This window comes from Acanthochromis polyacanthus, chromosome 11 (genome assembly GCF_021347895.1).
Source record: "Acanthochromis polyacanthus isolate Apoly-LR-REF ecotype Palm Island chromosome 11, KAUST_Apoly_ChrSc, whole genome shotgun sequence".
Classification (NCBI taxonomy): Eukaryota; Metazoa; Chordata; class Actinopteri; family Pomacentridae; genus Acanthochromis; species Acanthochromis polyacanthus.
In genome coordinates, this window is record NC_067123.1 from 24,059,106 (window position 1) to 24,131,194 (window position 72,089).

The 72,089-nt window shown below is 40.4% G+C and overlaps 1 protein-coding gene and 1 long non-coding RNA gene across 2 annotated transcripts; both read left to right on the forward strand.

The window, feature by feature from the left end:
• The first annotated feature begins 445 nt into the window (after positions 1-445).
• Positions 446-947, forward strand: LOC127536122 (uncharacterized). The gene is made up of 3 exons (XR_007945103.1): positions 446-539; positions 636-751; positions 881-947. It is a non-coding gene; the product is annotated as an uncharacterized LOC127536122 (long non-coding RNA).
• A 10,869-nt stretch (positions 948-11,816) lies between these two features.
• Positions 11,817-51,566, forward strand: trim71 (tripartite motif containing 71, E3 ubiquitin protein ligase). Its single transcript, XM_022197784.2, has 7 exons — positions 11,817-13,694; positions 34,374-34,541; positions 38,963-39,097; positions 42,680-42,922; positions 43,084-43,581; positions 44,828-44,968; positions 45,674-51,566. Exons 1-7 carry the CDS (start codon positions 12,960-12,962, stop codon positions 46,244-46,246), a joined length of 2,493 nt encoding a protein of 830 aa, XP_022053476.1. The 5' UTR covers positions 11,817-12,959; the 3' UTR covers positions 46,247-51,566.
• Positions 51,567-72,089: the final 20,523 nt, after the last annotated feature.

Genomic DNA, 72,089 nt, shown 5'->3' on the forward strand with positions numbered 1-72,089 from the left:
TCTTGTGACTGTTGATTACAGCGGAGTCACTAATGACTCCATGGGGGTTGTACCAAGAACCACAGAGTCATTATTTTTCAATTTCCAAACCTGTGTAGTCCGAACAGTTTCTTTTTGGTGGATATTTAAACGTGTAATTTAAATTCAGCACATGACTAGTCAAAGTACTGTCAGAAAGTTGAAAATACAGTTCTTTCTGTTTTTACAGTTTCTGGCTCTGATAAATGGTGTAATTTGGGCTTTCATGATTTGAAAATGTGCCTTTCAAGGCTCACAGCAGGTTTTGTTTCAGATGTTTAATAGTAATAGAATGCTGCACTTTGTACTCATGTGGGGGATGGAGCATGTTCTATGGGACATGATGACTGACTTCATTGGTAAATTTAATTTTACTGGTCACCTTTTGTGGACTTACAAAAACATGTTGAACTTGTTGTTCTTTGTAGCCCGACTGTGAGTTCCTGCTGGCCCTTTATAACTTTGTGAGAGAACGGGGTCTCATCGGCTCTGTACCTGAACTCATGCAGCTCACATACAAGGTATCTCGGTTCCTCCGCACTTAACTTACTATAATTCCATGAGATCTGCATTTTGTAGGTGTTTGTAGAAAATGCATTGTGCGTGTGTGTTGACAGATGGCCAGCAGTGGTCTAGAGCTGAGTCTAGATTGCCTGGACTGTGTAAAAAACGCCCCTGTGCTCCAGCAATCACTTCATCCAGACTCAACTATTGCACTTTCTGGCAACCACAAGTAAGTGGTGCCATGGCTGTGTCACAAACGGGCTTTGTTATGTCAGTGTTATTTATTAGTCTGATTTCTAAATTGTTTATTTAACATTGTAATACAAGCGACTGATTAACGCCATCTTTATTCTAAAAGGTTAACCAACAATGTCACCGTTGTGGAGTCCCTGAATTTATCCCATGCCATTGTGGAAATAGAAGTTAGTTCTTTCTTTCTTTGTCCAGTTTATCCATATCAGTGGAATGGTTTTGCATTCATATGTGTATTTATATATATGTTCTGTCTGTCAGCTTTCTACCAAGCAAGAAGACTGGAAGCGGATGGGCGAGGCGTTCAGGTACATCTGCCAGTCCAGCCAGCACTCCGGCCAACTGGAGCGGATCAGCGGTCGCATTGCCATCACACTCCTGTCTGAGAGCAAAGACAAGCTGTCACTGCCCTTTGCTGCCTTTGCTGAGACCGGTAAAACCTTTGAGTAGAGATAAAATGTTGTTATTTGTGTTGTAAAAATGATTCTGTGTACTACTGCTGATTTCACATTAAAGAGTACCATAATTAGTGAAAATGTGATTCTTCTGTTTTTATAGTGTGTCAGAATGAAAATGACGCCATCCTGCTAAAGACGTTTGTAGGCAGAATTGGAGTCTCTCTGATGTTAAGATATCACAAAACACAGCAGTGGGCTAAGGTACTTTCACTCATTTGCTTATCTCCTGCTTGTATCGAGAAGTGAGAACAGTCCTGTGCATTATTGCTTCAATATCAAATGATTCAAAACCATTTCGTCTCTGGAATTTAGATACAGATAGAACAATACAGAGGCACCACAGTAGGAACTCAATGCAACAGAAGTCATTAGATTTAAATCATTTATTTTTTCAGTACTTTATAGTGAATGTTCATTTTTATTTTTGATGACAGACTCAATAAATTTCTAAACAGATGGTTTTCCACTCTTTAGACTATTACTTTTTTGGGTACAAGTCAGACTATAGGTCATATTTTCCCCTGTTTATTTTACTTTACTTTTTATTTTTCAAACTTGTGATTTTGGCATTTCAGTTGACTGTCTTCTTGTCAACCAGTATTTTGGTACACCTACAGGCATTCATGGTTTCATCTATAAATGGTATCTCCCCAGACCCTTTTACGTTTGTGTAGCCTTGTATCATCACACTCCCACCTTTGTGCTTCACTGTCAGTAGGATCATTCACCGTTATTTATGAGCAGGTTCATGCCAAACATGCTGGACACCATCTGAGATGAACACATTTTTCTTGCTATCATCTGACCAAGGAATGTGCTTCAAATATTTATCATTTTTCTTTTAATGTTCTTTCCCACAATTTAATCTTGCAGTTTTGATCAAACAAGATTTTCTTCTTTGACAGCGTCCATAGAGTTACAGAGTAACCCCCACTGTCTTCACTGTCACAGAAACTCTGATTTACATTGCACAACTAGATTCTGTTGTGTCACTTTAGAAATATAACCACTGCGGCTCTGATTAGTGGTGCTATGGCTCATATTTAACCTCCTGATTACCGCTGTGACTTAGTCTGACATTTACTTGATCACTGATCTACCTTTGGAAAGTCTTACAATCAGATTTTTCAAATCCTCTGGCAATTTTTTTCCAGATGGAGCAATCATGTAAACATACAGATAGACACAGCCCATAGGTCCAAAACTGAGAATGCTTTGGTGTACACAGATAATTTCATAACCATGAACCACAACCAGAATTTCATAATCGTAGAGTCAGATTTTCTAACCTTTGTGTCAATGATCACAGGCGTATTCACTTTAGACGCATTTTCTACTATGGAGCCGGTAGTTTTAATGCAGTCTTTGTCTAGTATTTGCTTTTGATTGTTCATGAGAGGAAATACTCAGCTTATAAACAAAATTATGCAAATACTGAGAGACAATTAAATTTTGAATCATCTGATATTTAGGTGTTATTGTACAGTGTTGTACTTACTTTCTTTGTTTTCTGTACATCTCATCTAAGTAATCTTGGCAACCAGATATTGCTCTGTATTGTGTGCATGTACAAATGTAGGGTCGTAAGGTGGTGGAAATGCTGTCCATGTCAAAAGTCGACTATGCTACGCTGAAGGGTTTGTTTGGGAATGAGGACGGAGCATCACGCTGCTGCCTGGTCACTGTGGCTACAGAGCTCTTCCTCCTGACTGGCAGTGTGGAGGGAGCTCTACACACACTTCGAGGTGACAGCTCTGACACGCATGTCTTTGTGCATCAAAACGCAAGTCTGTTTTGATATGATTATGTTAACAATACACTCGACTACCAAAAAAATGAAAAGCAATTACATCAACTTAACAGACTGTACAGAAACTGTTTTGTCTTAACATGCATTGTTGGCAACAAGCCTGGAATAGCTGTCATTGTAAACCACAAAAACTGAATTGGATGCAGTATTTTATGTAAGTAAACACAAGGTACTCTCCGTTTTCTCCTGTGATGCATCACAATTTTTATTTTTCCATCAGTGGAATACTTGACAGAGGAAGAAGGCTTTTCAAAAATCCTGTTGGCAGTAAATTTCTAATCTGTTCCAGACGAAATAAAACGGTCCAAAATTTGGATGGTGATATAGAGGTTGATGCTGATGTTGGTTCATCTCATAGTAACGTTACAATAAACTAAAGTGTCACGATACTAAATACTGTTCATCAACCTGGAGCAGTGTGCATAGAACAGCCTTTTGTAGCCTTTGTTTCTTGTGGATACTTCTGTAGAACGGAGACTTTGGCAACTACCACTTTTGTTTGTGCAACTGTTATTTCAGAAAACAACTGGTTCCTGAGTTCGTGCTCTTGGCCGTGCGTGCCTGCTGATCTGGAAGGTAGGACCCGTGTGCTGATACGTCTGGCTGAGAAAACCTCTCACCGAGACACACTGGAGGTGCTCCGCAATCTCCCTGGAATTAAAGAATCAAACGGTGAGCGACAACAAAAAAAACATTTCATTCACCAGTAAATTTTTCTTTTTTCGCCTTACTGACAGGATAGGAGAGAGAGGAGGAATTGGGGAATCTGATTCTAGCTTTCAACAGATGTTCAGTGAGATGTGTATTTACATTGTCAAGACCTTCATTAACTAGATTTGTTTGTCAGTGCTTTTAGCTCGTAGGTAGTAGGAAAATAAGGCATTTTTCATATACCTACAGTTGTGAACAAAAGTTTACTTACCCCTGTAAAGTCCATGTGTATCATAGTAGTCTTGAGTTGCCAGTGATTCCTGCAGTTTTTCATTTTCTTTGATGGAAGTGATTGAAATGCATTCATCTTTGTCACAAGAATGATCATGCATTTAATGTAGGTCTTCTGGAAATCTGACAAAATACATACAGCAGCTTGAATTAGCGGTTACAGTGATGTAGAAAGTTGAGGGTGATCGCATTTTTAGTGGCATGGTTTCTTACTTTCTTGGAAGTGATTATGATTGACTAAAGTTGCTGACCCATTTTATACACACAGACTAAGCCACAAACATGACAGTGGAAAAGTCGAGGGAGCTTAGCACCTCAGCCTCTTGAGATGCTCTGCAATCCTCACTATATGAGATAGACAGTCTTTACAAGTCTGTAAACTTTTGTTCATGACTGTATAGCTTAGTTGACTTAAGACCGGTGTATGATCTCTAATGATTTTATTGGCTCACATTTAATCCGAATCAACTGTGCCACATCGGCGAGCTGACTGTATGAGATATTCTCTGAATTGGACAAAAATGAGAACTGGATTGCTGACTTTAGTTTGCATGTATATATTATAAGTATGATGGCTTGACTTGGTTAAGGTGCTAGCTGTGTGTGTTTATAGTGAGGAAGTATGATTAATATAATGTTCTTTTTTTCCCCCTCCAGACTTGATAGATATCTCCAGTTACAGTCCTTTGTTTAACTCTCACCTGCAAGTGTGTGTGGACAGACAGATGCTTCCTGTAGCTTCAGACACGGTGGACTTCATGCTCTCTAAAAACGTGGCTGTCAACCACACCGTGCTGCAGACACTTTTGCACAAACTGGGCAAGCAAAACCTGTGGCTCCGAGCACGGGAAGTCTTCAGACGTAAGTGTTACCATCTGATTATTTAATGCTCTGCTTATGAAAGCGTCTGCACTTCAACTTGCAGTGCTGACTCTGAAGCAACTGATCAGTTTTAACCAAAGTTTATAGAAGAATGTGATCATTTGATTTAACCCTCTGAACCTCATGCAGTTTCAGGGTGTTTTGTTTTTTGCTCTTTTTATTATATTTCACTGCAACGTAAAGCCCTGCACCTCTATGGAAAGAGCACAACTGTGGCTAAAAGTAGAGAGGACTCAAATATGTATGCTATACAGTGTGACAGTTATATCATGAAATTTAGAAACACAAAAAATGAAAGTTGAATTTATTTGATAATTGATTTTACAGGAAGTGAAAAAACTTGGAATCGGTATGTCGTCACAGGTCTTAGCAACAATGGGAAAAACACTAGTGGCTGTACATATTGTTGATTATATACAACCTTTAAATTTGCTTCTGTACTTGCCTCCCATTTACTCTGTGTAAACACCAACAACAATATGGTTATTGTAAGCGGTTGATTTTCTGCAAATTTTTAAACTACACTCTTAGAATAAAGTGGTTCTGATTAAATGTTTTCGGCTTAGATTTGTTTAAATTTTTAGATAAAATCACACACGGTTCAGAAGGTCCGAGTAGAACAGAACAACTTACATTTGAACATTATAATGTGTATGATTTGTATAACCACTAGACTCTTTGAGCGTGGGGTACTACCCTGGGGTATCTGCTCCCCCTGGTTCGCGGTCACTGATCGTCCCCTCTGGCCTTGGAGAGGTGGAGCTGGCTCTCACCTTTGAAATGTTCATCACTGTAAATGCAAACGCCATTCTCCAGCTTCCAGAAAACACTGCTTCTTCTCTCAGCATCACTCTCAAAAGGTAAATAATGTGTTTGTGTGCGAGAACCTGGGCTGCGTTATGTGGTCTGTATGTACATGATGGTGTTGCTTCCTTTTTTTCCAGGACTCAGAGCTGTGAGAGCAAGTACCTCTCTGCTGGCAGCTGCCTCCTCTCTGCAGCTTCTATCCCTCAGCCCAAACTAATCGTCCACTACATAGCAGTTAATTCCTCACAAGAGCAAGTGTTCACAATTGACGTTTCCTCTGCTCGGCGCTGGCTCCGCCACAATCATTTGTGGGCCAACGAAGTATGGACGAACGCTTGTGTCCCTCATGCCCCTTCTGCTACTTAACTTTTCGCTCTGCTTTTGTTCAGCGTCAGCTCAGTATCACTTGACTTTGGGAAAATAACCAATGAAATATGGAACGCAGATGCATTTCTGTTGCCCCATGTTTGAATTTAGCCTTTGACTGAGAAGCAGAAAATACAAACCAAAGACTGACACCATAACTTTACACTTTGTTTTATGTTAAAATAAGTTTTAAGATATGTTAAGAGGTTATTTCTTCGATCTAAATTGTCATTGTTTGTGTGTTTTTTCTATTTGAAACCAGAAGTCTTTTTGGATAATAATCCTGCATCATTTTGTGGGGTTGTTTACAAGATCGTGTTTACGTAACTGTAAATAAAATGAGTGTAAATAGGTATATATTTAGTGTTTAGTCTTCTAAGTGTTGGTCTTTGACAGTATTATTCTACTGTATCATATTAATCATTTTCAAAATCTTAATTGTTGCCAGTTAAAGAGCTGTGATTTACATTTTCTTTGTATGAAGTTTTTATATATAAAAAAGCTGTTCTGCTCCAAAAATCTGAAACTCTGACTCTGTTGTGTTTGTCTCCACAGTAGGAAAACGGTCTGTCAGCATCAATGATAGTCATACCTATCGATCTAGCACCCTAACATCGTTATTTCTCTAATGGAAATGAATTTTACTTACTTTCTTTGCAAGATATGCTCCTTCATCTTATTTCATCCCAAGCAGATTTAAAAAAAAAAAACTTTGCTAGATTTGCAACAATGAATCAAATATTTGTCAACTTTAAAATAAGTCACTGGCTGTATAGCAAATCAATTAGTAATTTAAGTAAAATAGTCAGAATTGAGTTTGCAGCCTTATAAATGTGAATATTAACACCTGGAGGTTTGAAAGGCAAGTTATCTTTAAAATGATCACCAAAATGACAATTTATATCAGCCAAAAACTGTAAAAACAATCAAATGTTCAACTTTGCAAAAGTCCTTGAACTAATCTTCTGTGACAACTTCATTTAATCTGAGAAATGTACCAAATCTTGAGTTTAAAATTGTGATATTTAATAAAAATTCCCTTATTCTGTCATGTTTTAGTTCAAATTCATCTAAAAATAAACTGTATAGACAGGTTTGTATACACCTCCATTCACAGCAGCTACCCTCTTGTGCGTTGTTTAAAACAGAAATTGTTGCATGATCCCTGTTGTAGCAGCCGAAGTTTCCTAATTTTTCTGAAGAAGAATCCGATTATCTGTGGCTGGAACAGGTCTGAGAGGCTTAATTATAAGGGGTGAGGCATTTAGCTCAGTGTCTCAATAAAAAGCATGACGATGACTGATCAGCAGCCTGATATTTAAAATCTGATTGAACAATTGCGTCTGTAACAGCTGAACGAATGATGCTTGCTGGTTAAATAGCAATAATACACACGTGGACAAAATTGTTGGTACCCCTCAGTTAAAGAAGGAAAAACCCACAATTCTCACTGAAATCACTTGAAACTCACAAAAGTAACAATAAATAAAAATTTATTGAAAATTAAATAATCAAAAACAGCCATTACTTTTGAATTGTTGATTAACATAATTATTTAAAAAAACAAACTAATGAAACAGGCCTGGACAAAAATGATGGTACCTCTATAAAAGATTGAAAACTATTTGACCAGAGTGACATGATTAACTCAGGTGTGTCATTTAATTGACATCACAGGTGTCCACAAATAAACCTTGACAAGGAACACCTGTGAAGTGAAAACCATGTCAAGTGACTACCTCATGAAGCTTATCCAGCGAATGCCAAGAGTGTGGAAAGCAGTAATCAAATCAAAGGGTGGCTACTTTGAGGAATCTAAAATATAAAACATGTTTTGACTTTTCACTTTTTGTTTGCTACATAATTCCATACGTATTCATTCATAGATTTGATGCCTTCGGAGAGAATTTACAATGGAATTGATATGAAAATAAAGACAAACCATTTATTTTATTTATTTATTTATTTAAAAAGGATCCCCATTAGCTGATGCCAGTGGCACCAGCTAGTCTTCCTGGGGTCCTAAAAAACAACTTTACATGAAAAGATCAAGCATCTAGATCACATCTATCAAAATACACATTTGATGTACATCTGTTTACGGTGACAAGTTGATGTTAGACCAGTCATTCAGACAACAGGAACAAACAGAACAAGAAACAACAAAGAAATAGGACATAGTACTTGTCAGACTGGATTACTGCTCAGCCATTAAGTAGTGCATTCTAAGATGGTATTTGAATGAGGCCTTACTATTAGATTGTCGTATGTGGAGGGGGCAGCTATTCCAAAGTTTGATGGCATGATAAATAACTGCCTTTTTCAAAGCGTTGGATTTTGGACATGGTAATGTAGTTTGACCATCATCTGCTAATCTAGTGGAATGACTATGAATCTGACTACATCTGATAATTTGATTATGTAAAAACTCAGGTTTGGTGGAATAAACAGAATTGCCAAAGAATATGACTGTACTTAAAGACAGCCTTTTTTCTACTTTTAACCATGAGAGTTTACGATGCATACCTTCTGTATTTGCTCTGATGGAGCAATGTAAAACAAGTCTGGCGGCTCTAATCTGCGCAATTTGTAATTTATTTAGCAGGGTCTTTTATGGCTCTTTGATGCCGAGGACCAAATGTGTGAGCATTAAATGAGAAGTTGTGTCCAAACTTTTGACTACTAGTGTATATTCAAATAACTTCTTCAGCCAGATATTAAGGTTTCTAACAAATATACACATCTTTTAAGGTCTTTCAGTGAAGTTGTTGCTGCTGTAACCCTATAATCCTTTGGTTTAAAACGTACCTTTTTCAGGTTGGGAAGGTCTTTCATGTATAAAAAGGAACATCGAGGAGAAAGTTTGGTTGCTATACAAACGGACATTTTCACTTTCAAATAATCAAAATAGCTTAGTTGGTCCTCAGCATTTTCTTAGTTTGTCGGCTGCATCTCTGTATCTTTTGGGTACGGTGTATGATAACCAAGTGTAAAGGTGTTACAGAGCGGCTTAACCACCAGGGGGAGGTACTTGACTGCAGGGAGAAGACTGATGTGAACATGGCCAGTTGCTAATGTGGATGTTAGGCAAATCAGTCAACTGTGAATAAAGTGAAAATGTTGCAGAAGTGCAGTACAAACTTCCCTGATGACTAGTTTCACATCTGACTGTTTTACAACGTGTGGTGGTGAGATCAGTTTTCAGCTCATAACCTTCTGCACCTTTCTAGAGAAGTTCTTTGGGCTTATTTTCTGGAACAGCAGTTGAAAATTTGTGGTGACCAGAAAGAAATGAGAGAGACGCTAATAAGGTCTGACTCCATGGGTGTCTATAGAGATGTTATCTGTGATAATACTGTCAAAGCCCCGTGCAGTCAGATGATACGCTCGTAGGCAAACAGGCGCTGATGTATGTGTCATTCAGGAATAGAAATAATCCAAACAGGGTTGTTTGTGTTGAGCAGTGCTGTCTTAATCATGACACAGTTAGAATGAAAGAACTGATTCTGCAGCCAGAACCACAGGGACGCCACATGCACTCTTGTCTGCAGACGCTTTTTCAAGTGTGCCTTTGTGTAAATGCTTTATGGACTGTCGGGAGGAACTGCTCTCTTGCTTTGACAAATCGTCATAACCTCTGTCATGTTTTTAAGCCATTCATCCTTTTATGTGCCCTTGCTTACTTTGATCACTTTGCGAGGTCAATATAAATCAACCGCCGTCTTCCCTCTCTGCCCGAGTCACTGTTGTTCTTTCCTTTAACCCCCCCCCCCCGAGACAAATGGAGTAACATTTGTGACCTGTGTCAAATTAAGTGTCTCATATGATCCTGCTTAGATAAAAAGCCACACTTTAGACTCCTTTGTATTTTCTGCTCCACATACTGCTTTATTCTTATCTAACCAGCTTCAATTCTGCCTCCAGCAAGGATCATAAGCTGTATTCGTGGCCTCAAATGAACAACTTGTGTCTTTCACCTTGGCACTTATTATCTTTTCCACTCTTTTCATTCACTGTGAGTGAAACAAAAAGGAGTGAAAGAGACTATTAGAAACTGAATAAGCAACCAGTCTGCTTGTCATAATGGCATCGCTGCTCTGTTTGGTCAGAAAATGAGAGTTAACCGAAAATCTTTGTGTTTTGGGCTGCTGGTCAGGTCGTAAGATCAGTCAGATGATAATTGTATGCATTTCAAACAGATGACTTGTTACCTTTTTTGTATTTTTCTGTATTGGAACCCTAAATCAGCTGTGTGCTCTTTCAAAGCACAGAGACGGAAACAGATGTGAACATAAGAGAAGGATTTAGTCTATTCATTAGTCAGTGTACCTACAAAATCTGTTCAAATGTGTAAAAAAAAAAAAGTTTGTCAGTAATTCGAACAATGTTTGTTAATGTTTAAACTTCTACAAATGTTCCTATGTTGTGTATTTATTCATTTATTATTATATTATTCTGAAGAAAACAAAAAACCCCACAGATAAATGTCTGGCCAACCCACACAAACCACAGTTAATTCTGTTATTCTGTATGGTTCTGTATAATCCTATCTGGCTACGCACATACTCATAGAACTGGAGTTACATCCAGTAACTGCTATTCTTTTGGCAGAACTAATTTTGGGACCATTTTGCTGTGGTTGTTGCCCCCATATCGATGCATTTTAACAGTACAACCGCCCCAATTCAAACACTTCCAGCCAAGCAGTTCTGACCAAGTGCAAAATGTGACGTTGTAGCAACTCAAAAATTGACTAGTATTATCATTATACCAACTAATGCCAACCAATACACACTTTTAATCAGTTAAGGAGGATATTAAGAAAAAAAATAAATGTATTAAATGAGTCCTCATGGTGTACTTCTATGTTGGAGAACTGACATGGAAGGAATTGTGGCTAGAAGAGCCGAATAATAAAATGTCAGTAAAAATGAAGTGTTTCATTGGTAGTAACTTGTTTTAACCACCTACATAATGATATGACTCTTAAAGGTTTACTCAAAATATTCTTTTCCTTTCTTCTGACGAATTATCAAAAGACACATCCAGGGTACCAGTGCTTGTTTCTATTACTGTATGTCATAAACTGGTACAGCTTTTCTACTGAAGAATGATATCTTCCATGATATTGATGACCTGGAATGAATATAGAACTGATTTGGTTAAAATTTTAAGAGAGCTAATATCTATTTTTCATTTTTGAAATTGTATTGTGGCTATCTTCTGTACTTTGTGCTGGAAATAGTAAAAAGTGTGAAAAAATCCCACCTATATGTACCTCAATGGCCTGTATCTCGAAAATATTAATAGAGTGATGGTACAAGCTTTCATTAAATATATTTAAGTTAGGGTGCAAGGAAATTTGGCTGATCCCGAGGGGGCAAAGTCAGAAATGCTTTCAGATTTATTTTTATACTGAATATCACAGCTGCTAAAGCAGTCATGTAACTTCAGTGGCCATTAGTTGGTTTAAGCTCCTCCAGTCCAGCAGCTACAGAGCCCAGGTTAAACTCTGTACCTCCTGAACATCCATCATAATTATCTTTATGTGCTGCATATCCCTGGAGAAGACCAAATTTAATAAAATAAACGACTCCTGTCTTTTCCCCTTCATTTCATTTCCTTTAACTTTTCCATGCCGTTACAGCCATAGTTTTCAAAATGGCGCGCACGCCTTGTCACTCATAGCTGAGAGCTCAATGAGCGTCGCGCTTGCGCACGAACGCACGCACGTAGGCACGCAACCGCACTTCCAGAGCCTCAGGAGCGAGCGCCCGGTGCACGCCCCCCTCTCCTCCCCGGGCGGAAGCGGGTCCATTTTTTCTCAGTCGGATAAGAGCGGCTCGAGGAGCTGCAGCCCGAGCTACACGCGCCCACCGGAGCGCACAACCTGTGTTTACGTGACTGAAATTCAACCGAGAGCGAACCACGGCAACAACAACCGAGCAAGGGACGTGGTTAGGATGCATATGTCGGTTGGACCGAGTTTTCTCCGGTTGTAAGGCGCCGTGTTTCCCACCCTGCCGGGAGAAAAACCAGCGCATTCCTCCACGCAGAGAGCCAGAGAGGGGTGCCACCGACAGACGGACCGGGGAGCTGGAAGCGGCCTCTTCAGCGGTGAATTCAGCCACACGGACGGGGAATAGGCGTCCCGTCTGATGCGTTGGCTGTACCAGAGCCCCGCTGCGGTCGTGTGTGATACCTCGGTGACTCAGGCCACACTGTGAGATCGGTGCTTTGATGAGTGATTTAAGGACTCTCGGTCTGAGGCTGCGACTACCAAACGACTGTTGCTGAGCCCAACGCCGCCTGACCGGAACCCGATGGTGGACTAGAGGAGAGACCACAACACACACGGGCCTGAATTGGAGAGCAGAAAAAACGACAAAAGTATAAATTGTGTGGTTCTCGACTGTGTGCTGCTTCTTAGCGCTAAGCTGTTTAGTCATGTTACCGAGTCGGTGGGGGAGGAGAGACGGAGCCCCCAGTACTTCGACGCCGATTTAGTGTCACTTCACTTTCGGGTTTATTTTATGAGCTACAACGAAACACCATCGGACACGTTCTGTCCACAGGAAAAAACAACATCTGCCATTTGCTACCTTGATGATCTTATCTGAAAAAGGACGATCCACCCTAAAACGCCTTACTGAGCTGATCCTAAATATTTTTCTTAAATGAGAAACCGAATAACTGTTTTGAAGAATTATCTACCTCCTTGTGTTGCATTCGGATAGAACTATAAAGTACAGAGAAAAATTGAAGTCTATTAGCACTGTTGAACTGACTTCAAACACCTCATGAATCTACCTCAGCCACCACATTATCTTCTGTACATTACAACGGGCCGATGTATCCCCAAATGAATACCTCAACCTCGCCGCTGCTCGTCTTGTAAACTCAGCCTTGTTTAGCTGCAGATGGCTTCGTTTCCAGACTCGGACCTGCAGACGTGTCCGCTCTGTAAGGAGTTGTGCGGCTCCTCTGCTCCCATCTCCTCCAGCTCTTCTACCTCATCATCTTCCTCGCAAACCTCGTCCTCCTCCAGCCAGACCACCAAAAGGCTCCACGTCCTGCCCTGCCTGCATGCTTTCTGCAGGCAGTGTCTGGAGGGACAGCGCAGTCCCGGAGACCCGCTGAAGCTGCGGTGTCCCACCTGTGACCAGAAGGTGTCCATCTCTGAGGCTGGAGTGGACTCCCTGCCTTCTTCCAACTTCCTCTTCAGCAACCTCCTGGATGTGGTGGTGAGCTCAGAGGAGCAGATCCAGAACAAGAATGGCCACCACCACCGTGGAGGCCTAGGCGGAGGCTCCTCTGCCTTCCATCACCCCCATGGAGGCCTGTTGCACCCACACCACCTTGGAGAACCTCAGTGCAACTCCTGTGATGAGGAGAACCCAGCTACATCCCACTGCCTTGACTGCCAGGAGTATCTCTGTGACAACTGTGTGCGGGCACACCAGCGGGTGCGCCTGACCAAGGACCACTTCATTGAACGCCAGGGAGAGAACCTCCACCTCAGCCGGGTCAACGCTAACAGCAACTCAGGCCAGCCTGGGGTGTCCGTGTCCCTCGCGCAGTCCCTGCAGAACAACTTTGCCCTGCTGTCCCTGTTCCAGGATCGCATGAGCTTCTGCCAACATCATGACAGCGAGGTGAGTAGAGCACAAGTGCAAAACTGCATCTGGAAATGTTCATTCGTATAAATAAGAAATGAGTCATAAATATATGCATGTCATTCACAAACACTTATTTTACATGTTTTTGGTGTCTTGACATCTAAACTTTCACTCACAATCGCAAATCTATAGTGTAATAGCGTTATGTGTGTTGTGTAGAAGCGTATTGGGGGCCATATGGCCCTAGGTTCAAAGGGAGCTGAGTTGCTCTTCACCTAGTTCCCTGGAGATGAAGAGGCACGTGTGTTGAGCTGGATTTTCACACACACAGACCCTGCATGCACACACACACTTATAGGCATAGACAGATGCAGAGTCTGGTTAATCTGTACCACACCATCCTTTCAGTGCAGAGAGAGGCCCCTGTAGCAACTGCACACATGTTTCTATGACTGTTAGAAGTCCTGCCCATGGACATATAGTAGAAATCTACCCTTTTCTCTGATAATGGGAAAGACAAGTTGGAATTCTACAGTTTTTTATGTGTGTGCGCCATGTGATCTGGGCAGAGTAAACTACAAAGGGCCGTAAAACAGGAAACCACCTTTTCTTGGTTTAGTCATATGGTCAGGAAGAATAACAAATAGGATTAGTAGGAGGGCCTGGAATGTCTTTTCTGCACCACTTCTGGTTTCTGTTGAGGAGCTCAAAGAAATTCTCCCTACTGCCAGAAATTGCACTTTTTTATTACAGGAGCAGGAATGAATAATCATTTTGTCTAAGTAGTTCATCAAAAAGGTCACCAAGTGTGGTCAACAAATGTGCATTTTAGTAAGTCCGTTATTCAAACACTGTAATCTACTGCAAAAGTTGAAGCAGTGTTGACTATTTCACATAACTAATAACAGACATGGGTTACACATCAATCTTTTAAGTTACAGTAGCATGTGCATACATTACTGCCTGTCCCAGCAGTTAAACCCTGCAGACGCTGCAGGATGCCATTCATTGTTCACAGAACCTCACAAAACATACTGGTGCTGCCCACCAAGATTTAAAGACTTGCAGTGTGCCCTGAAGAACAACATGGGGGAGTTGAGAGGCATTAAAAATTGTTCTCAATGCAGAATGCATAACAAAAGCTGCTACTATATGAAATAATTTAATAAACCTTAATAGGGGAAATAAACCTGTGCTTGTATATGAGAAGCAGGCATAACATTTTTTTTCCAAATGCCATCAGTCAAATTCTTCTTTAACTCAGTTTGTTGTGCATAATGCATCCTTTTTGGTAAATGAATTTCACACAAAATACAAGTGTATGAAAGTGGAGGGTCTGTAACCAGAACTGTCATGTGTGTTTCATCAACATGCAATACTTGGTTTTTTTAATTGTCACATATTTTGCAAATAGCAGATCTTGGCACCAGTGAACACGCTTTCAGGTTAAAACACAAGTAATATAGCTTATATTGAAACCCTGTTAACCTTACAATCTAAAGACATGCACCAATGAAGTCTCCCCATTTTCTTCTTTGTTTTGTGATGTTGTTATATAGCATGTATTTCTTTTAAGTATCAGAGAGATGTTTTTTTTTTTTGGTTTAAGTCTAGTTGACAATTATTAAGTATGCTGAATCTCAATAAAATGCAGCAAAATCAATAAATGAATAACTGTACAGTTTTCAACACAATAATGAAGCACCTAATCACAAAAGCCCAGTTCAGATTTCCAATTTAGTTTTTTTTTTGCCCTCCACATAAACACCCCCATCCACTGCCAGTAAATAGGTGGGTTTGGTTTTCCAGTAAGAGCTTCATTTCCCACTCACTCACCGTGCTTTAGCCCTGGGGGAGGGAACGACATAGGAGAAGGCTACTCTTTCTTTACCTATGTACACTGAAAAAACAGAGCTATTGTCCATCATCCAGCTCTGTGTCCATCATATGTTACGATCTTCATTTGCCTAGTCGTTCTTTTGGAAGGACCAGTTTGGCCTGTTTTTCATGCTTTCAAATTTTAATTTATGGTACTTACATGTCAAGTTGAAATCCACCTAATTACAGTTTTGAGGGTTTTTTTTTTTGGTTCTGTTAGTCCGGGTTCTGTTTTTTTAGTCTTTGTACGAGTCTCTGTTACAATCGTTAATTCAGAAACCAATGGTTTTCTCAAATTTGACTATACTCAAAGATTTGATACTGTGTTAGTTTTTGTTTTCTCAAACACAGAATGTTTATATTGATGGAAAACGTAACAGCTCCATAGAAGTGAAACCAAAATATTTTGGTTTCCCAGAAATGTGTACTGAGGTCCTGTGCTGGTATCATTATTTGCAACAAACACAGTAGTGCATGGGGGTGGGGACGTGGTATTGAGGTGTTGTCTCCTACTCAACCTTGAATACCAAGCTTAGAGCACAATCGGTGTATCAGGAAAAGTTGTGATATATATACATATATATTTTTTATATATACGAGAGGAAATTCTGATTTTCGCATATAGAATATATTTGAATGTCAGTCTATGCTGGAAAAAGCATCGGAAATAAAAGGACCCCATCTGGGGTCCCCTGCCTTTTAGTGCAGGGTCAGCCACGGTACGGCGTCCCTGGAGCACACATTCACACACTGATGGCGGGAGCTGCCATGCAAGGTGCTAACCACGCCCCATCAGGAGCAATTAGGTGTCTTGCTCAGGGACACCTCGACATGAGCACGACAGGCCGGGAGATCGAACCGCAACCCTCCGGTTGCGACGGCCACTCTACCTACTGCCCATATCAATTTTCCAGATAAAGATGAGCACCCAACGAGTGTCCAAGACAGTTCGCAATGGTCTACATTGCAGTGGCTGGTAGGGCTGGACCCGAATATTCGTTCGCTACGGCGGTATCCGGATATTAATTTTGGTATCCAAATGTTTTATTTTTGATTGTCATTTTTACAATCCGGGCTGCACAGTGACTTGGTGGTTAGCACTTTCGCCTTGCAGCTAGAAGATCCCCGGTTCATGTCCCTGCCTTCCCAGGATCTTTCTGCATTTAGTTTGCATGTTTGGCTTCCTCCCACTGGGAGTATGCTTGTTTGTCTGTATATGTGGCCCTCTGATAGACTGATGACCTGTCCAGGGTGTCCCCTGCTTTCGCCCTAAGTCAGATAGGATAGACTCCAGCCCCCCCGCAATCCTAATGAGGATTAAGCAGTGTATAGATAATGGATGGATGGATTTTTGCAATCCTGTCAGCCTATCTAATTTGCAGTACTGCAGTTTGCAGTTCGTTATTCTTTCTGTAATGTTGTCTTTCTTTGGAATGTAACCTACTGGCTGATTATTTCCTCTCACGCAAACCCAGAGTTTACTTGCAGGTCTGGCAGTCAGCTGGCTATCAGCTGTAGCCTTCTCTATTTTCAACCATTGACAGAAGACGGGAGATTCTGTGTCTGCTTTTATCTGGGCTTGAAATTGCTTTGGTATGTCTGGGCGCTCATAGCATTATGAACAGACTGTGGTGTGATTGGGAACCAAATTTATTCCAGAAGCTAGGGTCTGTCCTCTCTGTAATGCTATGTAAGCCTGACAAAGAATTTCTCTGCTCCCTGGGAATCAGTAAGGACGATGGTAACTGCTCAAACATGTATAAGAAAGGCGGATTTTGTCAATGCTACTTTGTAAGGATAAATGCTCTGTCTGTTTTGTCTGATAGATAGTACCAAAATAAATTCAGTGAAGTGTCAATGAAAAGGCAAATCCTTACAAAAAGTGGTCAGAGAGGTTGATCCAGATTTGGAAAAGGTGCAACAGGGAAAAAAATTGGGACATGTATAAGTAAGTATACTGACAGTCAATAGAAACTTTGAGGTAGAAATGTATGCAGAATTCTACTTGTAGGGGGGTTGTAATTATTCATTGTGGATTTACTGATGATCTAGTGCCCTGGTAGTTGAGATAATGATGAGTTGTCATTTTGTCATGATTCATTGCACATGGGTTGGTCCCTTTGCAAAAGTGAACCAAATACACACGTGGACAAAATTGTTGGTACCCCTCAGTTAAAGAAGGAAAAACCCACAATTCTCACTGAAATCACTTGAAACTCACAAAAGTAACAATAAATAAAAATTTATTGAAAATTAAATAATCAAAATCAGCCATCACTTTTGAATTGTTGATTAACATAATTATTTAAAAAAAACAAACTAATGAAATAGGGCTGGACAAAAATGATGGTACCCATAACTTCATATTTTGTTGCACAACCTTTTGAGGCAATCACTGCAATTAAACGATTTCTGTATTTGTCAATGAGCGTTCTGCAGCTGTCAACAGGTATTTTGGCCCACTCCTCATGAGCAAACAGCTCCAGTTGTCTCAGGTTTGATGGGTGTCTTCTCCAAATGGCATGTTTCAGCTCCTTCCACATATGTTCAATGGGATTCAGATCTGGGCTCATAGAAGGCCACTTTCGAATAGTCCAACGCTTTTCTCTCAGCCATTCTTGGGTGTTTTTGGCTGTGTGTTTTGGATCGTTGTCCTGTTGCAAGACCCATGACCTGCGACTGAGACCAAGCTTTCTGACACTAGGCAGCACATTTCTCTCCAGAATGCCTCGATAGTCTTCAGATTTCATCGTACCTTGCACACTTTCAAGACACCCTGTGCCAGATGCAGCAAAGCAGCCCCAAAACATTACTGAGCCTCCTCCATGTTTCACCGTAGGGACAGTGTTCTTTTCTTCGTATGCTTGGTTTTTGAGTCTATGAACATAGAGTTGATGTGCCTTACCAAAAAACTCCAGTTTGGTCTCATCTGTCCAAAGGACATTCTCCCAGAAGCTTTGTGGCTTGTCAACATGCATTTTTGCAAATTCCAGTCTGGCTTTTTTATGAGTTTTTTCAGCAGTGGTGTCCTCCTTGGTCGTCTCCCATGAAGTCCACTTTGGCTCAAACAACGACGAATGGTGCGATCTGACACTGATGTACCTTGGCCTTGGAGTTCACCTTTAATTTCTTTGGAGGTTGCTCTGGGCTCTTTGGATACAATTCCAACGATCCGTCTCTTCAATTTGTCATCAATTTTCCTCTTGCGGCCACGTCCAGGGAGGTTGGCTACTGTCCCGTGGGTCTTGAACTTCTGAATAATATGAGCCACTGTTGTCACAGGAACTTCAAGCTGTTTAGAGATGGTCTTATAGCCTTTACCTTTAAGATGTTTGTCTATAATTTTTTTTCGGATGTCCTGGGACAATTCTCTCCTTCGCTTTCTGTTGTCCATGTTCAGTGTGGTACACACCTTTTCACCAAACAGCAGGGTGACTACTTGTCTCCCTTTAAATAGGCAGACTGACTGATTATGAGTTTGGAAACACCTGTGATGTCAATTAAATGACACACCTGAGTTAATCATGTCACTCTGGTCAAATAGTTTTCAATCTTTTATAGAGGTACCATCATTTTTGTCCAGCCCTATTTCATTAGTTTGTTTTTTTAAATAATTATGTTAATCAACAATTCAAAAGTAATGGCTGTTTTTGATTATTTAATTTTCAATAAATTTTTATTTATTGTTACTTTTGTGAGTTTCAAGTGATTTCAGTGAGAATTGTGGGTTTTTCCTTCTTTAACTGAGGGGTACCAACAATTTTGTCCACGTGTGTACACGCCAAGCAATACTCAGTGAGTATCTGCACAATTTGAGAATGGGTTTTGAAAAAAGGCCACCATTGTTAGTCCAGTGAACAGCATCATGCCGCGTCTATCACATGAACAACGTCTCCGGGTATGGTGGAGGCCGGTTTGAGCTACAGTGATGTAGCCAGACGTATGGGCTGTTCCCAACCCACAATCAGAAGCCTGGTCCAAAGCATGCGCCGACGGATTGCTGCCTGCATCGAAGCAAATGGAGGCCATACCCAGTATTGACTGTTGTGACTTTGTGTTTGGCAGGTGCCGTTTTCTTTTGTGAAATTCTTTATTTTGAAGTCATTCTTGAAACTTTAGATTTTTGTTTCTGTATGCCAATACGCTAAACAAATGATTCATATGAAGAAAATCCAATTTCGGTCTTCAAAATAAAAATTATGTTGAAAAATATGGTCTCAAAGTTTTTAATGACTGTCAGTGTACATTAACAACGGCTGTATTCCATTTAGAGACTCCAGTTTCTGATGCCTGCTATTGTGTGCATGTTTGTTGAATGCATAGTGGACCCCTAATTAATGTTATCAGCAAAACCTGCATTTGTCCAGCTCTGTAGATAATATATAGTCATGCTCGACAATGTAAAACAACATTTAATATCTGACTAATTTTTTCAATATTACGTCATCTAGCTCTGAACTGTAGCAGCCTGAGCAAACATTCAGAATTTAACTGATATGATAGGCTGCATCGCAGCACCCATTCAATGCAAAGTATTTATTTCAGATGCTCATTATCCATTAGTTGGTGGCCATTTGAACCATACTGTGGCCATGGTCAGTTTAAATACAGCAAAGGAAATAACTGTGCTACTCTGTGACCAGGGATGGCAATTTTCCGCGGATTTAATTTCAAATATGAACACTTTATTGTCGCTGATGTTAACGTCGTTACGTCGACTTTCACTGAAGCTATCATTTGATTGTAAACGGCACAGCGATTTGATAGTATATATAGTATATATATATATATATATATATATATATATATATATATAGTATAGTACTTGTATATAGTGTATGTAGTGTATTTTGAACTGAAGATAGTGAGAAAAGGTTGAAAAACATGTAAGTGAAGTTTTCATTAAATTTGCTGACTTAAACGAGTCTAGTATTATTATGTTTTTGCTCACCCCCCCCCCCAACCCCAACCCCCTCCCCCTCCCTCAACAACTTTCAGCTAAAATCAGACTTTGCTGTTGCCATCACTGTGTGACAGAAATCTATCAATTTTCCTTTTATTTCTGGTGCTTTGTCCAGCATAGACTGACATTCAGATATATTCTGTCTACAGAATATGCAAGGCAGACTGAAATGGAAATCCTTAAAACACAATGTGAACATCTGCAGCCGGTGTGAAGCATTAGTGTTTATTGACTACCACTGATCAAATATAAGTCGCAGATATTTCATTTATTGGTATTGACAACTGCTGACTAACAATAAAAAGCCCGTCCACACATGCATAGTACTTAATACAGTTCTTCGAAAGCCACCTTGAAAAGAAATCGTCTCAGAAAAAAAAGGGACAATGAAGTTTTGCAGCAAAGAGCGAAACGTACAGAATCCCCCAGTTCATGTTTAACTTCATCAGCTGGAACCGAAAGAGAGAGGTTCCGTTTTTTTTTTTTTTTCTCTATAGAGGCTATAGAATGACCATCACATTTATTTACTTTGGCTTGAGTTTTCCCCCATAGCCATGCACGCACATGCATCAGTAATTTTGGACTTAACCTACTCTTAATTCAATTGAAGGTCATTTGGGCATAAAAAAAATAAAGAAATTGTAGAACCTGATCGATTCCCAAGCGATTGAAATTTAAAAAAAAAACTGCCAGAGGAGCAAAGATTTTCAGGCGGAAAACAAGGCTGCGCAGGGAGTCGGCTACACAATGATAAAAATATGTAGGGTATGTGCACACATGAGTGAATATGTTGACCCGCTTAGGCAGCATAAATGTCAGTTGTTACTCATCTGTGGTGCAAGCGGTCAGAGTGTCCCACGCTGTGTGTGAAGTGGAAATGGAAAATTGGATTACATCAAAGCAGCGCCCTGTGCTTGCTGTGATGTCACCCTCCAACATACGGAGCCCCATCTGAGAGAGAGCTAATGATATGATAATCCTACAAAATGTCACTCTATTCTTTAGATTAAATTGTTGTCTCCATGACGACGTGCCTGGCTGTACACATGCATGACTTTTCAGCAACACACACACGTGCGTGCGCACACACACAATCTTTATATAGTAGGGGTGGGGGTTACTGGAGCAGCCCGAGAGTGGGCGGAAAGTGGTTGCTGGGCAATGAGTGCCTAAAATGTGTTGTTCTATAAGGATGAGGTGAAGTTGAATTAATCAGTTTGACGGCCTACTAATGCTCTTGTATCTCCTCGGGGACCAGTTTTGTCTAGTGTTAAAGTAAGGAAGACAGTGGGATGTTCAGTTGTACTGGGAGGTCCGGGAATGTTATTGTAATTTGTCACACATCTCCATGATTCCACTTTTGTTTGTAAAATTTTACTGCTCTATTATCTAGCTCCACAGAGAAAGATTATCACATAAAACACAGCCTGCTTGGCTCCATGATCTCTCAGTTTTCATCCTCTTCTCTGGAGCTCACTAGCAGAGAATGTTTGTAAGGAAACCTAACCCAACACTGACGCTGATACAAGGCCAGAGGAATTCCTGTAACTTGAGTTTCTACCTCCTGGGTTCTCTTTTCCTCTTCTCTCTCTCTCTCTCACATACACACCGGGTATTTCCTCTGGTATCAGTGCTCTGTCTGTTCAGTGTCAGAGACAATGGACATTATAGATACAGAAAGTCTCCTCCACATGATTTAGCAGCTGCTGTTGTTGAGGGGCGAGTGATTACATTTCATTACTCCTGGTAGTATCAGTGTGAGTGTGTGGCAGCAGCGTTTTCTTTTCCAAGAGCATCTCCCATCTGTAGGTAGTTATCCTCTGAAGAGGATTTTGGTGTATGCGTTTCCACACAGCCAGCAGAGTTGGATTATATGAAGTTGGACTTCCAGGGTTTTAATGCGCAACATGTGCCCAGTAATTAGAGAGCATTCCCTGTTTCCTGTGTGTTGTGAATGTGTTTCATGTAGGTTAAAGGGAAGTGTACATGTGTGTGTGTGTGTCCCTGCTTTGATGTCCATTTGAGGACTTTGGGCCATATAAATTTAATGGATAGAAAGGAAGGCATTTATCACATTCTCTTTGACAACAGGATTTAAAACCCATTCAAAGCTGGAACCTGCCACTTCCTACTCGGGGGTTGAGCCCAAATGGGGTTTTAATTGGCCATTATTTGACCTCACTCAACGGGATTGTGCTGTTAACACATTTAACTTTAAAGCTCTCGGCTCTATTTGGGGGATACTGCACAGCTTCAAGTCATGATTTGTTCATCTCATGTTTTTTAAATATCAGCCACGGTAAATTTTTACTACAGCTTACATGTGCTGTGCTCATTCATACAAGTCAAATCGTTATGGTCATGATGGAGCTCTATGTTGTTGCTGAGTATTTTTGAATGTTGCAGTCCAGTTTTAGATTTATGATGTACACAAATCGATAATGCTCCTACAAGCTAGGCTGCTTTGTGTAAGTAAATGAGCGAAGCTATGCTTTTACCGATGACGGGGCTGAGTAAGAGAACACGGCTGCTTTAAATTTTTGAACGAAAATGCTGCAATAACACACTGAGGGTGCTAATGTCAAAAAACAATACAGACCCCGTGGGTGTCTGTACTGTGGTACCTCTACTTACGAACATCTCTACATACGGAATTTTCAGGTTACGACACGACTCAACTAGAAAATATTGCCTCTTGTTACGAAAGAAATTTCAGGATAAGAAAGGCAAAAACACAGTACGCGCTTGCTACTCGCAGCTCCCAGAGTTTACCGAATGTAAACATACTTGTAGCTGCTCTGCCATTGGCTATCGCCTAGCATCTTCCTGGCATCCCATTGGCTAGGAGGGACCTCTATGTGTATGTGTGTATCCCAGCATCCTCTTCGTTTTCCCGTCGGGCCACGAAGTGTTCGGACAGTTTTATGTGTGTGTATTAACTTTAATTCACTGTGGACCCCAAGAAAGTGATGAAGAAAAGTGGAAAAGAAGAAGACACACGGCAGTGCAGGAGGAGTTCAGAGAGGAGGAGGAGGCAGCCATTATTCCATCAGCCCGAATAAAAGACATTTTAGGAAAATTCCATGAAGTTTAGGAATTTGTTGAAAAGAATCACCCAGAAAAAGTGTTCACTAGTCAGGCTATCGCTCACTATGATGATGTTTGCCTTGCACGTTTTCGAAGGATTGTTAAAAGCAGACAAAAGCAAAGGTCCTTGGATCGGTTCTTTACAAAACGTCAGGCAAAAACCACTGCTGAGAGAGAACATGAACCAAAGAAGGCAAAAGGTGACGACGATAGCAGTTAAAGGGTAAATGAACATAATTTTTTATTCTTTACTTTATTCTTTGTTTTTTACATTATGTACAACTCTCATGTTATGTTTATTGTAATCTAATTGTAGCATGTATTTGTTACATGTTTTGATGCATTTTTATGATTTATAAAAAATGTATGTCCGAATTTTGGGGGGCTTGGAACGGATTAGGGTATTTACATGGAAAATGTGTCTCTACTTGCGGAATTTTCAGGTTATGAAACTACTTCCAGAACCAGTTAATTTCATAAGTAGAGGTACCACTGTATTTGCAATCCCAGTGACTCGCCAAGCCCAAGTTGACTCCAGCTGAGCATAAGCATAGAGGAAGAAGATTTACAACTACAGTTACAGTGTGGCGGTACTGCTGGAAACAGATACAAGGATCGAGAAGCTTCCCAGTGACAACCATAGTATCTCCAAGTAAACAGTGTTAGCCGAGCCTCAAGTCGACTGAGCACGCCCAGTGAGTTATCACAGAGACTATTGGAGCCAACCTTTATGGTGCTATTAGTCAGTCACTGGCCTGCAGGAGCTTCCCATCAAAATGGCGCTTGGTCGCAGTGGTGGCCACTTCATTGGTGAACTAGTACACCATCAATAAATCTACAATTTTTTTTTTTTTTTTTTTTAAATCTGTCTCCTAACCGGTCCTCTCTGTGTTTCTGTCATTTGGGCTGTGCATTACAGTTTCCTGGTCCCAGCTGCTGCATTATACATTTCAACAAAAATGCTAAAAAGCTTGCTATTGGAAATTACAGACAGACACACATATACGTATATTACTAAAGTGCACAATTCACATCTTGAATATAGTTGGTCTTCTTCCCTAACAAAATTAAAAGCTGATATGTTACAACTACTCTTGGGCAATTTTGAAATTCATAATCCAAATGGTCGATGATTTGGTATAGATTGTTTGACTACCAGTAAACTGTTGATAGTTGCTCTCCTACATGAAAGCGAGCTGTACCAAAATCAGAAGGGAACCACTGATGGGGCTGTGACATCAACATAACCAAAATTTTTCAGTGCTAAATAGTCTGATTATGAGGGCTGGCCCGAATAGTGGTTTCTGGCCTCCAAATATCCGGGCCCTTTTAAAGACTAATATCCGAATATTCGCTCCGCCCCTTAACGTCCGACGGGGGGCAGGGGAGGGGGGGATTATTTGGATACCAAAATTAATATCCGGATACCGCCATAGCGAACGAATATTCGGGTATTCGGGATATTTGGGTCCAGCCCTACTGATTATGCAAGTGAATATGTCTAAGATGGGAGGCTAGAGGAGTGTATCCAAAATCTTAAACAAAAACATCAGACAAAGTCATACAAAAAAAACAAACAAATGAAATGTATCAAGTCTGCTCCTTCTTTGAACATCCAAAACAAAAATGTACTCAGATGCAAAACATAAATGTGAATTCTTTTTCAATGAAGGAGCTGATGAGGTACACGGTACAGACCAATCGTAGCTAATCTGGAAGCGTCCTGAATTGCAGCATCATCCAGCAAAGAAGTTGAACCTGGCTCAGTTTTTATCACATTGCAATATGGTGTCATCAGGTAAAGTGCTGCGTTGACCAGTCGGATATGATATAATCTATTAAATAGAACATCAAATCTATGCATTTCTAGTAGATTGCCGGGCTGCACAGTGACGTAGTGGTTAGCACTTTTGCCTTGAATGTGAGTGTGACTGTTTGTCTGTATATGTAGCCCTGCGACAGACTGGTGACCTGTCCAGGGTGTCCCCTGCCTTCGCCCGAGTCAGCTGGGATAGGCTCCAGTGACCCTAGTGAGGATAAAGCGGTGTATAGAGAATGGATGGATGCTTTGTAGCCTGAACGCATTATCGCTGCTGTTTACCTCATGAGAGCAGATGGAGATAAAACTAGTGTTCTTGTGATAACCTTTCAGCAGATACTCTTTTACGACAACAGTGTAAACTTTATGTGAGAGTGTGACAGAAAGAGAGTAAGGAGAAGTTTTGTTGGTATGTATTGATGATGATTAAACATGTAGGTTGTTCCTTAAGCTCTCTGTCACAATAGCCAACTGTGTTTGTCTTTGCACACAGATGGGCACATTTGTTTCAGCTCCGCTGCTCCACATTTCACTCAGTCTCATCTCCATTTGACTGATTCATTCATATTTTCTCGAAGCTGCGATTCCCTCTGGTGTTTATAATTCCTTCTCTCCTTTCTTATTGTTTTTAAACTCTTTTCTGTATCTCTGCCATCGCTCCCACCCTGGCTTAGTTTGCTCCTTTTTTTTTCTTTTACTGATGTAGCATTAAACACAGGACATCACATGCTTGCTGGGTAAAGGGGCCAGCTGACTGTGGTTTTTCTTCCTCTGCTGTGGTGTGTCCAATCAGATCGTCAGCTTACAGCCACCGCCCCCCCATGTTGTATCTGGCAGAGTTTCAAAACATCGGCATGCGTTTCCGTGCGCATGTGTCCGTGGCAAGAAGCCAAGTGGGGTTGCCACAAGAGGGCGGAGCAGTAGCCGAGGACGAGAAAGAGGAAAAAAAAAAAAAAAAAAAGCAATGAGAGAAGAAAGGGAGTGATAGAGGTAACTAAGTAGGAGGAGAAAAACGATGCAAACAAGATATGAGTTGTCTGGAAAAGATAAGTAGTCTGCAATTTCTGTAGAAGGAGCTTTGTCTGGCAGATGGTTTTCTTGGGATTGCTGGGAATGTTGGGATCCACAGATTATCCAGCTTCAACATACCAGACTGGCTTAGGACTGTCTGTTTAGCCTTCATAGGTCGAGTAACTTGACGGATCTTCCCCCAATTCCCCAGTTTAACAGTAATGCATGCAGCAGCGTGTTTCCTCACAGACGGATAACTCATAGAGGAAAGTTGGTTGGTTTAAAAAATCTCCTTTCGTCTGAGTGATTTTTTTTTTTTTTTTTTTTTTTTTTTTTTGCTAAGCTGAAAAATATGTCCTGCAGTTGGTGTAGTGTTTTGTTGTTTTTTTTCCCCTCCTCAAGGATCTGGAAACTGAATATTAAAGGTTTTGTGCATACATGCTTAACTTAAGCCTTATAACACCTGCTTCTGCCAGAACTGTTGAAATGGGGTGTGTCTGAGTTAGGCATTTGTCATCAAATGCTTGGCGGTTTTACCCGACATTGCTCTTACTTGTCATGTAATAAATCTTCAATTCTCAAACAAGAAAAATGACATTTAATGTTTTTAATAGTGACGTTCATTATTGTTTAGCTAAGTATTATGGAAAACGTGAATTCTGTAGAATAAGCCTCAGTATTTGGATTCTTATGTAACAAAAATTCATTTTACTTGCAAAGATGTCATGAAAGTCATCCTATTCTCTTATGTTAACCATTAGAAATTACACAGTATGAAAATAGAAAAAATCTGCAGCCACTTCGTCCATTCTGATCTGGAATATTTCCAAGCAATTCCATGTTAAGCACAGAGTTGTAAAAGTGCATTCAGGCTCAGTGAACACACTCTAACGCATACATAGCAAAGGTTTTTTTGAGGAGACAGAAAGTCTCTAATAATAGTAAACTTGCTAGTGGTTTCTTCAAGCATGATTTTTCCCTTGTCATTACCACCTTTGACGAACCTATTTTACTAAAACAGTCAAACACACTGACATGTTACATCAGTGTCTGGGAATGTCACTTTTGTACATGTTTGTTTGCATCCTTTCCTTTCTGATCTCTCTAGTTTCTGTGTGTTCACAATTAGTTAAAGAGCACACAGACACTGACACATAGTGAAAAACAGTCCAAACATTTAATACCCATGCTTTATAAAAACATGGTCTTATATACTTAAGGATCCAAGAAGAGGTTGAGTTAGTTAGTTGAATGGCTGCGTAGCCTTCGGCCAAGTTCTGTCAATGTAAATAATTTGTAAGATCTCTCTCGGCACCGATTGATCGGCCAAACCAATTGACTGGTTGGCCTCTTGGTTCAAGCAAATAATTAAAAATGTTATTGTGTTACTTTTTAAATTTTACAACACAGCTCCCTTTCAAAAAACGTTTTAAATTCATTTACTGGAAGACATTTTTTCCATCAGTCTCGCTTCGGCTGTTGTTGGAAACACACCATTTCAGAGTTGATGCCTTTTCTTGGCCTATTTGAATTTTGACAGCTAAAGAACTGACTCTTGGCCAAGAAAACTGGCTCGACAGAGACACTTTGCTGATGTAGAATCAAAGCACTGAAACAGGATTATTGTGAACAACAAGATTAACACAAACTTTAGGACTACCATTTTTAATAAAAAGTGTTGCATCGACAGCAACCCCAACAAACCGCATAAATGTGTCGGACCAGCCATATTTAGATGTCAATTTTGGTTCACAAAATCAGGAGGGACAACTGTAGGGAAATGCTGTATCCCACCTTTGCTGTTGTTGTCCTTGGCACTAGTGTTGCTGTGAAAGTAAAGGTGTATACAGTGATGTGATGATGAGGTTTCTACAGAGGGTTATAGCCAGTGGAAAAAAACAGTTATTAGAAGGTTTGCAAGTCGAACCAACTCTGAACCAGCACCAGCCCAGAACTAGCCTCGGTTAATAGGTATGGTCAGAGGCTGCCAGAGTCAGATCTCCTCTCAAAAAATGCACTCACATTTCCCATTTCAGAATGAATAATAAAATGTATTGTCTGTCTAAAGTGACACATTCAGTTCTTGGTGCAGGTGAATTTATGATCAGTGTGCGTTTCATTATGAAGAGAATTTCACTTGCTATCTGTCAGAATAATCTGGTAGAGTAGCTAAATGATGCTTAACAGATGAATGACTGGAAATAACTTTCAAGAATACTTCTGTCTGGATTGAAAATAGGCTTGTTGTAATTTCAAAGTAGCTTTGAGAAGAATGTGTGCATGCTAAATGGGAACTGTTAAGAAATTTAATTTCGATATCACCATTGTAGATGTCCAAGCGTCTCACTGTCAGTGAAAACTGTTTTAGTCTTTTGTGAGAACGTCCTTTCACAGTTCCCAGAGCAGCCCTGGTTTTTCTGACACCACAGTGTGACATTACATGGCCCTCGTCCCTTCCCCCCCGCTCGGCTGTGCATGCAGCCAGCGAATGCTGCATGGAGTGATTTTACTGGCTAGTTGAGTTGGTGCCCTCTCCCCCAGTTCGCAGTACCTCTGAGTGGAGGGAGGGAGGAAAATGGGCTGATCTGATGCAGGCTGCTGCTGTGTAAACACAAAGCCAGGCAGCTCACAGCCATCATGCATTAACGTTATTTCCCTCAGGATTTCAGTATTTTGTGTTTGTCATGCTAGACTGAGTTGCCACACTGTCATTTATATTTATAAATTAAAATGGGAATCTTTACCAACATGCTTCTTGCAGAAATCACTAGAATATTTTTAGAATCCAGCATTTTGTTGTTATTGATATTATAATTGTACTTGGGGCATTTTCTATCATGTATTGCCTATTTGCATATATGACAGCTACTAGTTTGAATTATTTTTGATAAATGTATTGATTGTTTTTAGGTTATTGGTTGCATGTTTATTCTTTCAAATGATTGAAGATTTTAAAAGGCCAGTGTCAAAAAATGGTGGAAATCCCCATCATTGTTTCGTAGTGCCTAAGGGGATGTCTTTGAGGTCCTTTGGACCCGCACAATAAAACCCAAAGGCATTCCGTTTTTGATGATCTAAAACAGAGATCATCAGTGTTGAAGTGGATTATCAATGCTGTGTTGCTGATTGTGTTTCAGTGAATACAGTATGCTCACAAAAATAGTTCCTAAATGATTTCAGAGGTGTCCCTTTGGTTTTGGTTGTGCTCGTGTGGGTGTCTCCAAGTGTGATCATAATGGAGTAGTGTAATGGGTAGAGAAGGTAAAGGAGAAGCATCCGGTGCACTAATGAAATACAATAACTCACTTCCCCCAATGTACCCGAGCCCTGCTGTTCCAAGCTTTATAGCTGGTGATGGCGTGTTGTTCGAGCCTCTCCAACATCAAAAACACTCAGCTCACATCAAGCTCGCATTTCACTTTGCATGCTTTAATCTGTGTTTAGCTGTGAAATACCAGCATGAACCTCTGCTCGTAGATTTTGAGTGTGCTGCATGTTAAAGTGTGATAGAAATATATTTTGTGGGTGAGTCACCTTTGCCTGAAGGCCCCACCTTCAGGGTGTTCTGTGTGGAATTTACAACTTTGTTAGCATGACACCACACCTATTTCACATTCTTGTTAAATTGTTTTTCACATTTGTGCATCACATGTGTGCTGTGAACGTTTGGTGTGTCTTTGCAGTGAACTAGTTTGTCTGTTTTAGTAGCACATGTGTAGAAGAGCAGCTGTGTTTTTCATCCTTTACTGCTAAAAAATGTTGTTTTTTTCTCTGTATAGGTAGAGTAAAATTTGTTGCCAAATTCTTAAAGCTGTTGAATGATGAGTTTGAGAGGGAGGAAGGAGATGTTGTGGAAGTGAATTCACAAAGAGTGAGTGTCCATTAGAGGTATTTATTGCAATAAACCATATGCATGCATATGGAACTCATGTCTTCCAAAGAGAACGAGAACCAAAGGCAAGAACCTCAGAAAGAGGTTTGTCGCTCAGAGCCATCACAGTGAAGGATGTAGACCATCATCCACTAATGAGGTAGTCCAAGGCCTCCACAGAATTTTTTGTGTGAGCCTGTCGCCCTCTCATGAAACTAGGCACTCTGATTTACCCCTGCAAGAGACAAGAAAAGGCCTGATGTTCATGTCAAGGCCTCATAATCAAGCTGTCCAACAGGCACAAACAAGAAGATGAGACAAACACTCACATGTAAGACCACACAGTTTATTTTGAAAAAAGATTTACATATCAAATGTCAGGAGTAAAATCTAGTATTAATATAGTGAACCAGTAAAATATAGAAGATTTCCATCTCAAAAGACTGGCAAACACAGAGGCAGGGAGAGGGAAGAGGACGCTTCCATGAAGACCTCTGGGAAGAGCCTGTGTCCTGTGCCAATCAATAGTATTGACTAAAGTTCCAAGAGGCCGGTGTGTTATGTAATCTTCAACCTTCTGTGTATGAGTGAGCGTGTTTCACCTCGAGGACTGTTGAGCTGCTGATGACACATAAGCAGCAGATGGTGTTAAAGATAGCTTAAATTTCTTGCAGCTATTTGTCATAGGATTCAGTTCCATGAAACAGAACTCTGGTGTTTTCTTGAGCAGGCTTCTGGTCATCCTGTTGTTTCTTCCAGATAATGAAATGGGGAGGCTAAATGTGAGATAATACAATCATAAGATATTATTGATTTCAGAATGGTCCTTTTAATAATTCATAAATAGTATGGCTGTTAAAATAAAGGTAGTGTCTACAGATACGGACCCGTACCCGTAGCCTGTGGGCTACGGATACGGCACTTTCCATTTGCCAGACAGATACGGACCCGTACGCGAGTCTCACGAGTCAGAAGCTGCTAACCACTGCAAACTGTTGAAAGGTAAGCAAAATTTCAGTGTACCGCCGGTGGTACACTTACTAATTTGCATAGGAATTTCAAGAATGTCCGACGGCTGCAAACGCGATTATACAAACACTATACGCCGATGGAAAGCTTAGATTCTCATGAATCCGCCGGTATAAACCACTTTCAGATGCGATTACCACAGCGGGTGAGAAAAACACATTTGTCCGACAAAAACGAATATTCATCCATCCGTTCTCTATACACGGCTTCAACGCACACAGCGCGACTCACATTTCTGGGTTCATTATTACACCCAGATGAAAATATTCCACAAAAACGGCCATAAGCCAACCTTTACATCCAGACGACACAAGCCAGTAAACTATTTTGTCCAAAACATGTCCTGAAGTCGGTATAAAATCCACGAATCGGTCGTTTTCAAGGAAATGCACCTCGCAATGCGCGTCCAATATTCCCTGTATTTTTCGTCATTTTTTTATTTAAAAATAGAAGATTAGCGACTTTTTTGTACTGAAAATGGCTGGAATTGACTGAAGCTTAAAGGGTTAAGGTTAGGGTTAGTGTTAGGGTCAGGTTTAGGGTCCGTACCTGTAGTACCGATGCTACGGGTCCGTACCGCTAGCATCTACCGGGACCAGATCTCGTGTATCTGTCTGCCAAATGGCAAGTGCCGTATCCGTAGTCCACAGGCTACGGGTACGGGTCCGTACCTCTAGCAACAACCTAAAATAAATTGAGATATTTTTTACTGTCAGTTGTTCTACTGAATTCAGTTCAGTTCAAAAAACTTTATTTGTCCCCAAGGGGCAATTAAAAAGGGCATACAAGCAGTAAAGAAGGACAACCAAGCAAGGCGCATATTGCACACAAGAAGACAAAAGAACATTAAAAAGAACATTGTAATTTTAAAGTGCTTTACATGTATGGGACAATATAGTGCTTCTTAATACTACAATAAAAGAATGTGGGTGCCAAAAATAAATAAAAAAGTCTACTCTTAAATATTATGTGTGTGTTAAATAAAATAAAAGGTCTACTCTTAAATACTATGTTAAAAGAATGTGTGTTAAAATAACTAAAAAAAAAAGTCTACTGAACTGAATTAAGAAGCATTACAGGTCTATTGAATGTTTTGCTTTCTGTATATATGGTTTTGATATTTTATATTGCTTTACTGTCTTACTTGCAATAATAAGTTAGTATGTAACCAGAACCTCAAGAATAGTAGGTGTTTCTAGGGTAAAGGGGTTAAAACAAATTCCCAACTCTAGACTGACGATAGTTCACCATGTGATTCATCTTTACTGAAACAATAATGACACACACAATGAATGTAATTACAATTTTTATGTCAGCAGCTGGTTTTCCTGCCTGAAAGGGACTAGTTGAATAAGTCACTCGTCATATAATCGCCACTGAAAAGGCTTCATTTGATAAAAGGTGATCTCAGTCTTGTAGCTATTGAGTCAGTCCTTCATCAGAATCAATCCTGTTCTTGCGCCATCAATCTGCATGTCCCTCAGCCTTGTGTCCATCATCTTCCTCCTCCGCTCCGACCCAGCTGCATTCCTCGCTTTTGTGTGTTCCGTCCCCCTGGAATTTTCGGAGACGTCGGGGGAGGGATGGGACAGGAAGGCAGAGAAGAGGAGGGCATTGAGTGACATAGTGGTGCCGAGGCTGTAATGGAAGACAAAGCTCAGCAGAAGGAGAGACAGTAAGAAAAGCACAAGAATAAAAGGACCCAGAAGGACGTTGAGCTCCAAGGCAGAAAGGAGGAGGAAATCAGTTAAAGGGGGAAGGGGGTGTGTGTCTCATTAGATTATGCTGCTCCCCAGGGGAACAGCCAATATTGATGGATTGATTGGGGGCCCCTCCCCATCCACTCAGGTCTCCTGCTTTTGGAAGCCATTGATCTGGTGTCTCTTTGGGATATGACGCCCAGTGCATATTTAATTTACCTTCCATTACAACCAATCAGCATTTAGACAAGGGGTTTAAAGCAAAGCTCAATTTTTAGCACCAAAGGTTAAATGACATTTTCCCTTCTTATCCCGAGAGACAGATGTTTTTTACAACCATGATCAAAGCTGATTTACTTTACCTGCCATGTATGTACCAGATATCATTGCATATATAGGAGTATAAAATTACATTTTTTAAACCAGTACTGACCTTTCAGTTAGAAGTAAAACCTCTCAAATCTCAACAAGCGTGAAACTATTGCCAACCTGGTTCCTGTAGTAAGAGATTTGAAAAATGTGAAGTGGGAGTACAATCCCTTTACGACCCTCATCCTCAAATGTTAGAGGAATTCTCTTTAATGGGTATTGATCTAGTTTTGGTGGCCTTTATAGTTGTTTCTGCTTCTTGTGGCGCTTTGTTTTGGAAGAGAAATGCTCTCTGGGGTGCTGAGCTCTGTGTGAGCCTCCCTGGTAACCCATGCATATGGATGAGTTGTTTATCATTCATGGCCTTTTCACTTTAATTAGCTTTGTGTGACTCACAACAATAAAGCACATCAGCTTTCGAAGAGCTGAGTTGTTCTGCTTTGTCACAAGAAGAAGCGGAAACGTGGCAGATTTCTCATTTGCTTAGCCACATTGCTACAGGTCAATATGCTAACGGTAACTGTTGTCTCTAGGAGTGTGAGAAACAGGATCCTGTTTTACTGCTGTTTTGCATTTGGTATTCCTTTTTAAAATGTGGATCCATATGAGCCTCACCACAACAGATGCTAATCTACTTGAAGTCAAATGTTTTTGGCACCATGCTGGATTTTAAATGCTGCAGTTTGTCACCTAAGACAGAGGCTCTTGAACTGTCCATGTGCGTCAATTTAAGGCTTCAAACATTTATATATGATTCGACCACTTTCATTTGAAGAAATCTAAATAATCAGTCAGTTGTAGATGCATTGGACATCTTGATTATGAATTTCTTTGTCATTATGTGAGAAAATATTGAATTTTATGTCCATTTCGATCCATCTACTCTGTACCCTGATTTCTGTTTTTCTCTCCAAACCAGCAGGTGCTATTTCGGTTTTCACTGTTCTGAACACAAAACTAATGAGTCCATATGTGTCTGTTTTCTCAGGTGTTTCTGTTCTTCTGTGAAACCTGCTCCGTGCCTATCTGCAGGGAGTGCAGCGTGGGGCGTCATATGGGCCACACTTTTGTTTACCTGCAAGATGCTGTACAGGACTGCAGGGCCATCACCATCCAACTGCTGTCAGAGGCACAACAAGGACGACACTCAGTGCAGGTGAGACAGGAAGCTGAACAGGCACAATTACAAGGAATAAAGGGGAAAAAGACTTGCTCATTTTTACATTGTGTTTGTGTCCCTTCACCCAGGGAGCAGTATTGTGACAAATATAAAACCTGCATTGCACTCAGTGTTGTGTTTTGGTATAATACTGGGTGTTGCATGGCGTCTGTAATTAGGAGACAATCGATTCAAGGGAACAAGGCCAGATGTTGTTTATGACTGCATCAAAAGAAGATGCCCTTGTTTTACTCCACAGGACTCAAATAGGCCAAAATGATTTAAGTCTAAACTCAACAAAGCCAACGATTCCTGTTCAAGATTCCCCTACTTATGACAAAAAGACAGTCCTTGTGAAGATTAAAGTATGCAAATCCACCCTCATCCATCTCCTAGAAAGGCTGAGTATGAAGCTAAGGAGAGCAGCTGTGGCTCTCCATTCCCCCTCAGCACAGAGCGAACAGCTATTTAAATATGTTTGAGAGTGACCAGTCCTGCTGGGAAGCTAGAGGTTAGAGGTGTCCAGCTGGCCCTAAAAGGGGGTGGGTCGCATGGGATGAGCTCTGGCAGGGGCAGGGCTGAAGGTCAAAGGGGAGGAGGACTGGAGAGGAGGGTGGGGGAGGGTAGATGAGGTATTTAAAGGATTTCAGAGAAAGGAAAACTCCCCTTGTCTTTCTAAGAAGTGGAATACTTCGCCCTCCCCCTATTCACTCCCCCATTCATTCACTCACTTCCCCCACTTCTTACTCTCACTCCCGCAAACACCAACACATACACACATACACTCTGCCTCTCTTCATTTACACAATTATAGATTGGGTGGCAGCTTCCTACACCCCTTTAGATTCCTTTTTATCTTGTGACACATTTATGAATGAAAGAAGGATTAGTGGCTTCTCTCTGCGTGAAAACTGCATGAAGAGCCTCGTTCAGGACCAGATACATTGCATTTGGTGTCACTAGGGCTGGGTAATAGAACTGAAAAGTTTAGCACAATGAAATGTTTAACTGATTATTAATGACCATTTTTAATCACCTATTTTTGTGAAAGCCCAGGGAGCAGACCACCAAGAGTGCATAGCTTAAGTTGAGGTGGTGGGGACACAGAGATGTGGGCAACTTTAGTGTACAGGTTTGGAGGGAGGATACCATAGAGGCTCAGAAGGCCATGGGGAGAATGATGGAGGGCGTAGGGGCTTCATCGTCAAAGAATATGAAAAGTTGTACGTGGTCATGTTGAGAGCGCATGTTTAATCCACACTAGTTGAGTGCAGCCTTAGTCATGGTTAGCAGAGGAGTGTAGGAAGTTGACAAACCTTCTGCGTCATTTAAGTTTCCTGTATGGGAGCATTTTGGCTTCCTGTAAAATACAGTGATGATGGAAGAAAGGTGGTGGACAAAACTATAAAGGTGTGTAGGCACTGTGGCACGAGAAAGCCGTATGAGAGTGGAAATACATCGAGCATAGCCACCCACATGAAGCGACATCACCTGGATGTGTCAGTGACAGGAGCCAAGACGGAGGCTGCTCAACAACTGCTTATCACCGCGGCATTTTAACAACTGATCCAAAAATTGATCCGATTCGTGACTCAAAACCGTGATACGATCTGAAGCGTGAGTTTTGTGATCCTTTGCACCCCTAAAAGCAACAGCAATAAGCAGTTACATTTATTAATGTTGTCGTAAAATGCCAAACAGCAGAATAAAGCTTCTTTAATGGGAAGACTTCCTGGATTTCTCTGTTGTAACACTTTCAGGACTGTCACATTTAAGTCCTTTGACTGGGTCTTTCAGAGGGAAGTATTTGTAGTAAATGCTTCTAATCAACCAGTGGTTGTTATTTTTGCCAAAAAAAGCAAAATAAATAAAACTAGTGAAAGTATGATTTCTACCACATAACTTTGGATCAAACCACATGGGCAGTGTTAAAATTAACTTAAACCTAAGCAATTTCAAGCAATTGATTTGTTAAGTCCAAAGACCGTTCTAATCATTGTATAGTCTTGAGTTCTGGTAAATTGCAATCAGTATATCCCTCTTCTGATATTTTAGAAACCAAACAATTCAGCCAGTAAAAAAATTTAATTTGCAGAAAGACAAATGTATCGATTAGCTGTAAGTTTTACATCAACTACAGATAACGGCAATCGGTCAGACACACCAGTGTTATCTAATTTGCCTTGAAGGTGGGGCAATGTTGTGACCTTGGTAAATACTCACCCAAAACATGAAACACTAGCTGTTTTGCCGAGGTCATATGACATGCTGGCCTGTACTATCTCCTAGGCAGAGCATGTGCCTCTCCTATCCATTTCTCAGCTTAACCTTTGTTTGACTGGGTCACACTTTGTACCTTAATGAATAGCTGCTTATATCACTCTGGGTGTTCTTAAAATTCCAAGATATCCCCACGCAGATCCGCTCAACTCCCAGCCACGTTTAGCAAGGTTTGAATTTTGGTTCAACTGGACACATTGGGAATCATATAAACGGGTATATACTTAATGAAAAGCACCAGGAAGCATGCAGCTGAGTCATAGGATACACCGCCTACCAGCTGGCAGTATCTTGTGCTGTTTGGCGTGTGTTCATGCGCTTTGGTGTAGGTCACCATGGGAGTAAATGCTGACGCCAGATAATATGTAAACACACACACACACACACACACACACACACACACACACACACACACACACACACACACACACACACGCTCCTGTCCCCTGAGGTAGGAAATTTCCGCTCACTCTACCCCCATTATCTTCCCTGACCCCCGACCCTGGACTTGTGACCTCCTGGTTGGCCAGAGCCCCCTGCCTCTACTGTTTGATTGGCTAGTTTGACTCTCTTTGTGTTGCAAGCTGTGCTCCTCTGGGAATGTGGGAGAGAAATGTGGAAGGTGATGGAGACGCAGTGACTGGATGGGAGGGACAAGTTGTGAGACCTGGAGGAAGAAGACAGAAAATTAGAAGTATGAACAGTCGACAGAAATAAATTACGTGAAATAACTGTCAAACAATTAAAATGTCCATTTTGTAGAAATTCCCAGAGACAGCTGTAAGATGTTTTAAATCCACAATGGCTTCCTACTAACTGTATTTGATAAAGGTCCTGGCCTGATTCCTCTAGAATTCCCTGCCTGCTGTTCTGATTTAGTTGACCCTTTAGCTGGCCAACTAAAATGGCCAGGCCTAAGAGAAAAGAATCCTGCTTCAAGGCTTTGTTCCTGCAGGCGTGAGTCGGGGTGGGCGGTATGTATCTTAAGACGGGGGCAGCAGAATACGACCTGTAGAGGTTTAGCTGACCTTTGATCTTTGCAGCCGTAATCACAAAGGAAGCCTTATCCCACCTCCCCTTTGTCCCTGTGAGGTCCGGTTTATCCTGCGACCTCCTCCCAGAAAGTGCCAGAGGAAAAGCCAGATAAAGCTCGTGGAGGGGCGGGGACAGACAAAAAAAAAGTGCATTCAGTCCAAATTCAGTTGTTAAATGCCAAAATGGCGACACCTTTATTTGGCACATTTGCTTTTCAGTGCCAGAATTTAAAAAAATAATAATTAGTGTCTTTATTTAATCTTACAGTTAATACCATCCTATTCCGTACATAAATGTATTTTTACATGTAGTGGTATAATGCTGTTTTATTTTTAAAAAATCTTGATAATGCAATTCTGGAGATTTGGTAGCGGTGCAGAATTTTTTCAGTAATGTAAAAAAAATTTCAAATATAAAAAAAAAAGTCTGCCTTAATAAAATGTAGTGTGAAGATATGAATAGTTTAGTGGTTAAAATAATGGCATTAAAAGATAAATGAACACGACTAAGGTTCTAACTGGCCATGAAGTGGCAGCTTGACATGTTCCTGCACTCAGTTTTATGGACACTTGTATGGAGGTTTTAGTCCTGCACAGCAAAATAAATAAGCGATTCACGTGCTTCTAAATGTTCAGTTACACACATGGAATAAGAGAAGTGAAACATAGTCCCCTCCAACAGAACGTTGCATCATTTTGTTCAGTGTGAAGTGACTTCCTATTCCTCCTGACCCTTGTTTCTTTTGTGCCTCTAAATGAGCGTTACCAAATGTGACAAAGGAATCGCTCACAAAAACCAAACAGGTGTTTCTGCATTGACTTGCCAGGAAGATGTCGCATACACTGTCCTTTGTTTTAATGTTTCCTGAACCTCTGCATCCTGTTTCTGGGCGTCATCAGAATCCCATCTGAGCAATAAAACAGACCAGGAGATGGTGGTTTTTTTTAGCATTTAGACATTCTGGTTGGTCTTTTGTCACACAGCAGAGTGAGAGTTGTGTGTAAATGTTCCTTGTCCACATATGAGTTTTTATTGCCAGTGTTTTTTTTTTAATGTATCCTCGCACATGAATAAGATCACATTATTTTGTTTTGTGTCCCCAGCTGAGCATGGAAAAGGTCCAGACCATGGCAGAGCAGGTGGAGATCAAGGCTAAGGTGGTGCAGACTGAAGTGAAGGCTCTAGTCCTGAGACACAAGAAAGCGTTGGAGGAAAGAGAATGTGAACTACTGTGGAAGGTGAGCTGCTGCCTTCATATTCATCAATGTCCAGCCAGTTTGTACAAAGGGGCGTGTTGACTTTACCAACCAATTTCAGGTTTGTTTGTGTCTGAGGCTGCTAGCATTCCAGTCAGTTTGGCACCACTGACCAACCAGAGCCGTTTTTCTATGCAGCTTTACAGCGATTTTGAAGCAAATGTTTGACAATGCAAGTTAGGCATATTTTCATTTTGACTTGAATAAAGTAGGCTGTGTCGTATCAGAAGGTAACGGTATAGACTGCATTATACACGGCTGTAATAGAGTTTCATGGCATTGGTCATGTTTTAGACAGTAAAAGAAACGGCAACAGCTGCTCAGCAATGTGAGGTAAATATTTACTACATCAGAAGTTATTCAAAAAAGACATTTTTGTCACCCATAAAGTGCATTAACTCTTTTTTTTTAAAGTCAGAAACACTGCAAGTGGGTGTAAAAATATGTTTGCGAAATTGCTGATGTTTTTAATGCATTTTGCCAATTTCATTAACCTTTTCTAATGCAATACTTCAAAATCAATGTAAAACCAGAATACTGTTGGTGTCCTCATCTTGGACAATTTCTGAATATACAAATGATAGTGTATATGTTAAATGTATTACGGTCAGTGACGGAATGAAAATTTTAAATTAACCATCATGAAGTAGGCATGCTGGCTTGTTGATTAGATTTAATTTAAGGTATAAATCAAGATGAATGGTTTTATAGCAGAGCAAATAGTGTACATGTCATGATTGGTTAATGAAACTTGTTTAAATTAAACAAAATCAAGTAGGCAGCTGTTAACTTGGCAGTCTGGCTTAAGGCATAGACTTCAGGAAAGGCTTCCCAGATTTAAGGTTACCCACAGAAGGAGATGGTTTCTGGGCAAAAGAACCCTCATCCCAGAAACCCATCAGCCCTGGATAACTGTACTTTCCATTTACTAATAATGCTTGGGGAAACATATTGCTTAGTAGCTTAAAATGGCAAAAAACAACTAAGACTGTTTTATGTGCATGGAATTGTTCCATGAAAACACACACGCTCCATATGTAGCAAGTAAAGCACATATGACTGCAACCTGATGCATAGCATATTTGATGTTTTGGCCAGATGACTCTTAATTTAGTCAAACACACCCAAGCATTAAACTCTTATATCTGCCCTCACAGCAGGCTCAGTGATACTGTAAAAGCTGATCTGTGCCTTAAGATCTTACAGTTAGTTTGTGTGTGCAGGTCGAAGTGTCACAAAAAAAGGTTTCACTTACTAGTGTTTCCTCTTTAGTGCTGCTTAGAACCCAGCATGACGAACCCTTTTTTTTTTAAAATTTCTTGTGAAGCCCTCACCGTCACACCTGTTTCATGAATACAAATGCTGGAGGTATATGAAAGTATGTTGATATATTGTGAGGGAGGCAGTATGAGGTTGTCTACTATTGTCTTTTTGTTGATTACTATGGCGACTACTGCTCTTATGATCTGACATATTGTGGAGAAAATGAATTCATGAAATAAGCCATTAACTGTTGATTAGTCATTATTAGATTACTATAGCGTTTTGATCCTCTGAAATCTAGATATTTGCTGCTCTTGTTTTTCTTACATTTTAACAAGATGGCATACTGGACTATTTGTTACTCCTTTTCAGGCCTGCAATAATTATGAATTGGATAATGACAGCAACTGTTAATCACAGTTACATGTAGCCCTCAAGTTAGTAATTCCCAAAAGTGACAATCTTTAGAAACCCATTTAATCTATGAAGCCCCTTCACCGCTATGCACATATGACCATTTCAGTTTCATAGAAGTGCTGCATTGGTGATTTGCTTTATCAATCCACTGACTTTGTTTACCTGCCACCTTCTCCATTTCCATCTGCTCCTCTGCTGTCTTCAACTCGGGTGTAGAAAGCTTGTAAGTTGAGCTCAGCAACTTCTGAGTCATACAAGATATTGAAAATGACTCCGCTAGTGTTTCCTGTACTGCTAGCCGATGCGATGGTCACCTTTGGTGACAGAAGTGTCAGGAAAACAGAAACTGACTCCAGGAAGGTGTTCCACAGTGACTCAGCATTGCATCATGGAATGAGCTACAGATTCTGAGATGACAGAAAAGTGACTTTCATGTGATTCATAGGCGTTTTTGTTTGTGCTATTGTGTGAAAATGTAGGGCATGTGAAGGTTGTAACTTTTAAGTAGTGGTTATATTGCAGAAAACCAAGGTCTCACTCTTTTTCTATCTTTACTTGGTAACCCTGTGAAACAAAACCAACTCAGCCCTTTTTCTCTTCACTCTGTTCTTTAGCTAAGAATCTAAAGTAGGTTGTTAGCGTCCATTAAAAAGCCCAACTTGAGTCTTTGTCCTCAGTGACTATAAAGTGTAATTCTAGTCTCACAGATGCAAATGGCCGTTTCTCCTAGGCCAAGGATCAACAAAAGATCACTCTCTTTGTTTCGTTCTGGGTCCCTCCCTACTATCAGAAGTTCCTCTAAGCATAGAGGCAGTCAGGCTATTGTGTTATACTCTTTTTGTTAGGTGACGGTAAATAAGAGCCCAATCTCTGCTTCTCAGGTTCTACCATTCTCTTTAATCCATTAGACTCTGTGACTGTATTGTAACTTGATCTGCCTTCTCACAGTAACAGAAATGTGTTATGGTCAAGTGATTTTTTTTATTTTTACGATTGGGTGAATAATTAAACTAAGTAACATAGAGGCACACCTTTTTTAGCACGAGCCCAGATGTCTTTTTGAGTGTATTTTGTATAGAATTAGAGATGTTAGCAGCAAATGGCTTCCCAAAACATACAAAATATACATAAATGAGACTCTTGTTTTTCATGAATATTGCATTAAAGAAATCATCCCCATTTACAGTTAAAATTATAAATATGGACAATTTCTTTAACTAGAGTTATAATTACATTTCTGCTCAAAGTAAGCTACATAAATAATCTGAAACAAGAGCAAACCTTGTTCTTTTACTTGTGAAGTAAACTCCCCCCAAAAGTTTAATAAACACATGATGCTTATGATATTGAATTGGTACCTGATGGTTAACTTTTTGCTAGGTGCCTACCGTTCGAAGCCAACACCTCAGGAAGGAGATGCATATGATGTTGTAATATAGTAATGTTAGGGAATGTTTTCTGTTAACTTTACTTCTCTTCACACTGTGAGAAACACTGACCTCGGCTTTCGTAGACTTTTTGATACCTGAGGTTCCAACAGACTTAATGTCAGTCGTTGTCAACATTTATATTTGTGCACAGATGTCTAAACCAGGGCAAGCATTGCAATTGTGTTACAGCCACGTTTTAAGGTAGTCATTAGTTTTATTTCATGAGGAGCTATACGTTAGATTTTGAACATGCAGTGGTAACATCATGCAATGCATGTTTTGGCTAACAACTTTGCCTTTGGTCTTGAAATATCCTAATTTCCAATTGTGGATCAAAGAGTTGCCATTGTCATGTGTTGTATCTGCATTAATTAAACAAAACCCCTCCCTAAATGATGTTCAGCATGTGCTCTGCTTTTTGTCCTACTCAGCCATATTCTTTCTCTGCTTTCAGGTGGAGAAGATCCGTCAGGTAAAAGCCAAGTCTCTGTACCTGCAAGTGGAGAAGCTCCACCAGAGTCTGACCAAGCTGGACAGCACCATCGCTGCAGTCAGCCAGGTGCTGGATGAGGGCCACCACCTTGACGTGCTGCTGGCCAGGGAGCGGATGTTGACTCAGATCCATGAGCTGAAGGCCCTCAGGGGCTTGCTGCAGCCGCAAGAGGATGACCGCTTCATGTTCACTCCTCCAGACCAGGTTAGTACTGGAACTATGGTGACAGTTCATACACTAGTGGCCTTATTAATAGTCTTTGTGTTGTGTCCGATGCCCGTAAAACTTCTGAATATATTTTGTCTATACACAAATATTCTTGATATGTCAAAGAAACTTAACTTATTTCATAATTGTTCCAACAGGCTTTGTACATAGCTATCCAGTCCATGGGCCTGATCAGCAGTGGAGCCTTTGCCCCAGTCACCAAAGCCCACGGGGAAGGCCTGAAAACTGCGTTATGTGGCAAGCCTGCCTCCTTTACTGTGGTTGGATACGATCATGATGGCGAGCCGCGTCTTTCTGGTGGGGACACAGTGTCAGCAGTAGTCATGGCAGTTACAGACGGTAACCTGTCTGCAGCGGAGGTAACGGATCACCAAAACGGCTCATACACCATCAGCTACCTGCCCAAATGTGAGGGAGAGCATCTTGTGTCTGTGTTGGTGTGCAACCAGCACATCCAGGGCAGTCCCTTCAAGGTGATCGTGAAGTCAGGGCGAAGCTATGGGTCCCTTGGCTCCCACGTGTCATCGTTTGGATGTGAAGGCGAGGGAGATGGTCAGCTGTGTCGTCCCTGGGGCATCAGTGTTGATAAGGAGGGGTACGTGGTGGTGGCTGATCGTAGCAACAACCGCATACAGGTAGAGCACAACCTTCAATCTTTGTCTCTTTACAGTCACTTTGTAGAAAAAGTATGGTCACTGAGTTTGGTGTCACAAACCTTTCTTTTGTATAATGGAGAAGTTAAGTGTTTTTTAATCTTACGTATTTATGGATAATTTAAGTCAGTAAGTGTGATGAAAGCTACTGTATTTTTTAAGAATTTAAGGCTAAGTAACTGTCTCCCTACCTCAATGTGACTAATAAACATCATAGAAATATGTGTTTTGTTTGCATTTACAGTGGGCGCATTCATCTTAATGCAGCAGAGTCTGATGAATGTTGAAAAGTGTGAGAAACTTATTTTTTCGTTCCACACACTTGTAAATACCATAATCAGTGTGCGATAATGTCAGTAAAAGTTTTTTCAAGATAAAACAAAGAAAATGGAAAAACTTGAAGTAGCACTTGTTTTAATGGAACAGTCAGCATCAATTTTAGGTTTACAATATATAGACGGCCCTAACAGCTTGCCAAATACACTCATGTACACCCCCTGTCAAAAGTTTTAGGACACTGTCTCATTCAAATAAAGTAGACCCTTTCCTACAACTTTTGACAGGGGGTGTATTTCATCATATGGATGTGATCAGGGCAGGACTCTGATCATACATGTAAAGTTTCAGGCAGATTGGAGCACGTTCAGGGCATTTACACAGCATTTGAAATTTCATGGCGAAGGATCAAAATTCCAGAGGCCGCCACGGACACGCCCTTTGACTTTGGAAAAAAGATTTTAATAACTTTGGATCATTAAGGCCTCCTGTATGTACTGGCCGAATTTGAGGTGAATTGGAGTTTCCCCCTAGGAGGAGTTCACTCTAGAAAAAAAATGAAAAATGGGCAAAATCTGACATTCAACACAAAATAGCTCACTTCCTGTTGGGTTTGGAATGTGGCTGTCACTGACTTTTTTGTTCAGCCTGATGTGCTGCATATGTGTACCAAATTTGGTAGATACACCCCCTGTCAAAAGTTGTAGGACAGGTTCTACTTTATTTGAATAAGAAAGTGTCCTAAAACTTTTGACAGGGGGTGTACTTGAGTGGTGCTCAACATATGTAATACGTTCCTTGGTGAAAACATTAGCTGTGTTTACATTAGAGTGTGTGCAGCAAGCACGACAGAAGTCTGCAGTGTGGAGTATTCTGAAGAAACGACACCAAAGTACAGCTTAGTTTGACCTTTGACCCAAGTGAAATCAATAAGCAGCGTTTGTTTCCTCAGATATTCAAGCCTTGTGGTGCCTTCCACCATAAGTTTGGCTCTCTGGGCTCTCGGCCTGGTCAGTTTGATCGTCCTGCTGGGGTTGCATGTGACAGTCAGAGACGAATTGTTGTGGCTGATAAGGACAATCACCGTGTGCAGGTATGAAAACCCGCCTAGACATGGTCAACACTGTACTTCTGTTATGTACATTAGAAAGTCACAGGAAAATTGCATGGAAAAAATGTCTAAATTCCAAAAGCTTGACAAAAGTTGGCTTCTGAAAACCCATATATATGTTCCAGGCCAAATTAGAATCCAGGCAGATTTTAAATCCGCCTAGGCAGAATTAGAATTTTGATTTCGCCTAGGCTAGATTGAAATTTGAAGGGTTTTGAATATGATATGCTCTGTTAATGTAATTATTTGTTTTCCCTAACATTATGTACCTTGAAATTTGGTTTTAGATACAAGGTAAATAACTATTTTAGAAGTAATGTCAACTTTTGTCCTCAACACTTGGCAAAATAAACAGGGAAAAAATTATTTTGTCAAAACAGTTTCTGGGTTTTTTTTAATATACTTTATACCAAAATCCTGTTAGAGGGTTACGGTTAGGGTTATTCTTTCTAATATACAGGCTATTGATATATCAAGATTGAAATCCGTACAACAACTATGGTAGGATTTTGATTTCGCCTAGGCGAAATCAAAATCCTAATTCCGCCTAGGCGGATTTAAAATCTGCCTGGATTCTAATTTGGCCTGCGACATATTCATTTGGAAATGCATGTCTCCTCATGCTTATTCTACTTCTACTCCACATGTAAACATGTCAGGCACTAAGACATTTGCTTTGTCTGACAGGTGTTTACTTTTGAGGGCCAGTTCCTGCTGAAGTTTGGGGAAAAGGGTACCAAGAATGGGCAGTTCAACTATCCCTGGGATGTGGCTGTCAACTCTGAGGGTAAGATCCTCGTCTCAGACACCAGGAACCACAGAGTTCAGCTTTTCACCCCTGACGGCTCTTTTCTCAATAAGTACGGCTTTGAAGGGGCCCTTTGGAAACACTTTGACTCTCCCAGAGGAGTAGCCTTTAACCACGAAGACCACCTGGTGGTGACCGACTTCAACAACCATCGGCTTCTGGTTATCCGGCCTGACTGTCAGTCAGCTCGCTTTCTGGGCTCGGAGGGCACGGGGAATGGGCAGTTTCTGCGGCCTCAGGGCGTCGCTGTGGACCAAGAGAACCGCATCATCGTGGCCGACTCCCGCAACCACAGAGTCCAAGTATTCGAGACCAATGGAAACTTCTTATGCAAATTTGGCACACAGGGGAGTGGCTTTGGACAGATGGATCGCCCCTCCGGTGTGGCTGTGATGCCTGATGGAGTCATTGTGGTCGTTGACTTTGGAAATAATCGCATTCTCAAGTTCTAAAAAGTCTATTTTTGCATTCTCTCCCTCCATTTGTCCTTTTTGCAGTATTTCAGTGAAGGAAATGGAGGCTAGAGAATGAATCAGCAGAAAGGAGGAGAGCTCAGGGATGATTGAGAGCATGTTAAAATGAAGGGAAATTAAAACTATAATTTTTTTTCTCATTTTCATGATTATTCTCTAAATCAGTTAGCTGTGGTATATATAACAAAGGGGACCTCTACAAATTGATAATCAGTAGAAAAAGAGCCATATTTCCCTTCCTTGGTGCTCTTAATTGTCTCTGTCAGCTCTCCTTCAGTATACATCTCAGGGAATTTCTCACTTCTTGAAATCTTGTACGCTCTGCTCCATACCTACCTCATTTAGCTCTTTATGAATGTACTCATAGTGACTGAGCAGAGGTTTTAGTCCGTGAAGTTCTACAAAGAAGAAAAGTCTACCTCTATACTTTGTTATTTAAGAGAGACAAAAAAAGAATAGACGCTTCAGTTAATATTTGCACAGGATTGATGGAATTCTTGCTGTGCATTTTGATATATAAGTGAACCTCCTGAATGTTGTTGCTGAGACAATACTCAGATCGCTGTAGAGGCTGCATGATTTATTCCCATTAGAGGGCTTCGCTCAGAGAGGAAACTGCGATACAGTAGTATCCTTTCATGTTTTAAGGCTCGTCAGTTTTTTCGCTTATGCATCAATCCTCGTCTCTTTGTGGTTCTGTGGAGTCCGTAGTGTCATGATAGCCTAAGAAGACTGTGTGAAACGATGCCAAACTTGATAGAATCAAAAGTAGCTCAGGTCACTGAAGAACTGATTAGAATTAGCAGTACTTTGCAGGTTCCCCCTCTAGCTTTACTGGCTAATGCCGGTGTAATGAATTATTCGAGAAGTACAAATATAAAGTTCATGAAATAAGCTCTAAAATGGTCCCTGAAATGATTCCCAAGATAAGTTCTGTAATAGAATTATCCAGAGTATTTGATTGACCACACACCCCAGCCCCTAAATTCATCTTTTAAGACTGGATAAAATAATTTTTTTTCTTTGCTATCCGGTCAGTTATGCAGAGAGAGCAGCGTCTTCTCCAAACAAGAGGACTCACCAAAGGATTTTGGAGTTGAATATTCTGAAATCTTGATCTATTAGTCATCATAACATAGAGACTTAATCATATAATTGAATGACACCTTTTTGATGAGGCCTGCTGTGTGACAAAAGCCTCAGAAGTAGACATCTGATTTGGCCGTCCAGAGGACATTAATGACATCAAATTAAAGGCCTATCATTGCAATCCTTTGGATTTAAATTGTGGTTGAAAGCCACTCCCTTTAGGCTCCTGGGGCCTAGGATTTAGTCCAGTCCATTGAGAGGGCAATATCACGAAGCCCTGCCCTATTTATTGATCCTTGGAGTTGAAGAGTCACCTCCAGATTGAGCGCTAGTAGACCTCTGAAGATGGACATCTACAGAGCAGTTACTAGAGTCAACCAAAGTTAGAATTTCTGCACAATGGCCAACTATAGATTTGGCAATTAAAGAAACTAGAAATACCCTTTAAAATATTTTCTTTAAGAATCATTGTCATCGAGAATTCTAAGTTCCTTAAACTCACAGACTTGAGTTCATACCTCTGTCTCTGTTAGGGTTTGAAGAGGAATGTGTGCTTTGGTCACAGGTTTTTGACCAAAGGCTGAAGCCATGGCTGTGTGAGTGAATTTTGAAAATGGATCCTCTTCGTAGAGATGTTTGTGTAGAGAACAGAGGATACCTGCACCAAAGAGAAACCCTTTCTCCCCCTCACATTAATCGCCTCAACTTGTCAAACAATGCCACAATTTTATCAATATTAGGTGGCCCATAGGCTTAAAATAGCATCTCAGATTGGCCTTTCTTGTACCCAAATCTAATTTCCATAGAAAGTGATAGATACTGATTCTTTGTGGTGAAAGCATAATGGGGTTTTGAATCCCCTTGCCCTTTGTTCAATCTGTGTCCCACTGGAAGCACTAAGACAATTAAGGTTCTGTTCGCCTCTTCCTTAGCATGGCACAGGATCATGAGACCTATGAAAATATTCACCGACAGGCTCTCAACTCTGAGGCGAGGGCTGTCTGCACATGATCGAGGTTTACATCCTCATATCTCAGATCCCTCTACCTCTTCTCTTATATACCTCAACTCCCGAATACCTCAAATATTTCATTCATAGCTACTGTGCATGTAAACATTCAAATACCTCAACATGTTTTTCATTCTGAGTACCTTATTTTTGCTGTTTTTATTTAAGCATACCTCATAAAATATTTATACCTTACACATATACCTCCTCTTGTGTTACAGTACAGTGCATGTCCCATAGCTCTAGGACCAAAGATCATGGTACTATTTTGAGTTGAAATGAAATTTGTATTATGGTCATTGCTCCATTTTTCAACCCTGAACTGGCAACTTGGCTTGTTTTCTCTACTGTAAGCTGCCTGGTAAGTTATGCCTTTTTATCACCAAAAACCAAATATTTCAGATGAAAGCATTGTGCCGAAATGATCTGTGAGAGTTCTGTGCCAAACAGAGTTGGCCTTTGGACCATGCTGTTGTAGACAAAAAATGTCACTGGACCATTATATCATAGAAATGTTAAATCAGAGCAGCTGAGGATAAATCCTTGTCTTCTGATTGGATGCACTTAAGTGGGCTGGGCCCCGTTTATCTATACCTCATGATGATGATGAACATGCAGATTCCACTTTGTTACTGTGCGCCAGGGGTGATGGGGAAGAGGAGGCAGCCTCTTTTGAAGAGTTAAGGACTTCACATGTCCACCTTTAAGTGCACATAAATTACCTCTAATTTCAGCACAATTTACCAATATTTCAGTGTGGATTTTGGGATTCTTGATGCTGGTTGTGAAGGACTTTGAGAGAAGTCTAAACTCAAACATCCGGAGTGTGGTTTAAACAAACACATCGGAGGATCACGTCTGATGTGTGACGACAGGCTTGTATGTTATTTAAGTGGAGCTGTTAGCACAAGGACGGTGAGCCGGTTTGAGTCCACAGACCCTGCTGCTTTGACCGCAACTCTTAGTTTCAACCAATAAGATTGTTTTTGCTTTTCAGTATTACGCTATGAAATGTTCATTCATGTTGCATCAGGTTTTTTTAATTAAGATTGCAGAATTCTATCTTTAAGATCGTTAGGTCTTCACTCTTCAAGAGGAAAAACGTATTTTAAACCTTTTTTTGTTTGTTTGTTTTTAATTTTGTTGCATGCTTTAAAAAGTCCTTGTATTATACTAATTTCTCCCAGATAGGTGTTGGAAAAACTCAAAAGGGGTGGGTAGCTGATTGTTGGGATGGTTTTACCAAAATATGTACCCAAAGATATGTATGTGTGTTGTAGGATTGTGTTGGATGGAATTAACCTTTGACCTTTGCGATTGTATTTCCTGTTCTGTAGAGGCTCTGCAGACCACAGCCTGTTCAGTCGGCCGCACTTCGGTTCTTGAGGCACAAGGCTGGCGTGGCCCTTGACCATTAGTGCTCAATTTTCTTTAACTCCCTCTAAAATTCATAAAATGTTAGACATATAAACACCCTGTTCTTTCACACTGAAGCCCTGTAACTTTAGGAGGTAACAGCTTACTGATAGACATTGATTTCCAACAATGATGAATCCATAAGGCGGCCATTTTGCGTTTTGAATTGTAATGGAAAGCCAGGGCTGCATTCCAGATCGCATACTTTGTCTTTTTACGTTAAGTATGTACAATAGCTGCCTTAACAGAGTACGTACGGTTTACTTCAGTATACATACAATAGAACTGGACATAGTACTTTACTGTAGTATTGTGCCTTATGGCCATCACAGTCTGTAATGCAAAGTCAGGACAGCTGATATTTTTGGCATACTACATTGGACAATACTATGTGTTGGGGCGAACTAAATCGTTTTCTGGCACGCTATTTAGTTTGGAAGTATGGATGTTGGAATGCTCCCGAGGTTTCTTCAGCACAAACTACCAATCATCTCCCCTCCTTGAATCCAGGAAGTGTGGCGATGGCTGCTAAATACGTGATCAGTTGACTGCACTCCTGTTCGGCGGGCTTTTTTCTTGTGTGTTTTTTAAAAAAAATCTTTTATTGGGCCCCTGTGGTTTTGTCCACCATTTTATTTCTGGCCTCTCACGACTTTAAGAGAGAGAAAAAAGCAAAGCTGCACGAGGCGACATGTGCAAGGTCATAGACCTCCTTTTAAATGATTGTATACTCGAAAGAAAGAAGAAAAAAAGGTGGGGAAATTTAGAAAGGAAAAAACAAAACTCAGGTAGTTCTCAGCAGCGCTGTGCTGCAGGTGTCTCATTGAAACTTGTCTCGTAGTGATGATGTAGTGACTTTTTCCCCTGTTATGACCTCTCAGTACTAGTCTGATTCTTTTGTGTGTCCATTTACATATTATAAAACTAATTATTTCTCAATCTGAAAAATTCGATTAGATTAGTTTCCCCTGATTTATCTTGTAGTTGTGGGTTTTTTTTTGCCAAGTTTTGGTTTTTCTTTAACAAAAAAGTACAAATACTTAACACCACTTGATGCTCATTGGCCCTTTTAGAATGTATTTTGTGAAGAAAAGGGTTAAATGGGATCTTGTTGATGCTCACTCACTATCAATAGCTGCTGCAAGCATTACAAAACAGAACAGAGACCACGGACATTTGACGCTCCACAGCAGTGATACTACATAAGAGTTTTAGGTGGAAACACACAGCTGTGGTGGAACATGTAGTATTTGTTTATAAACCAGTTTTAACAGAACGGAACGGAAGGTGTTTGGCCTGAGCTAGCTCATCTAGTCTCTGTGTCCTGTTCTACTGGCAGCAGGTTGTGTAGAGAGTGGGCGTTGTGTTTGTGCGCTGCATCTCTGTCGTCTAAGCAGAAATCCACTGAATGTATCCTCGCAGTCCAAGAGGCAGGGCGAGTCGGCGTGGCCAGCTGAGTTTAGATGGCTGCTGCTGGTACTTCCTCATCCAAGCCGCTGTGTGTGTGTGTGTGTGGGTGTTTATCACTCAAGCCTTCTGTGTGTGTGTCTGTGTGATTGTGTGTGCTTGCATTTGCCAGCACACCTTCCCGCCCTCTTCACACACACTCACACATTGTGCTGAATGGAAGTACAGATGTCAGGTCTTCAGTCTAAATAAGGCAGAGGAGACTATAATATATTGGCCACTTGCTGCTCTCTCTGTACTCTGTGGACTTTAAACATTTCCTATGCATTTTTTTGTTTGTTTTTTTGTTCACACTTGAATAAAGTTGTATTTCTTTGACTTCAAATCCTGCGACTCTTCCTTTTCTCTTGCATCAAACAAATACTGGAAAACATTTTCAGGAGTGTTGGGTGACAGGTGACAAGGTAAATGGAAAAACTTGAATAAATGCAGGGAGAAACACAATGAATGCAGACGCTTCTACCCAGATGCACTGCATTGTGCAATTATCCAATAAACAGCTGGTCATGCTGTGCTGAATGTACAGTATAAAAGTGATGTGTAGACCCGGCTGATTCTGATTTGTACCATGCTGACATGAGGAAAAGATCAAAGTGGCTTTGAAGAAGGGTTCATTGTTGGGGGAAAGATGGCAGGAGCTTCAGTCACAAAGATTGCTCAGCTGGCTTATGTCTTAGTAGATACAAGAGAGCATACAAACAGATGCATACATGGAACATAGATGTGGAACCATTTTTTACCATGTTCTGAACAAGTGGGTGTCTGCATGTGTAGTGTACAGCAAGAGATCGAACCCTTGACCCCCACAGTGAGGAGCTCTGGGGGAAGCTCAATCCAGCTTTTTAAAAAGATGGTGTTCATCGTTCCAGTCGAGTTTCAGAGTTTTAGAGAATCACTGCCCAGGAGCACTGAAGCCGTTTTGACTTAGGTAATCCAACACTTTTTGTATGCACACACACAAATAAAACCTGTGTTTATCCAAATACAAAGAGTGATATGTCTTTTTTTTTTTCCACGGGTTTTCATTTAACAGTGATATGCTTCTTATTCTGGTTGGTTGTTTCCTTATCTAGAGGGCACCTTTTTTCTTTTTCTTTGACACAGTTCGAGCTCCCAGAGTTGACACAATGAACAGCAAACCTGCTCCAGGCACAAAAATGCATCTGGTGTTGCCTCATAACTGGTTTGGACAGTCACTGGTTTCACTGGGGGATGGATGTGAGCACTTCTGTCCTGTGCTTAAGAAACAGCACTTAACGCTTTGGCTCCACTGCTGCAATAAACCCCTTCTGCTCACGCAGAACTTCATGGAGCAGTTTAGAGGCAATTTTTGCAGTCTTCAGGAAGTGCGAGCAGACTGTTTCTGTTGCAACGGAAATGAAAAGTTCAGCAATTAGTGCAAAAATCCTCTTTCATATCATTTTACAAAACTAAAGAGAAGACTTGATGAACACATAGACCAATGCATCATGAGCTGCTGTCTCCCTCTCGTGGAGACGACAGGAAGAACCCTATTTTGTGTTCCGTGGCTGTCATCAGCGAAGTCAAAGGTCAGCTTGTAGCCTGAGGATGTTCAGCTTGTTTCTCAACCTTATGTCAAAATATTCTGTGCAGGATTAAGTCTGTGTTGATTTTAATGCTATTAGTGGCTGTACCTTCTTCTTCAGTCAGTTTTCCAGAAAGAATTTTACGCATTGTGGGCATGTAGGTGGAGAACTGACTGTCAGTTTTTGTGTTTGTTTGTTTGTTTATTGTCATACTGTATTATAAAACAGTAGGGGGCACGCACATTTGCAATTCTGGTTCCAGTGTCTTTCCATCAGGGAATATCATGAATAAGTTTGATGCTGTGTAACTGTTGACGGTTGGTTCTAAGATGACCACAGCAGAATGAAAAAGCCTTAAACCTCTGTTGTAGTTGCTGAAGTATTTCAATCACACAGCTACGAGATCTGTATTTGACCAGTGATCCCTGATAAAAATTAGATCAAACTACAAAAATCTCAAACCTTTTTGTCATTATTTTTTCCTCCATGCATAACATTAAAGCCACAGACGGGTAAAGGAATAACCTAGACATCTAAATATTGTTACAGACCAAGTATACTACCCCATGCGCCCCATCACAGTACAAAAACTGCTCAGGAACAACTCAAGGAATATGCCAAAGAAGCCAAACTGTTAACCCAGCCTCCAGACTCCCCCAATCAAACATCCACTAGATGTGCCAGAACAAGTCTGATCCTCCGTGGCCCCATCCTGCAACCCAAAGGATCCACTGCCAAGCTTCAGTTCCAGACGGTTTATTTTGGCGGCACGAAAGAGACTTATTAACTGTTATGTTGATGGACATACAGGGTATTAACTGTACCCTGTATGTCCATCCCAGCAGTACAACATTTCCACATACATCTTCATCCATGCATGACCTCGACACAGTTTAGCCCAGAGGTGAATCCCAGGTCGAGCCCTTTTTGCTGAAAAATGTAAATAGAGTGAATATCGAATACATCTTACTATGACGATCTGGAAACATGACACAGTAGGAATAAACCATTTTATATAAAGAGGGCCCACCACTATTTAGCAAACAATACAATGAATAGACATTATTACACCTGAGTAAATCAAAATGGTAGCTGATAATGAATAGGTTGAACAGAAAAAGGCTACAGAAACAACATGGTCACCGCATGAAATGATTAGACCCACAAATGATTCTTTGTCATTTGCTGGAACCATTTTAATTTAAAGATGACAGTGTTATCTTCTAGTATGTAAAGCCCATTGTGATTCAAGACAAGAAGCCCCAGTTTGTCCTACTGGTACCCCTTTTCAACCAAAATGAACCAGGTGCTAGTTAAGTGCTGGTGCTTAGTTGGTGTAAATCTCGTGCTACCTAAGGAGCCAAGTTAGAGCCACGTCATTGCGTCACCGTAAAACGTCAGTACGACACTGCATGTGCACACACAACAACGTTCGCGCACCGTAACCGTGGAAGTGCCGTTCCTGACTTTGCTAGTCTACATTGCGATCCAGAAACAAATAATCAAACTGTTAGTAGCTTCCTGTCTTAATCGTAGTCACAAGCAACGGCGACTACGTTTCTTTTGGCCGACCACTACTGCGTCCCAGCTCCCTTTTTTGGTCCGTGTAGTCATTTTTGAGCTTTTTAAGTTTATTGAGGAGGTAGTCGGGGCTCTGCTCGTACCCGGCTGCAGCCATCTCCTGTTGCATCCTGTTGCAGGCTCCCTCTGACTTTGACTGAATTTCAGTTGAAGACCACAGCACCAGGAAGCACTGGGTCTCCTCCTCAGACCACTGCTGCTTGGATTTTGCGTCCATATTTATACTGGTTTGAAAACACTGACACTGAACACTAGCACTGCTACTAGCTAGCCTGTATAAAAATAGTGGTTCTGCATTTCTGCCATTAATAGTTGGTCACTATAACCCCGCCCCCAGCCTGTCATGTACTTGGTTCTTAACTCTGGCCCAGCAAAGAGTTGGCGCCTGAAAAGCACCCGTTTTTGGAGCCTGGAGCCGGTGCTTAGTTGGTGGAAACACAAAGAACCGGTGCTAAGCCAGGCACTGGCTTCAAAGTAGAACTGGAACCAGCTTGGTCGAAAATTGGCCCCAGGATGATTAAAAAAAAATGCAGTCAGCTGTAGTTCCCTCCATCCACAACTTGATGTCAGCAGTGCTACATTTCACATTCACCCTGAAAGCATCACTGTGGGCTGATTGTGTTACAGTAGGTTTGTGGTACAATACACTGTGCTTAAATGTGATGATGAGTGTAATCAGACCAACGGGAGGACTGGCTAACAGTTCAAGCTGTGTGAAATGAATCGTGAAGCCAAAATGTGATGGAGCTCTCTGCCTGTGAAATGCACTCCTCAGGTAGAGAGAAGCAGCAGTGGAGGGGAGGATGAAGGGACTTTTTTGAAGAGAGATGAGTCATGAACAGAGTTTGGTCGTGAACTGCAAGTTTGCAAAATTACAATGACGAGATGACGAGACACGACACCGTCTCTGATCAAACACAGCAGCAGGCTGGTGGGACCTCAGGTGTCTCCTGAGCACACAGTTTGGAAAGCAGCAGCAGAGGAGCACCTGTATGTGAGAGCCCCCAGCAGATGGCAGGGAGGTCCTCGGTCTCTGTGTTGCTTTTGCGTGGATGTCTGCATCAGTTGTACGTGTCTGAGAGTCTGTACGTGGATCTCTGAGGAGCCAATTAGCTGCAGCAGACTGAGAAGGCGCCACAGAGCACACAGATCCAGATTGTTTCGCTTTGGTGGCGGCACAAACTCGACTGTTCTGCCAGAATTTAGCCGAGAGCGTCAGTCACCTTTAGTCACCAAAGAGCTGCATTATTGTTTCGACAGTTTTACGCTGTTTATTTGCACCATGAAGGGACACACAGTAAAGCACATTACCGATGGAGCACCAAAATGTTCAGCATTATACATATTACAGACATTTAAAAAGACATAAAAAATAGTTGGGCATATCTGAACCAATAAACTGTGAAACATTTGTTGAAGTCATAATAGACATCATTTTTTGATTACTGTCTTCACAGTAACCTGCCATATAATGTTTACTTTCAGAAAATTTTATTTCAAAATTCACTTTTAAAAAAAAATCTATCTAAATATTCAGCAATTCAAACAATTTAAACCAAATTAAACACAAACAACTGCACTGAAATATGATTTCATGACAATTTGCTGATTTTACATTAGCGTTCATTTTCAAGTCGAGTGTTTCTGGCAGCCTGGTGAATGTTCAGTCCAATATTTGATCTCTTTTGTCTTTTTGGTAAATTTGGCCAAGAAAAACCACACAGAGAGAGAGAACAGTGAGAGTGAAACAAAATTGTGAAGTTGCAGGCAGGACCGCTTAACAAGCTGAAAGTCTCTGTGAAGCTCCAAAAAATTGAAGAAAGCTGCAGATTTGACTGCTAATTCTGTGTGGTTTCACTACTCCGAGCACATTTTCACACTGTCATTTTACGTTGTTGTTATAAAACTATCAGTTTAAAGTAAAAAGCAATGAGAGGGTAGTTACTTTGCTTGTATTAATTTACAGCAACAGCCTGTGGTTTGTTGATTCAGAACTGGGCAACGATATAAACACTACATGTAATATTTTATTAGATTATATCTGTTCTTTTTAACATGAAGGAATAAGTATTTGTTGTTCGAACACATGGAGTCTCTATAACAGAACAGACGTTCTAAAACAGCCAAGTGCTCGCTATGTTGGAAATAATGAACAGACTGAGAGTGGGCTTAAAGACTGGAAATCACAAGCAGATGTAGTACAGATGTGGTACCTCACATCTGAGTCCAGGTTATCGATGCTGGCATGAGGAATGTTGTCCCACTCCTCCTGAAGGCCTTGGGGAAGTTGGCAGATATTTTGAAAAACAGGATCCCACTGTTGGACATCCAGAGCCGTCAGAATAACCCGTGGTAAAGTTGTGGCATTCAGACGCTCCACTACTGCCAGAAATACCAGAATAAAGCCAGCAGCCTGCTCACTTCTGTCTCTTGTCATGTGTGGCATCGTGACATTTCAATAAAACTGCATTTTTTATAATTAGTGGCTGTTTACTGGTCACTGTTCGATCACTGTCTTTGTGTGGATCAACTCAATGATCCAGAATTTGATGAATGAATGCTTTTTGTGGCTAAATTGAACTCTTTTCTGTTTGTAACATAAGAAATTTGATCTTAAGTTCAGTCAAAGAGACATTAGGTTCATTTGCATTTATTTTTTTGTTTATAATACTTTGACGTTGTATTTTCTTTAGCCTACAGGAGCTAATTGGCAAAATTTAGCGAGCAGTGATTGTGTTCACTTAGAAGAGAGAGGACACGTGTGAAAAATGAAAAAGACCACAAAAAACAGCAGCCTGTAAATAAATAATTATTTAACAATCCATTTTAAATAATAAAAGCAGGTAAAAAATTTTAAAAAGATGAAATAACATTTTATAATTTAGCTTTAGTTAGTTTTAAGTCGTCTTTCCATAAATTGTTCATGTTAATTTTATATTTTAAAACTTTGTCCGTATTATATAATTATTTACACTTTAATGCAGTTGAGGATAGATGAATTATTTTAACAGCCCTTTTCCTCCTTAACCTTTACATGCATAATTGAGTCAAACATTTCCCAGCGAGGTCGTTTTCTTGCAATAACTCTGCATTTAAATTTTTTATCATTTAATATTTCAACTATTCCTCAAAAGATGTTTTTGATATCATTCCATTTAAATTTTGATGTTAACTTTGATACTTTTATTGAAATTGTAATATTTGTTCTACTACCACAGGCTATTTATCACTGATAATATACAAGAGATGATGCACAAAGTTAGAAGGATGGAGAGCAGCAACAGCTGGAGGAAGAGTGGAAAAGTGTCTACAAAATGGATGTTGACATTTTTCTATTGCTGTTCTGTGTAATATTCCTCTTTTTCAATGATTAAAATGTTCAAAATCTGCTCTAAAATTAAATTTAAACATATTTTAAACATGAAATAATTTGTCTGTGAATAAAAATATAGCAAAAATAATAAAACTAATTATTATTCTTAACCAAAATGACAAAACAAATGGTACAAAAACATGTTGATTCTCATACAGGTAATCTCTGACCCTCTTATGGAGGAGTGTAAGTCCAATCACTCCTGGTTCTAAGGGTTAAGCAGCTTCCTTCTTTGTAAAACTGCTGCACTTCAGCACATCTGAATGAGAAATGGAGTAAATGTACCAACAATTTTTATTTTTTCAAAGTGTGGCTTCTCTAACTTTTAACTTGATGCCGAGACGTGGGCGGATGTGACCCAGCTCGCAGAGCTGCAGCTGACGCAGTCTTGACGTTTGGTTCGTGACGTACGTCGAGACGCCGAGAGAACGTGACCCTCCCCACCTCCAACCCCCACCCCGAGGGGCCTTCGTATCCAATTCAGCTCTGGTCCTGAGGAGATTCACTCCGCAGGGCTGAGGAGGCGTCAGGGAGGGAGGTAAAAAGGAGGAGGAGGAGGAGGAAGGGGGCAGATGTGTGGCAGCAGCAGAAACCAGAAAGAGAGAGATTGACTTTGTCTTGGATTTCACACTCTTCAAAGACTTTTCAAGCATGTTGACTCCAACTCACTGCCAAGAAATGTTTACGCTCTGCCTCGTTACCAGAAAACAGCCCTGCACATGAGATAATGATGCGTTTCACCCACAACGATAACAAGATACACAAAGTCATGGATGCTGTGCCTTTGACAAAAACAAATTATGCCTTGGCAGCAGTTTTTGTCTCACAACATACTACCGGCAGCTAGACCTCACCCCGTTACATTGTTGCTGAATTCCCCTCCATTGCTTAGTGTGTGTCTTGCCATGGCATATGTGTGGCACCATTTTTTGTGTTGTCGCACCATGAACAGAGCTGTGGATAGACACATACAGACAGATTTAGCTCGGCAAGGAGCTAAAAATAAGGTGTTAAAATCATCCTTATGTCTTGCAGGGACTGTTGTTGCTGCTGCTGTTGGGCCGATTAGCTGCAAGCCAAGAATTTCCCGCACCTCCTGCACATCCACCGTCACTTCGTCCACACAGACTCAGCTGTGTAGTTTTTCTTCTTAGCCGTCGGTTTGCTCTCATCAGCATAGCAACGCCTCACAATCATCTCGTATTACAATGGATTCTCCTTCATGAAGAGGCTGATACGAGCAGCCACTTCCAAGTCAATCCATTAGTCTCACTCAAAGAGACGAGACACATTCACACACAGTTACACTCAACATCCAGAATGCACATCCGTGCTTCTCTACACCAGCAACACCCGATGAAGGCTAAACTCAAAAGATGATGCCCACTTTTGCGGCGAGGCAGATCGAGGTGACACACTGAGTCATACTTTGGTTCATTTCCTCCTATCAGGGAGATGATAATTTTTGGTGGAACCCTCTGAAGGAGACAGGACAGACGACTGTGGATGACACTGTGTTGACGCAACCGCTGTGAGACATGTGGTTACTTATAGCCATTGTATTATACGATGTCCTCTGATTAATGTCTTCCACAGACGAATTGGATCATGACATCTTAATCTTCCTGTCTTCCTGTCAGGGAGTCATGGCAACCCCACTATAGCAGCGTCGTCAGGCAGAATGAGATTGAATGTGAATAATGTGGAGGGAACATAAACCAATGACAGGATCGTAGACTCGCTGCGGCCTTGTAACCCTAACTTTATTCTGGGCTGACCACTACTCTACCCAATCATCATGCATCAGGGAAGTTTATTGGACACACACACACCTGTGTGAGCCATTAGAGCAGGTAGTGGACTGACAACCATACAAAGCGACAGATGCAAGATGGAGCCATGGAAGAGCTCATTGACCTCTGCTCTGCTCTGGGCGTTGAGTCCGCTGGTGCAATTTACCCGTCCATCCATCCCATGCATCCTCGCAGCAAAATGAGACCGACTGTGGATCGCCACGTCTCCTGCACAGATACAGCTCGCTGCTGTGCAGAAATTCAACTTCTTTTATATGTGTGTGAGAGAAAGAAGCACAGAGGAAATGAGGGGGAGAAAATATGAGTGAAATCTCATAAAAGACAGCAAACTGAAGATGTGTCTGCTCAAGGAAATTCTATTACAAAAAGATGTACACTACCATTCAAAAGCTTGGGGTCACTTAGAAATGTCCTTATTTTTGAAAGAAAAGCATTTTTTTTCAATGAAGACAACATTAAATGAATCAGAAATGCAGTCTAGACATTGTTCATGTGGTAAATGATATTCTAGCTGGAAATGGCTGGTTTTTAATAGAATATCTACATAGGGGTACAGAGGAACATTTCCATCACTCCCGTGTTCTCATGCTGCATCGTGTTAGCTAGTCGTGTTGAAAGGCTAACTGATGATGATGAAACCTTTGTGCAATTATGTTAACACATGAGTAAAAGTGTCAGTTTTCATGGAAAACATGAAATTGTCTGGATGAACGGTAGTGTATTTTAAAAATGTAATAAAGTAGACATAAAGGGGCAACCACAAGTCCAAATTCTGATTCCCGGCAGACCTTACTGCTTATCTTTCCCTTGCTCTTTTTCCCCACAAACTCTGCCTCTCTTCACTATCACTGTGAGATAAACACATATTATATACACAAGTCCACCACAGCATTAGAACTACCTGCTTAATAATGTGTAGGTCTTCCTTGTGCTGCCAAACCTGCTCTGACCCATCGAGGCAGGTCTCCTGTGATATCAGACACTAAGACATCAGCAGCAGGTCCTTTAAGTCCTGAAGGTCTCGAGGTGGAGCCTCTATGGATCTGACTTGTTGATTGAGATCAATTCAACACAGAAAATGTGCTTCTTCAGACCAGCTGTGATGCCGTGTTCTGCTGTGTGAAGGAACCAAAGGAGCTCTTCTCACATCTGTTTCATGAAGCAGGTCTGTCCAGTGTATCCAAAAGTTTCAATCAGACTCCCACACACTTTCTAACTTGCAAAGATACATTTATTAGCACAACATTTCGGTGCTAGACCTTTGTCTGGCAAACAGTGAGAACTTTATGTTCTGACACCTTTCTGACAACTTTTAATAGTTACTAACCACTGAATACTAGAAACATCTCTAAAGACCTGCTGTTTTGGAGATGCTCTGACCCTAGTGATCACTATTTGGCTTTTGTGACAGTCTCTCAGATCCTCCTGCTCCCCATTTTTCCTGCTTCCAACACATCAGCTTCAAGAACTGTTTACTTGCTGCCTGATGTGTCCCACCCTTTGACAGGAAACAAGATAATTCAGTGTTATCCACTTCACCTGTGAGTAGTTTTAATGTGGTGGCTGACCGGTGTACATATACAGCATAACATCTGTTCAACCATAATGGAGCAAACTCTTAAAATTAGCAAAATTAGCCAAACATTTTAGCCAGTAAGTTAAAGGTAAAGACAAATCTAGTTAGAATGACAGAGTTCTTCTACCATCATATAATGTGGTCATTATCAGGGTCGACAACAGTAACACGCCTTTCTTTGTAGATGTATGTGACTTTATGTCTTTGACTGTTATAGTTTTATAGAAAAAAAGTTTGGACTTTGGAGCTCCACATGTTTGAAGTTACAGCAAAACGAGAGAAAAAGATGGAAAAAAAAGACACCAGCTTCTTTCCGAAAAACAGGCATCCCTGCATTTTAAGTAAAAATATTCCTCGATTGATTTGTTTGTTTCATATTGTTTTGCTTTAATAAAAGCTCTCAGTCTCTCCAGAGAGTCGTTTATTTCACCACGGGTCTGTTTTTCTTTCTCTACTCAGCCAATTTGTCATTTCCTAATGCCTCTTGTTCGCCACATCAACCTCCTCGAAGCCAGTCATTTATAAGCAGGTATTCTGCCGACTGTCAAAATGATAATCTGATTGTTTATTCATTCAACATGTTTGTTCGTCTCTCTTGTTCTGGTTTTCCCACGTGTGTCACGAATAGTAACATCCAGGAGAGGGGATGACCCTCTCTGAACGCTTCACAAACAGAGTTCCCATGTTGCCACAAACACACACATTCATACACGGACGCACAAGAACTCACAGGTCAATTCATGAAGACAAATTACACATCTGCAACATGCTCGTCCAAGATCCCCTCCTCCAGCAACACCTCCGTTTTCCGTGTTCTTTCTCTCTGTCTCCCACTCATCCATAGAGTTTTCTGTTTGAATGAAAAGACTTTTTTCTCTCTGACAACAGCAAAAAAAAAACAACAACTCAGCAGTGAAGTGCATCAAAGTTTCCTTCAGTTTGGGGTGCAGACGCCCGACTTTTTATTTTGAAGCTCTGACAGGCTTTAGAGGAATACACTAGGTATTTGGCCCTTTTTAGATAAATTACTTATTAAGAAATGAGAAGCCAGACTTTGGTCTTCAGCACTGTGATGGATGCATTGATCCAAAGAAACATTTGACAGAAGAACAGAATTTAAATGATTAAAACTGAAGTGCTGTGAAGTTACTGAGAACTGTGAATGGAATGAATGTGGACTGCTGATTTAAACTAAAATGGAAAAAATAAACATGGCATTCAGCTGTTGGATATAGATTCGTGGGACGCTATTTAAGGTTCAAAGTTCAAGGTTTCTTTATTCGTACCCGTGGGTAAATTTGTTTGCAAAAGGGAAAGCAGCAATCCCAAACAACCACAAGAATAAACAAGAAGTTTTACCAAACTTGGACCGCCCGGCGACAAAGATGACCCCTGTGACCTTGAAAATGAGGTCACGGTCACCAAATTCGAACTTGACCTGTGTCTTATTATGGTACACCTGTGTACCAAATATGGTGAGGCTATGTCAATATTTTATCGAGTTATCGTCCGGAAACCAAATTGTTACAGACAAACAAGCAAACAAGCAAGACCATGCAGCTGAAAACAATACCTTCCGGAAAACGCAGTTTTTCCGGGCGGTAGCAATAAAAACACTGAAAACACAGACACAAACATCGTCTACCTGGTGCAATATATCTACAGTCTTCATAAAAAGTCATGATACATGGAGGCCTCAGTTATTTAAGGTGAGCAGCAACAAACATGCAAACGAATGCAACACACAGTGGCACCAAAGTCAACAGGATTCATCTTATCAATCAATGAGAAATCAATAACTTTGTAATTATCTATTTTTCTGTAATAATAACATGTTTGTCCTCCTCCAGACTGACATTTGCTTCGTCTATTCTTTACTTAAGTTTATCATTTTGGCTCTATATTGGATGTTTTGACCTCTGACCTTGTAGAGAAATACCGACAGAACATCTGGACTAGAATCAATCATCAACATCTTATTAAAACTTAAAATTACAGATCTGACATATTTTTTTGGATAATAAGCATCACAAATTACAAGATCAAACAGTTCAGTGGAGCAAAAAGAAACAAAAAGCCAAATGTCAAGGTGAGAGAGCATAAATAAGAGGCAAAAGGATGTTTCAGAAACTGTAGTTAATCAATACTAAATGATTTGTTTACCAATAATTTAGCCACTGTTTAAAACTTATCAAGGCATTATTAAGGGTGTTCTATTAGAATGACAAACAAGTCCACTTTAAAGCTGCTTTGAATTTCTTTCTTTTGAGCAAATCAGAATTGGTCCATGATGACGTGTGGACATGGAGCAGCAGAGTTAATGATCCACAGCGAACACGTGGCTTCAGCTCCTCTCATACTGCTGTACCTAGAGCTAAACGATATGTGCTCAACATTTGAAAGTCATCTGATAATGAGATAAGTGACGGGAACAACAGAGCTGTTTCTTCTGGGATAATGATTTAGTCAATATCAGCCGAGTACAGCAAACACAGTGCTATTGGCTTAACAGATCACCGATCGATCAAGTGGTCGCCACCAGTTACTCATCTGAAATCAAACCGATTAATGATGCTGTGTGTATCCTTATGGAGGCATTTGTTTGGTGTGGATACAACAGAGTTAAAGCAGCAGTTAAAGGACATTATTTAGGTAGATAGTCTAATTTAGAATTTAAAAGCGCTGATTGTAGAGGCAAAATCACAGAGAAAGTTATCATCCAGTCTGCAGTTTCCCTCAGCTCTACGATGATTTTCAACTAATTCTTTGAAAAAAAAAGAAAAAATATTGCCCGCAAACATTACTATTTTTGTTTAGTCTCACACACATTGCATTTAAAATCTAGACGAAGCCATCATTAAGTCACCCTTTGGTTTGTGGGCTATTGTTTCAAAGACTTGAGTTAGGCTCTTTGTCCATGTTGTTTTTGACTGCATATAGAGATGGATAAACCCTCTGTGTGTCATTATAGAAAAACTATCTCTACAGTTGTCATTAATAGGACATTTACCTATAGAGACTAAAGCCATTTTTTTGTACCAGAATGTAAACATGTTTATTCCTGCTGTTCATTTTTAACATTAGTCTATTTCGGCCATTCAAGGAACTGCAGCTGTTGGAATCTCCATGTTGGGTTTATTGGTCAGCTGAGGTTGCCACACATGACTAGCAAAGGGCAGATCTTACTGTGAACCTGACGACGACACACACCCACACAGTAGTGATTTGACTCTCACAAAGCAGCCACGCACTAAATCATCCCATGCTTTATCGTCTAATTCACTCTAAATATGACCATAATTTGCTAAATGAACATCAAGCTGTATTGAAGGAGACTTGAAACTAGCCATTGAGACCATGAATTCATTAGGAGAATGTTTACTGAAATAGCACATCATGTAAGAAGTATGGTTATGTTTTCATAGCCTTGCATGCAGTTTGATTTCCTTCTTTTTTGCCCCCTGCTGGCAGTTAGAAAGAATACATGTTTAATGCACTTACATGTGCGTTCCATCTTTTATTTACAGTCTGTGATCTCACAGCTCTCATCAGACTAGTTTCTTGATGCAGCAGGTGACTGTTTTTGCTAAAGAAAATTAGCTGTATCTACAGCGCCCTCCATAATTATTTGCACCCCTGGTTAAAGATGTGTTCCTTAGCTTCTAATAAATTTATTTTTTTCTAAATAATATAGGACCACAATGAAAAAAAGAGGAAAATCCTACCTTTAATTCAAGTGCATTTATTCAGTGGGGGGGAAAAAATCACACATTAAGAAAGAATTTTTTTTTTTACATCAAATCATGTGTGCCACAATTATTAACACCCCTGATGTTAATACTTTGTACAACCCCCTTTTGCCAACAAACCAGCACCTAATCTTCTCCTATAATACATTTTTCAACCATTTCAGTGTGAGAGTATGCTTCTGCAATGAAAATTGAATTTATTTTAAGGTTTTCAACACATCTTAACCAGGGGTGCCAATAATTATGGAGGGCGCTGTATATCACCAAACAGCAGTTAACGATTAGCTGCTGAACACTGTGGAAAGTTATGTTATGAATGAATGCCATGTAAATGATTTGAACTGATTTTATTGTTATTTAAGAGTGCAAAAAGCTTGAGTTTTTGCTGATTTCTTAGGCCCACTGCTCTGTTTTCTTTTACAAGAAACTTTAGGGAGTGCTTTTTCTGGAAAGACCTCATTTGTGTATGTGGTCAGAGTGATTCAGAAACTACAACCATTTCATTTGTTTATGCCATTTTTGCTTTATGAGTTAATACTACATTGGTGTTAATGTTCAGTCATTATCCTCTCTTCCTGTGAAGGAACAAAGCTTTTCTAAAATTGAGATATATTTAACTTTTAAGCTCAGATATTTTCCCAAGATTTTAAAGCTAACATCTGTCAGCTGATGCCATAATATCCGCGAAGCCTCCTGGCCCATCAAATATTAAAACGGTGTGCATTAAAAATTCAAGAGGTTAACAATACTGTGTTGTTTCTCTGATCCTTGTGCTACTGATCATGTTTAAAGGGCCCCGACAAGCAGCGCTTACACTGACACACATCCATTAACATTCAAATGGCTTCCAGTCGCGTTTGATTCATTTCTGTTGTCTTGTATGTCCCCAGAAAAGCTCAGACTTATGTAGAACAAACAGACAGCAAAGGGGTTTAAAGCTTCTGTGTATTATTAGAGGAATATTTCTGCAGTCTGGCGCATCTTCCACTTTCCTGTACATCTTTACAACAGCTGACACTGTGACCATTTCTCTGTGATTATCAGTTCAAGTAGTGGAGATAATTATACACTGTTGACTTTCTGCATATTTGGACATTACCCTTCATTACATTAAACCAAAAGCTCCAGTTTTTCTGCGTTAAATGTGCCCACTGTTTAGCACAGTTAAACATGCTCAGTTCTTCTTTTATTTTATGCTGCATATAACAGTAGAGGAGAGTGACAGAAATGCATTTGAAGTGCAAATGTTCTCTCACTTCTAATGTCTCTCTCATCTCAACCATCTTCCCTTGTCCCCACCTCTGTCTTTTTTACTCTCAAGTCCATTTCCTTTTCCTTTATTCCCTTTTCTCTGTCTCTCTCACCCTGTGACAAAAGTTCTGAATAAAGGCTCTAATGAAGACCAGAGAGATTTGATAATTGCACGTCACCATAAAGGTCCGCAGGCAGAGATAAATAAAGATAGGGTGACAGGGAAAGATTCTCAGCTAAGAATAAACTTCATTATTATGATGATTACTCAACATAAGAAGCCCCTTTCAGAGTTGGAAATGCATTTGATGTTATTTGATGTAAAATAACTGGGGAAAGGACCCACATTTCAGCTGCAAGATCCCACAATGCAACTGTGGCAGAGTGATAACCTTCCTCCGCACACGGACCGTCTATCACACAGCAGCACAACCGTACGCTGTTGTTATTTGTCTGGAGGCTGCTGTGTTTTGACATGCGGTGATGGTGGATGAATCCGTGGAGCTGAACAGGACAGGGATTGAGAGATTAGAAGCTCTGCTGCTGTCCTCGCTGTCAGCCATAAGAACAAGCGATGTGACGCTGCTGGGTAACTGTAGTACATTTTTAAAGATGCTGTTATTAATGTGCGTTATTTGCATTCTCGAACACACTAAATCTTTCTGTAGTTCTCTCTGAGGGGCTCAGTGTGAAAATATAAACACTAATGATCAGTGACACTATGGTAACATGACCAGCACGGAAATGCTCTCGGGTAAAAGTTAAAAATTTAAATGTTGACACTTAAATGACTTTGAATGGAAAGCAAAGATTGGGCGTGTTTTTATCTGTGGCTTAAAGTCAAACCGATGCTTTGACTTGTACGACTGACTACAAGACTGCCAAAGGACAACAACAACTTTTTGGAATTTTTCAAGTATAAAGTTTGTAGAGAAGTATTTAAAAATCAGAAGCGGGTTCAAACTTAAGGCCTGCAGAGTGAAAGCATATATTTTTTATCATCACTGTTAAAATCAAACTTATACTCTTTTAAAAAAGCATATCTTTAAAGCCACTATATTACAAAACTGTCGATTTGGTGAAAAGGTTTCCAAGCAACCCTACATACAAAGCTCAGCAATAGCAGACTAATATTCACTCCAGTTTTAGCTGTGTTTCCCTTTTACAATAGTTTTTGTCAATTCTTGAGATGATTTTAGTTGCTCATTTTTCACTATGTTCAGCAGCTCATTGTTGTCTTTGCAAAGCTAACTTTGTCCCCCAGGCTTGATCCATCTTTGTCCGCTAACTTTGTTATGCTCCCTTGTTATGCAAACTTTATCTGGCAGCTCACTTTGTGTGCTACTTTTGTCTGACTAACTTTCAGTGTACAGCTAACTTGGTACCGCTAACGTTGTCTAATTTGATCTGGCTAATTCTACCTGGCCAGCTTCAATTTGTCAGATGTTCTCTTACTAACATTGTCATCACAATCCAGCTGACTTTGTCCACTAATTATGTCTGGCTAAGCTTACTCAGATAACTTGAATATATCTCAAGTTATGCTAACTTTGTCTCACTATTTCCCTTTTGGTACCCAGTATGTAGTGATCGGTGGGTTTATCAGCTGCCTCGGCTTCTTAGCACAGAGTCTTGAATGTCTTTATTTGGTATCTCCTTTGCTCCACAGAGCTAAGAGGATAATTTCACGTAAAAGCAATTGTGGGTTTAGTTGTCTAAAATAACAAATATTTTTAACTTGGCATCTGTTTTTTGATCCATTATGAATAAGGAAGAAATAAAATTATGTTGGTCAGCACGGCTTTGACAACAGAAACACACTGATCTAGCACTGCTGCCATTTGCTTGTGCATTGCTTTCACCAGATGCTTCTGTTTATCACTACACACCGCAAGTGCAAATGTTATTAGATTAACTCAATTGTCATGCTTGTCTGTGCAGAACATATGAGTCGAGCAAAACCACTACCAGCTCCACCTGTTGTCAAGCCCACAGAGCATCCTGAACTGGCTTTTCATTCTCCAAAGTGCCACAATAACAGAAGTTGTTTTCACTCATCAACTTCTTTTCGGAGTTGACAGAATAATTCATACCAGACACACAAACATGGTGGCCGATGTTGCTGATTTTCTTATATTTCTGATAAGATCAAAGACAGGACTAACTATAAAGTCTGTGTCTTATTACTGTGCTGCAGCTCCATCTGACAAACAGTAAAGGAGAAGAAAAACAGAACAGAACAATAGGTCAGGATGGAGGGACAGACGTTCTGCCAGAGATGTTATCATCTCCTCTTTCTAATTAGCCCCTCAGACAGACATCAGTGCACATTGAGCTCGGTCTCAAGTGCTTCGTTGTCAATTTCATCCACCTTGTCTTACACGGACAGATAATCAGCGCTGTTGAACATTACAGCAGAACGCTTCCACCAGGCTGTTAGTTACGGTCAGCGTTGATACATGCATTTCATTTTAGAGAAAAATCAGCCATTTCTGGAACAGGACATCTGGGTCAACGTGCAGGGTTTATTTTCCCAAGGAAAACAAATGAATGATCCAATAAATGTCGAAATAACTTCTAAAGGTCCAGCTGTTCACTAGAGCCACTAGGATTTGTACAAAATGAATTCCATAAAATTTTTAAGGGTAAAATTATATCTAATAATAATGTGATTTCAGCAGCTGGGTTTCTAGATCATTACTGTAGTATGAGTTAACCGAAAGGGTCAAAGTGGAGAGCATGCTGGGAAAACTGTGTTTGACTCTGCAGTCCTGGGATTCAGCATGTTGAGAACCTCTGCAATTTATGCAGCAAATACTTAATTATTGATTCATTTGCCAAAGATTTTGTCCGACAGCTGGTCAGGTCATCACTTAGGCTCAGGTTAAAATATCTCAGCAGCTCTTGGATAAGAGTTGGTGACATCTTTCCATCATCAAATCAAAAAATACAACAAAATGTAAGACCAAGCAAATGTTTTTTTTTTTATCTAGGCTTGATATAAAAAAAAGTTCCAAGTCTGCATCTATAAAAAGCAAAAACCTGCGCCTGATTTAAATTGAACTGCTATCCCTTTGAAAGTAATTTTCTTGTGCTGCAATACTCTGCTCCTAGCGCTCAAACCACAACTGTAAATCTCTGTAAGTCCCATTCTGTAAGCAAGTCAAACACCATCTGGCACTCTCTCTGGATCTCCTCCACTGTGTCAAAATGTGCCTTTTTAATCTGAATTTCATTTTGAGGAAGAGGAAGAAAGTGCTGGGAGGTAAATTTGTCAAGTTGGAAAAGTGAGACTAAAGAACTTCAACACACTGCGAGTGAGCTTGTAGTCATGATGGAGTACCCAATTATGATCGTGCCACGGGTCAGGCCGGTTGTGCTTAATGTTTTCTTTGAGACATCTCAAGACATTAGAGCAGAACTCCCTGCTGACAGTCGGATCCTGATGGTTCCAGGTGCACAATCCTGCGAATGCACAAGAAATCAATGAGCATGCTCTTGGTGTGTTCCTAGTTCAACACACTTTATGTGGCCTTGAAGGATTGCTGTTTGGTCCTCAGTTTAGAGTCGTAGACCCACCTCTGGTCACCACTGTTTCTGCGGGTCTGTGGTGAAATCGCAAATGAGCATCAACAAGTGGCCACAAAATGTGCATCACACAGGTCTGGCTGTTGATCATGTGATACTACTCTTGACTCATGACAGTTAATGTTCGCACCTGTGGCGTCCACATGACCATACCGTGTTTCATACATGCATAAGAGGAACAAGTTTTCATGTTTTTGATCACATCTTATACTTTCTGTTTGGTGCTAATTAGGTAATGTGAACATGCAAACACTCTGTACTAAAACGGTGAACATGCTAGACATTATACTGCATCAGCATGTTAGCATGTTAGCATCCTGATGTTATCATTTACCTCAAGGTATTGCTTTATTGTAAGTAAGGACTCACAGTTGCTAGCGTGGCTGTAAACTCTTGGTCTTCTTACTGCTTGGTTTTGAAGCTACTGACAAATCAGAAATTTGCTAACCCCCTAAGAGATTTATCTGAACTGTTGGTATTTGTTGTAATTATTATATTACATTATATTATATGATGAGTGATCAGTGGTTATTGATGTACAGTTTACATGTATATAGTTTTCATCTTATGTTTTTGTCCGTTTAGTTCGTAACGTGACTTTCATTATTCACTTATTCATTCACATTTCTGTCTTTGTTCCTTTGTGTCTCTCTGTGATCATTCTCTGTGTTTTTGTAGTTATTTGGTATATCGTAAAGGTTGCTTTGTGTCCATTTATGGTCCTTCTGCCCTTTTCTGTGGTTCTTTTGTATGTCTATGAGGTTGTTTTGCTTCTGTCTGTAGTTGTTTGGTGTCTTTTTGTGGTTGTTTTGTGTCTCTTTGGTCATTTTACATCTGTTTGTGATTATTTTCTATCTTTTTTGGTTATTTTTTACGTCTGTTTGTTATTGTTTTCTATCTTTACTGGTTATTTTTTACGTCTGTTTGTGATTGTTTTCTGTGTGTTTAGGTCAGTTTTGCATCTCTTTGTGGTCATTTTGTCTCTTTTTGTGTTTATTTCGCAGGTCACTTTGTGTCTCTTGTTGCATTTTGTCTCTCTGTAGTAATGTTGTCTCTCTTTGTAACTGTTCTGTCTCTTTATGTGCTTGTTTTATGTCTCTGATAATGTTATGCGTCTTTGTGCTTGTTTTGTTTCTGTGATCCTTTGGTTTATTTTTGTCGTTATTTATCTCTTGTGGTTACTTTGAGTCTCTTTGCTGTCTTTTTGTTTGTCTTTGCGGTTGATTCCAGTAGTTTTAGGGTCTTTTTTTTACTCTTTATGTGGTTATTTTGTGTCTCTGTTGTGTTTTTGCATCTCTTTGTGGTCATTCTGCGTCTTTTTCTGGTTATTTTGTGTGTCTTTTAGATTGCTTTGTGTCATGTCGTCTCCTCAGCTGGACCCAGAGAATGTCCAACTCATATATAAATAACTGACAATTCACTGATTATCAAAGCTAATCATTTCAATTATTTATTACAAAAGCACCATTATCAGCAGAGTCCTGAGCACTCAAGTCGTAAAAGCAAATGTCTGCATAGAATGGAAAATCGATCAAATCAAATTTGATCACTAGAAACCGGAGGTTAAAGAGAGCATTTTCAATTCAACAGTATTTAACTAAACTGAGCTGCTTTTCGAGCTCTCACAAACCTGATCATCATCACTTTAAAGAGGTTTTCTCACAGCGACAGAAGCTTCATTAGTTCTTCAAGGATTTTTGAAGCGTACACCCCCTAACTGCTTGTAGATGGAGCCATCTGGGAGATGGGCGGCTTGGCTCCTCTGAGATCGTCTGTCAAGCTTTCGCGCTGCCTCTCGCGTTTGGCTTCATCTCTGTGGGATTCTCTATAGATTCAGGTTGCTTTTTTCTTCTTGTTGTTTTCTTTTTGTTTTACTTACATTCTGTGGACCACATGGCTGACTAATGGGTTGCCTGCTGAATGGATAATGGTGACTCTGCATAAGAATAGGTCTGGTAACTGCCAGCCTGTGTGCACTGCATGAATACACAAATAGAAGCTTTAAAATTAAGGTTTGAGTTCTATTAGGCTGATGGTAAAAAAGGTGATTTTCTAAGTATGTGTCAGTACTTTAACATTATTACCACAACAATAAGGATTGTCTATAAGAGTTTTCTCTTATTGTCAGAAGGAAGACAAAAGGTCCTTCCAGGCTTGTTTCAGCTCAACCAACCAAAGTAGACGACCCATTTTTGATCCACAGACAACATGGAGAGTGGTATACCAGGAAATAAACATGAAAATGATCATTTGCAGTGGGCTAGATTTAATAATGGCTTCCACTTGTTTTTACAAAAGTGGAAACATACCGGCTGAAGCTCATCTTTTAGGATGGCTTCTACTTGGACCAGACAGTAATCAA

Bases quoted from the DNA above. Each gene is read 5' to 3' on its own strand.
- trim71 (XM_022197784.2), top strand. From the start codon at position 12,960: ATGGCTTCGTTTCCAGACTCGGACCTGCAGACGTGTCCGCTCTGTAAG. The intron at 34,542-38,962 runs GTGAGACAGGAA...TTGTGTCCCCAG, and splicing joins AAGGACGACACTCAGTGCAG to CTGAGCATGGAAAAGGTCCA. The intron at 39,098-42,679 runs GTGAGCTGCTGC...CTCTGCTTTCAG, and splicing joins AATGTGAACTACTGTGGAAG to GTGGAGAAGATCCGTCAGGT.